At 35.6% G+C, this 60,948-nt stretch overlaps 2 protein-coding genes across 3 annotated transcripts; both read right to left on the bottom strand.

The window, feature by feature from the left end:
• Positions 1–14,874: 14,874 nt before the first annotated feature.
• Positions 14,875–21,641, bottom strand: LOC128238239 (uncharacterized). 2 transcript variants are annotated; one of them, XM_052953923.1, is made up of 3 exons: positions 19,178–21,641; positions 18,464–18,612; positions 14,875–15,451 (listed from the first exon to the last, which is right to left on the bottom strand). In XM_052953923.1, the coding sequence occupies exon 1, from the start codon at positions 21,565–21,567 to the stop codon at positions 19,843–19,845; it is 1,725 nt and encodes a 574-aa protein (XP_052809883.1). In that variant the 5' UTR covers positions 21,568–21,641; the 3' UTR covers positions 14,875–15,451; positions 18,464–18,612; positions 19,178–19,842. The 2 variants fall into 2 exon arrangements, with proteins under 2 accessions (XP_052809883.1, XP_052809892.1); XM_052953932.1 differs by having other exon boundaries at positions 18,469–18,612.
• Positions 21,642–26,076: 4,435 nt separating this feature from the next.
• On the bottom strand, positions 26,077–56,661 carry LOC128227978 (insulin-like growth factor 2 mRNA-binding protein 2). Its single transcript, XM_052938985.1, has 18 exons — positions 56,436–56,661; positions 55,393–55,425; positions 54,359–54,416; positions 53,575–53,678; positions 52,988–53,042; positions 52,502–52,550; positions 52,168–52,319; positions 49,799–49,885; positions 49,535–49,577; positions 49,232–49,326; positions 48,424–48,456; positions 47,956–48,072; positions 47,272–47,404; positions 38,540–38,656; positions 36,643–36,819; positions 36,287–36,394; positions 35,539–35,667; positions 26,077–30,258 (listed from the first exon to the last, which is right to left on the bottom strand). Exons 1-18 carry the CDS (start codon positions 56,659–56,661, stop codon positions 30,019–30,021), a joined length of 1,956 nt encoding a protein of 651 aa, XP_052794945.1. The 3' UTR covers positions 26,077–30,018.
• Positions 56,662–60,948: the final 4,287 nt, after the last annotated feature.

Below are 60,948 nucleotides of genomic sequence, written 5' to 3'. Positions count from 1 at the left end.
AAAACTTGAATAGTAAACTAAGTATGTAGCCCAATTTCTTTCATAAATGCAAATAAGACACACCTTTAACAATACGGTAACTGTCTTTTGTGTAGGGTTCAATGATTGATAATGGATGTTCTTAATGCTCTAAATAGCGACCTGACCGGCAAAAACGTGATTTTTTTTCTCAAAACTGACGAGTCCAGGGCTTGACGCTTATTCTAATACTTGGTTGCCCTTCGGGCAACCACCTAGCCATTTTCACTTGCCCGAATGGATTTTTTACTTGCCCAATTTTGGGGGGCTCATTTTGTTGTTATACTTCACATCAAAACCAATTTCCAGATTCAACCTGCACATCAGGGCTTGCTGTATTTGAAATAAATCAGTTGTCATAAAATTTGTAACTAATAGCACATACATTCAACTTATTAAGGATGAAATAAAATTGAATTATAAGAACCAACAGTCAACCTCTTATTATCTTAGCCTTGTAATCTTACATTTATTTTGAAGTAAATTACAATTTATCGCAATGTAAAGTGAAATCGTAAAGTTCAAAAACCCAAGAATCCGAAAATTGGAGCAGTCCGAAAAATAGCCAAAAAGACCATTCTCGCTGTGTCTGAGTCTAGGAAAATTGTTTCCCCAAGACTCGACCCAGCGTCGTTTTCGTTTCTTTTTATAGCTGGTCTTTTTCTCGGATGACTTAGCCTTTTTTCGTTTGAAACATTAAAAAAACTTGACAGCGTCGACTGTCAAAACATCATTTGACGATTTGTGTACATTGTGAGGGCATTAACTGGAATGCTAGCTATAGGGATTTGGTGCAGCTCACGCGATTGGCCAACGGATCTAGACGGAATTACTCGAGCTCTATCGGAAAATATTCGGCAGTCTTCGCCATCGTAGTTTCGAATGAAAATGTCAGAGGAGCTCCGTTTGACCCGATTTTTCGAGTCAACAACCAATGAGTGCATTAGTTTCGGTTTGATAAATACTCTCCAAGAAGGAGATTACGGACTACTATTTTTTACCAGAAAAGTCGCCACTATGACGAGTTTTTTTTGTTACTGCCCGATCGGGCAGGTAGATTCTAAAAACCACTGCCCGCCTGCAAAAATTACTTGCCCCGGGCAATCGGGCAGTGGTTAATGTCGAGCCCTGGAGTCTGAAATATAACAGTGCATACATTCTTTAATAAAATGTCAAATTAAAATGTATGCACGCTTCATACCAAGATCCATGTATTGATAAACTATGAAATGGTGTTTGATTCAGTTATACATGAAGTATTTTGAATTAAGCTTAAGCAATCTGGTATGAGTTGCAAGATGCATTTTATGATTCATATTGGGCTTAAAAATGAAAAAGCCAAATTCACATTTTGTTATATATTTTTTAATTATATTGAACAATGCAATATGTACAACGACATAAATGGTATTATGAATTTAAATATTGGTAATAATGTATCATATTGGTGTTCATCACTTAAATGAGTGTTAATATATTGTTTAATCAGCAAACACTGGAGTATTACCGAACTGTCATGTGAGAAATCGTACGATATCTATGTATTTATGTAGTTCATATAGCTGTAGAGACCGGATGCACCGTTATTTCGGCGCATTAGCAATTTCTGCTTCTTAATGGATTGATAATATAGAGGTTCAAAAAGTGTCCCAATTTATTTCATCCTCACATAAGTTCGAAATTGAGAGAGGAAGATTCCATAATCTTATTAGAGACGAACGAACGTAAAAATACATATTGTTTCAGAATATTGTCCAATCAAAATATAAGTTTCTTCTTTGCTTTTATGCATACAGACGTTTACGTAGGAATCACTTTATAAAACAAACTGACCTAACTAAGCTAAGTTTAAAAATTTGTCAGTTTGTGAATATGTCAATGTTATTAACAATATTGCCAGTTTTTTTCCAATAATATGAAAATTCCGAGAGAAAAATCAACAACATTAGCTGCTTCGTAAGAACTGTTTATACATACAATATTTTACTAGTATCTTATATAATCTGTTAAGATATATTAGACTGAATATTACAATGCTCATCATCTAGTTTCATCTTTATTTAAACTCATTGTTATTGTGTATTACATTGCTAGTAGTGTGATCACACGTGTTTTTGTCTTTACCACATACAAATATACCATTTGTTAATGGCCAAAGGCAAGATGCCGATTTGTTAATGAAACTTGAAACTTGAACTAAAGCCTCGTTTCAAACACTCTAGATCTTAATCCACATCGTAGTATAGATTCGTTAGTTTACTTACTTATATAATTATCATTGAATATCGGTGGTAATATGTTTTATGTAAACCAGGTAACATAACAATTCAATTAACGAACAAACTAAAAAAAACGAAAATGATATATGTCATTGTTTTTGTTTACATCGGTTGTGATCGGTCAATGCTATGGTCGAACATTTGACCTTGGTCAGTAAGTTCAATCACAGTGTTTTCGTCCGTTGAATATTTATTAGTGTCTATTGTGGTCCGAAAGTGATAAAAATAAAATACAAAACATGTAGTAAATATTAAAAAAGTATAACCTATATATAAAACCAGACTGCGTTAACAATGTATGACCGTATAGGGCGGTAACGTCGTTAATACAGAGAACACCTTTCACTTGTAGTGTTACCTTGACCGTTATTTACCCGTAAGCACTCCCATATTTGTAACTATTTACTTACAACTTTTTATAAGAGTTGTGAGTCATCGAATTGTCTAAATAAACATTAAGCAGGTGAGGAAACAGGTACCTCTCAAATCAAATCAAATAACGGCGCTTCAAACGGTTACATGTAGGAGCCTTTCTTAAACTTAGAAACTTCTTAATTCAAAGAATGGCCATAAAACATTTGTTAAGCCAAGAATTGAACTTATTATACCTTAAGCGAAGCTTGGTTTCCAAGTTTGATTTTGTCACCAAACTGGACAAAAAAGGTTAATTCCGGTACCCCGGTTCCCCCCACATCATAATACCACGTGATCGCGTAGCATCGTGCCAAAAAAAGAACTGGAAAGAAATATCGTGCCAAAAAACGTGACTACGATGTGAAATGAATAATTATGCTTTATCTAAAAGAGCATAACTAACATCAAAAAGAAAACACTGGCGCTTCAAATTGTGAACAAAAAAAAACATGAATTGCAAAAGAATGCCGCTTAATGCAGTTCCGATCTGCCATAATTACAACTGCATTAAACAGTAAACAAATGGTTTTAAATTTAACAATTAATCACTTAAGAAATAGAAGAGACCTAACGTTTAAAAGCTTTTTGATATTCAAGGAATAGGGCTTAACTCCCTTGAATCTTCATTGCATGGTAACTTTCCTTCTAGTGTGATAATAAATTTTTGATGCATCTTTTTTACTATTCAAAATGGTACAATTAATTACATTTATTTTTGTAAAACAAATGGAATAATTTTTTTAATTTTTTTTTTGAAATTCGATAAGAGTGCTTTTCTGTGTCTGAGTTCAACCTCGGACTTTAGACTGTTTGTAATCAAAGTATTGAACTTTGCTTTCTTGAACATTTGAAACATAAAGCTTAAACTGAAATCGAATTATTTCCCTTGAACATTCAAAACAGTGAGCAACACATAAGATACATTTGTGTTCGCAAATAACTTTGGCTACATTGTTGTTGTTTTTTTCACTCAATGACCTTAATTTGTTGAAGGACAAGTAGCTATCCATAACTGTCAGGCTCATGGTCATGCATACATAAGACCTCATTAATTAAAATGGTACGATAATCAAAGAAAATGTTCAAAAACATTCATTTCATTTGCCCAAATAAGTGTTTTTTATGTCCATTATCGCAAAAAACAACATAAAATTGTACCTTTATTGGCTTTAGAGCCGTGTGAAAATATGATTTACATTTAAACTTTTGGCTAATGAGTATATAACTGTTCTAAATATTTTTAATAAATTCCTGTTTTTTGTTTGTTGTTTGTTTGTTTTATATTCACAAACAAGTCTGCAAAAACATCAGGGTCTAAAATCGGGTAAATACGTTGTGTTGACCCTTTATGTTTTTGTGATCCCGGAACAAAACTAATTCCGAGATCCGGATGAGAACTCTAAAACAATTATCGGGTCTTGTTGTTCGACGAAAGAGTTCAGACATATTTTACGCGAGCAACGCGAGTAGTTCAGAAACATGCAGTCACCTGGTGTCTATAATGATGTTTCCGGCATTCTAACAAGGATACATACAGCATCAGCATAAACCACTAGTATAAAACTTGTAAGTTGTCCAATTGAAAGTTCTCTTTGGGTTAGTCTGCACATTATTTGTGATTCACATTGACCAATTAATTAACATTTTGACTTTTTTTACATAACCTAAGAATTTACCAGTGTATATACAATTGGATTAAGATAAATAAAATAGCTAAATTGTGTTTATAAGTAAATTAAGTGTTAAAATGTCAACGGAAATGCTTTATTTTATGCGATAGAAAAGTATTTTGAAAATAAAATCATTTTAAGGCTTGCATTTTCAAAAGTTTGTTCCATTGAGTCCATCTCAGTTGCTGTTTGCTGTTTATCCATAGGAGTATAACCACTAAACCAAACCTTCGAAGAATGTTTTAAAGAAGACCGCCAACATAAAATATGCGAGACCGCTAAAGGCTCAAATGGCGATCATCATTAACAATCTTTTCAACATACGCAGTACGTTTAACGCAGGCTCAGGCCGTAGATTTTCTCCAAAAATCAAAATCATAGAGGCACTCGACTGAAAATGAATTACTTTTAGGGCTATTGATGCGGACTACTAAGACGTGTATGACGTATATGACGTCCATGCCTTTAAAAAGGACCAGTCTACATTTTCGTTGTGGCACAATTGCATCCCGGGAAGTCGTCCGTGACGGCGGACCAGGAGAACAGCAAATCAGGAAGATTGGCATCGTCCAACTTCAACAACCAGGGAGAGACATCCCAACACTAATCAAAATATCTATAAATTATACAGAACTACAATCACGATTCAATGCGTTAAATCGGACTAAGTAACTGCTGAAAACGCTTATCACATCATTAATTGGTGTATGAAATTTAACGCATTCATGCGTGTACATGCAAGTATGAACACTTTCGACGTCATTATGTTCATATTTTATCATATACGCTATAACTTTGCGCCACTAAGAACTTCAGTGCATATTTTCCTCAAACAGTTAAAAAATATCCCCACATAATTTTGAATAACGAAAATAGCCCTTCATAGCGAAACGTGTTTTGTGTGTATGTTTGTGTGCATGAGCGTGTGTGCGCGCGCGTGTGTGTGTGTGTAAATGTTATAAACAATCTAACATTAGATGAATGTAATTGTATACCACGGACATTGTTACTTCCCAAATTAAGTAGCTTATTTGTCAATAAAAAAGGAAACAAGTGGAGCAAAAAGGGCCCTACATTGTATATCGCTCACCTGATTAAAATGACCAACTAGTCAGTGGTTAGTAAGGATGTTGCTGCTTGCTAAGAAAGTAGGTGGTGCCGACTAATTTCGATGGTTGATAAGATAGTAAGCCCTTACAAAGGGAAATCGGTAGTATTTCTAGGGAAGTCCAGATGTTGTTTTAGGAAATATATTAGGAAGTTATTGATTGCTGTGACTGTAGGTAGTTGCTAAAGTTATCATTTGTGGCCAAATAAAGTGCTCAGGCAAACATAGGTTGCTTTGTATATAAGTACTTTTTGGGGAAGTCAATGGTTGCTTTAGAAGTCATTGGTTGCTAAGTGGGTCATTGGTTGCTAAAGAAGTAAGTGGATGCTAAGTAGGTCAGTGGATGCAAATGTGGTCATTGGTTGCTAAGTTAGTAAGCGGATAATAATGAAGCCAGTGTACACCCTAAGGAGGGAACAGCTTCGACCTTAGGAACATATTTTGGACAATCTTGGTAGAGGACCACCACACGAGAATGCATACCAAATATCAAGTATCTTGGCCTTGCTATTTCGAAGAAGACGATTATACAAGTACATGCATATTGAAAGCCTGGGATCCCTTATACGTGGCTAGCTTTTACACCTAAGACATACATCGTACACTTTAAATAAAGAAGCTACATACCAAATATCAAGGTCAGGGCCAAGCGATTTCAGAGAAGACGTTTTCCAAAGAGTTTTTCTATTAAAGTATATAGAAATACTTGGACCCCCAGGGGTCACACAATCACCTGTATCATAGGAAGTATATAGACCATTGTTGTGACGTCGAACTCACCAGTATCAGAGGTAGTATATGTACCATTGATGTGACGTCGAACTCACCAGTATCATAGGAAGTATATAGACCATTGTTGTGACCTCCCACTCACCAGTATCAGAGGTAGTATATATACCATTGCTGTGACCTCGCACTCACCAGTATCAGAGGGAGTAAATAGAGCATTGCTGTGACCACACACTCACCAGTGCCTGAGGTAGTATATATACCATTGTTGTGACCTCGCACTCACCAGTATCAGAGGTAGTATATGTACCATTGCTGTGACCTCGCACTCACCAGTATCAGAGGGAGTAAATATACCATTGCTGTGACCTCGCACTCCCCAGTATCAGAGGGAGTAAATAGAGCATTGCTGTGACCACACACTCACCAGTGCCAGAGGTAGTATATATACCATTGTTGTGACCTCACACTCACCAGTATCAGAGGTAGTATATGTACCATTGCTGTGACCTCGCACTCACCAGTATCAGAGGGAGTAAATAGAGCATTGCTGTGACCACACACTCACCAGTGCCAGAGGAAGTACATATACCATTGTTGTGACCTCACACCCACAAGTGTCAGAGGAAGTATATATACCCTTGTTGTTACCTCACACCCACCAGTATCAGAGGTAGAATATAGACCATTGCTGTGACCTCACACTCACCAGTGCCAGAGGTAGTATATATACCATTGTTGTGACCTCGCACTCACCAGTATCAGAGGTAGTATATATACCATTGGTGTGACCTCACACTCACCAGTGCCAGAGGTAGTATATATACCATTGTTGTGACCTCACACCCACCAGTAGCAGAGGTAGGATATAGACCATTGTTGTGACCTCACAATCACCAGTAACAGAGATAGTATATATACCATTGGTGTGACCTCACAATCACCAGTGCCAGAGGTAGTATATATACCATTGGTGTGACCTCACACTCACCAGTGCCAGAGATAGTATATATACCATTGGTGTGACCTCACAATCACCAGTGCCAGAGATAGTATATATACCATTGGTGTGACCTCACAATCACCAGTGCCAGAGATAGTATATATACCATTGGTGTGACCTTACACTCACCAGTGCCAGAGGTAGTATATATACCATTGTTGTGACCTCACACTCACCAGTGCCAGAGGTAGTATATATACCATTGTTGTGACCTCACACCCACCAGTAGCAGAGGTAGGATATAGACCATTGTTGTGACCTCACAATCACCAGTAACAGAGATAGTATATATACCATTGGTGTGACCTCACAATCACCAGTAACAGAGATAGTATATATACCATTGTTGTGACCTCACAATCACCAGTAACAGAGATAGTATATATACCATTGTTGTGACCTCACAATCACCAGTATCAGAGGTAGAATATACTAGTAGATCATTGCTGTGACCTCACACTCACCAGTGCCAGAGGTAGTATATAGACCATTGTTGTGACCTCACAATCACCAGTGTCAGAGGTAGTACATATACCATTGTTTTGACCTCACAATTACCTGTATCAGAGGTGGTAAATAGACCATTGATGTGATATTACCTTCACCTGTATCAGAGGTAGTAATAGACCATTGTTGTGACCTCACAATCACCAGTTCCAGAGATAGTTCATATACCATTGGTGTGACCACACAATCACCAGTATCAGAGGTATTATATTAACACTCAGCAGTGCCAGAGGTTACAACAATGGTCTATATACTACCATTGATGTGACCACACAATCACCAGTACCAAGGGTAGTACATATACCATTGGTGTGACCACATAGTCACCAGTACCAGAGGTAGTACATATACCATTTGGTGTGACCTCAAACTCAACAGTACCAGAGGTTGTACATATACCATTTGGTGTGTCCTCACAATCACCAGTAACAGATATAGAATATATACCATTGTTGTGACCTAACAATCACCAGTACCAGAGGTAGTATATAGACCATTGGTGTGACCTCACAATCACCAGTATCAGAGGTAGTATATAGACCATTGGTGTGACCTCACAATTACTAGTATCAGAGGAAGTATATAGACCATTGTTGTGACCTCACAATTACTAGTATCAGAGGAAGTAAATGTCCCATTGATGTGACATCACAATCACAAGTAGCAGAGGTAGGATATAGACCATTGGTGTGACCTCACAATCACCAGTATCAGAGGTAGTATATAGACCATTGATCTAACCTCACCATCACCAGTACCAGAGGTAGAAAATATACCATTGTTGAGACCTCACAATCACCAGTACCAGAGGTAGTATATATACCATTGGTGTAACATCACAATCACCAGTAACAGAGGTAGTATATGTACCATCGGTGTGACATCACAATCACCAGTAACAGAGGTAGTATATAGACCATTGGTGTGACCACACAATCACCAGTATCAGAGGTAGTATATGGACCATTGGTGTGACATCACAATCACTAGTACCATAGGAAGTATATAGACCATTGTTGTGACCTCACAATTACTAGTATCAGAGGAAGTAAATGTCCCATTGATGTGACATCACAATCACAAGTAGCAGAGGTAGGATATAGACCATTGGTGTGACCTCACAGTCACCAGTATCAGAGGTAGTATATAGACCATTGATCTGACCTCACCATCACCAGTACCAGAGGTAGAAAATATACCATTGTTGAGACCTCACAATCATCAGTACCAGAGGTAGTATATATACCATTGGTGTGACATCACACTCACGTAACAGAGGTAGTATATATACCATTGGTGTGACCTCACAATCACCAGTAACATAGGTAGTATATAGACCATTGGTGTGACCACACAATCACCAGTACCAGAGGTAGTATATATACCATTGTTGTGACCTCACAATCACCAGTAACAGAGGTAGTATATAGACCATTGGTGTGACATCACAATCACCAGTAACAGAGGTAGTATATAGACCATTGGTGTGACCTCACAATCACCAGTAACAGAGGTAGTATATAGACCATTGGTGTGACATCACAATCACCAGTAACAGAGGTAGTATATAGACCATTGTTGTGACCTCACAATCACCAGTAACAGAGGTAGTATATACCATTGTTGTGACATCACAATCACAAGTAGCAGAGGTAGGATATAGACCATTGTTGTGACATCACAATCACCAGTAACAGAGGTACTATATAGACCATTGTTGTGACATCACAATCACCAGTAACAGAGGTAGTATATATACCATTGTTGTGACATCACAATCACCAGTAACAGAGGTAGTATATAGACCATTGGTGTGACCACACAATCACCAGTACCAGATGTAGTGTATATACCATTGATGTGACATCACAATCACCAGTATCAGAGGTAGAATATGTAGTATATATATCATTGATGTGACATCACAATAACCAGTATCAGAGGTAGTATATAGACCATTGGTGTGACATCACAATCACCAGTAACAGAGGTAGTAAAAATACCATTGATGTGACCTCACAATTACCAGTACCAGAGGTAGTATATGTACCATTGATGTGACATCACAATCACTAGTATCAGAGGTAGAATATGTAGTATATATATCATTGATGTGACATCACAATCACCAGTATCAGAGGTAGTATATAGACCATTGGTGTGACATCACAATCACCAGAACCAGAGGTAGTACATACACCATTGATGTGACCTAAGAATCACCAGTAACAGAGGTAGTATATACAATCACCAGTAACAGAGGTAGTGTATATACCATTGTTGTGACCACACAATCACCAGTACCAGAGGTAGTATATATACCATTGATGTGACCTAAGAATCACTAGTACCAGAGGTAGTATATACAATCACCAGTAACAGAGGTAGTATATACAATCACCAGTACCAGAGGTAGTATATACACCATTGATGTGACCTAAGAATCACTAGTACCAGAGGTAGTATATACAATCACCAGTAACAGAGGTAGTATATACAATCACCAGTACCAGAGGTAGTATATATACCATTGATGTGACCTAAGAATCACTAGTACCAGAGGTAGTATATGCAATCACCAGTAACAGAGGTAGTATATACAATCACCAATACAAGAGGTAGTATATACACCATTGATGTGACCTAAGAATCACTAGTACCAGAGGTAGTATATACAATCACCAGTAACAGAGGTAGTATATACACCATTGATGTGACCTAAGAATCACCAGTACCAGAGGTAGTATATACAATCACCAGTACCAGAGGTAGTATATATACCATTGGTGTGACATCACAATCACCAGTACCAGAGGTAGTATATGTACCATCGGTGTGACATCACAATCACCAGAACCAGAGGTAGTACATACACCATTGATGTGACCTAAGAATCACTAGTACCAGAGGTAGTATATACAATCACTAGTAACAGAGGTAGTATTTATACCATTGTTGTGACCACACAATCACCAGTACCAGAGGTAGTATATATACCATTGGTGTGACATCACAATCACCAGTACCAGAGATAGTATATGTATCATCGGTGAGACATCACAATCACCAGAACCAGAGGTAGTACATACACCATTGATGTGACCTAAGAATCACTAGTACCAGAGGTAGTATATATATACAATCACTAGTAACAGAGGTAGTATTTATACCATTGTTGTGACCACACAATCACCAGTACCAGAGGTAGTATATATACCATTGGTGTGACATCACAATCACCAGTACCAGAGATAGTATATGTATCATCGGTGTGACATCACAATCACCAGAACCAGGGGTAGTACATACACCATTGATATCACCACACAATCACCAGTATCAGAAGGAGTAAACATACCATTGTTGTAACCTCACACTCATCTGTATAAGAGGTAGTATATAGACCATTGTTATGACCTCACAATCACCAGTACCAGAGATAGTAAATAGACCATTGGTGTGACCTCACAATAACCAGTACCAGAGGTAGTAAATAGACCATAGGTGTGACCTCACACTCACCGGTATCCGAGGTAGTAAATAGACCACTGTTGTGACCTCACAATAACCAGTACCAGAAGGAGTAAATAGACGCTTGTTGTGTCCTCACACTCACCGATATCAGAGGGAATAATTAGACCAATGCTGTGTCCTCACAATAACCAGTACCATAAGAAGAAACAGACCATTGTTATGACCTCACACTCACGAATATCAGAGGGAGTAAATATACCATGGTTATAACCTCACAATAACCGGTATCAGAAGTAATATATATACGCTTTGTTGTAACCTTACCGTCATAATAACTGAGAAGTCCATCGTTGTTATCTCAATATCACCTGAATCAGAGATAGTAAATAGACGATTGTTGTGACTTCAAACTCACCAATATCAGAGGTAGTACATAAACCATTGTTGTGTCATTATGCCGTCACTCGTAACAGTTACCTGTAGTCCAACTAAATGGCCGTCAGCGAGTCTTTTGACGATTTTGTTTATTATGGCAGACTCGTTACAGGGATACATAAGAAATGGTAAAATAATACTAGAATTCCGCGAGTCGGATGTGTCGCCTGACGAATTATTTACTTTTATTGAATTTGGCCAAGTAGTTTCAGAGGAGATGTTCTTTAAGCGGACAAAGACCGATCACAATAGCTCACCTTGAGCACTTCGTGCTCTGGTGAGCTAAAAAAGTGTGCAAGGTAAAGTTAAACATGAAAATTAACAAAGGGCAATAACTCTAATATGAAAGCAAGAGATACAGTGCACTGCGATCCCCTTCAATAAGATCTATCTATCTATAAAGTTTCAAGTTGATAACTCTTAAAGTTTTCGAGAAATGCCCCGGACAAAATTTAAGCTTGAAAATTAACAAAGGGCAATAACTCTAAACATATAGATGCAAGAGTTACGGTTTTTGTGCACTGCACTTTCCCTCAATCAGATATACCTACGGAATAAGTTTCAGGTTGATACCTCCTATAGTTTACGAAATATGCCACGGACAAAACCTAAGCATGAAAATTAACAAAGTATTGTGATCCCGACATAATAACTAATATCCATACGAACATACCTGATAAAGATGAGCACTAGCGTCGAATCTATGTATCGGATGATGATGGATATAAGATGATCGTCAAGAAGTAATAAGTCCGTCAGGTCTCAGTCGTGGTCAGTCAAAGTCTATCTGTTTCCTGCTAGCTGGTTCCCTACATCAGCTTCTATTAGACTGGTTATCATAAATGAATAATATGACTGGTTCCCAGATCACAACACACCTCCCCCTTCTATTTTTTAAGATGTTTCATTATCTATCTAGATATATGAAAATAGTAAATAAGCCTTATGTCAATTTGACAAAGCTAAAATATACCCAACCAATTGGGAAATTATTATTTGTGAAAACTTCCCAAATTCTCATTAAAAAGATCACTTAAAAACACCCAACCATTGGATGATACCCCATTAACTAAAATGTTTGATATTTACAAATATCTACATATATATATAAATAAATGAATGTCAACTGAGTATTACTCACTTGAAAATTACCCAGCCATTGGGTTATCACATAATATTGATTACTAATTACCATGCATAACTGCCCATACACATATTGAGCTATATGCAAATAAAATATAAAAGTTTGACCCAACCATTGGGTTATAGTACAAAGAAATTGAATGTTATTTAACGAATCTGAGTTATGGCTTATTTGTCTTCCAATCTCCTTGTCGTTTATAATTTGTATAAACGTCTGGTATTTTCCATAGTCATGCTACATATGTCTTTTACGGTCGAGTTCCGACATTTGGCTATTTCAGCAGCTACATCCCCAATGAATTTGGGATTGTTCATACTTGCAGCTTTTGACATTTTCAGATATGGAGAATCCGTTTCAATTAATAACCGATTCTGTGGTACTTTCTGCAGTGCTGCTTGCTGATAATTGTCAAAGAACCAGACCATTCCAGTAAACCCAAAATAAGTATTGGGAAATTCAGACAGCCAACTTCTCATGGTCTCAGTTGTACCAGTAAAGCAATGTAAATGAAAAGGTTGATTTCTGGCAGTGTTCCCACTAGTTTTGATGAGATTTAAACATCTTCGGTATAATTCTCCAGGTTCTTTGTCCCTTTGATCTCTTATATGTAGAATCACGGGAGTCCGGATTGAGACCAAACTTAAAACTTCTACCAACACCTTCTCTTGGTTCTCCCACTTCTCCTCTGGTTCCGTATGATCCAATCCTACTTCACCCAAAGCCACAACATTGGCAAGTTTTAATTGTTGATCTAACTTACAAAGAATTGACGGTAAACTGTCAATGGATGAAACGTTCCGTGGATGTATTCCTACCGAGGCTGAAAAACCATGCCCAAGATGTGTATAATCTCCCAAAAAGTGTTTGGGATCGCAAAAATTGGCTATTCCACCTACTACTTCCACTTCATTTCTTGGAATTGAACCCACAGACACATTTATCAAATCTTGGGTAGAGCTGAACTTGTTTAAATTTAGTTTGAACAGTGAGCGGTCTAAATGGAAATGACTATCCATGGCTTTAGGTTTGGTTGGCACTGGAATCTCTTGTTGAACAGAAAAATTGTTGTCCATGGCTTCAGAATTTGTTGGCACTGAACTGACTTGTTGAACCGGTGCCATTGAAGTGTTTATAGAAATTGGTTGTACTGTAGACGAACGAGTAGAAAGTTGGACTGCAGCGTCGTCTGTGTTTGTAGAATGCACTCTTCTTTTTCCTTCAGTTAGAGTAACTTCCAGAGTGTCTGGCATGTTTCTACGAAATTGATGCCTATCTTCAACTGACAGAGTTTGGATAAGTTCTAAAAGGATCCTCCAATGTCCAACCAGTGCCCAAGAATTAATTGGGTTAAACTGGAAATGTTTGGGACAATCCCAATTTTCAAGTTCTTTCCATAATTCCAACCACTCCTTCACTTCATCTGTAATAGGAACATTCCTGGAAATCCAAATTGTTTTTTGACAATAATGATAGAGTTTGACAATACTACGTTTGCTAACAATTTTCTCCGCGAGCCAAAACAAACGTTCAAGCCTAAAATTATGCATTTGGGAATTGTTCATGTTCTTTTGATGAAATTGTTTTGGAAGATGATGATACTCAACGTGTTGACGAAGATTTCTGAAAGCCCCACAAGACAGTGGACACGATTGGTCATTGATACGCACCTTTGACCCTTTGTTTGGAACTGAAGTATTGGGTCCTCTCTGTCTTAATGTCCTATCTCTTAGAAGTTGTGGATCTTGACTGGTTTCATCATCTGAGATTACTATTACATTTGAGTTTGAGTTTATATTGTTATTCATGTCAACCTCCATAGCTTCATCCAATATATTGGATTCTAATTTCACAGGTAGTATTGTCTCATTAATTTGACTAGACGAGATGTCAATAGAGTCTTTAATTTCAGTTTCCACCATCTCCTCTTCACCCAAAAATTGGGGTTCCAGATCCAAAATGGGAACAGATGTATTAATTTCAGTTTCCACTCTTTCGTCACCACCCAACAGATTGGGTTCCAAATCTAAACTTGATTCAGTTGTATGCATTCCACCCAGGTCTTTGGGTTCTAAATCCAAAGGTGAGTCATTTGAAATTGATTCAGTTGTATGAGTTCCACCCAAGTCTTTGGGTTCTAAATTCAATAGTGAGTCATTTGCCATATCATCTTCATCACCCAACAGATTTGGGATAACTTCATCTGGGGTAACAATAGAGTGAACACTGAAAGAGTCCACCGGTTCACTTTTAACAGTATTTCCCAAAAAGCGAATATCCCTACTAGAAAAAACGTCATTACCCGTGTCTGTTGATAAACAGGAGTTTCCCTTTTTAATAGGTTGGTTACTCTTTCCCCAAATTGATTCCAATGATTTTAAACATTCGGTCGTTAGAATATTATCTGCATAGCGTTTGGCCTCACGGATGAACTTAAAATTTCTACGACTCTGTGCAATCTGACATTGTTCTGTAACAATCCTATTGATCTTTTCTTGGTCCTTGACCAAACCTAATTGAAAGATCAATAATTTGGCAGATGGCATCTGTACTTTGCGAGAACATAAGGTTTCCATTTCCCGTACAATATCATCGGGATTAATTGGAATTATCCGTTCTGTTTCTTTCCATGACCTTTTTGGGCTCCCTTCCAAAGACTCGGAATCTGTCATCCTGTAAAGTTAAATCAAATTCCATTATCCTGAGATGCCCTTATTCTCCTTCTCGCAAGCCGTACAATCATACATACTCAAAGTCACCCACTCCTCTCCTCTATCATTCACACAGCGCTCATAAAAACATATCCTTACATTTATCACAGTGTATCCTACATTTAATCTCTGTTTGTGATGAAGTCATATAACAATTATAACGTCTTCAGGTTTTTATTTTAAATAATTCTGAACACCTAATTGCAACTCAATACACTTCGCTTTTAATCATATAGCGTTATCAATAGCGTCTGCAGCAATATAAATTCTAGTTATATAAGTTCATTTATAATAAACTTTCTGTATAATAATTTATCATGATTCTTTATATCATGCTTGGTAATCTTGAACTTATTATAAGTGCTTTCAGTGCTTTGATTTGTTTAATGTTATTCTTTACAGTTCTCCCCCTTTTTATTAATTTAGACATTTATTATGGGTGAATGTTTTGAATAAGGTGTTGCTCTAGAAGTGGTGTATCTGCTTTTATTTGTTGGACATTTAGTGTTGAGAAAACATGTACTGTTGATAGTGTTTCTCTTGAATTGGTATACTGTATGTGTTTATTTGTTGGACATTGTTATTAAAACATATACTGTTGATAAAACATTGAACTGAACTGTTGTGTTGTATTCATGAAATATCGATATTGCACTTGAGATAAAAACTACTACCAACTACTCTTTCTAGCTTTCACGCCATAAGCTTTCCTTGCAACTTTATTTTAACCCTAACCTGATGATGTTCAGGACAATCTGATTGGAAATGCCCCATTCGTGCATATTGAAAACATCGCTTACTTGCTGGAATTGAGTGTAACATCAGTACCTTTGATTTTACTCTCTCCCAGTTCCAATAATCTAGTCCAATATGTCTGGATATGTTTGAGAGTTCAAGCATCTTACTTTGGGACATTTGAGCGACCGCAGCTACGCTTTTCTCTGCTGACACCTTCTTTATGGGTTTAGACCCTCGGCACAAGCAAGTCAATTTGTCCATTACTTGTGCCACAGTAGCTGGCCTCTCTCTTATGGCACGTTCATCACATGTTTGGTCTTGGGTTATTTCCTTGTACCTAAACTGATGTGATAGTTTGTCTCCCGTGGACTTTGTGTCCAGACCATTTCTCTCCGAAAGTCGGAATTTACTTTCACCAGCTCCTAATCTACCCAATTCATCACATTGGGACCCTCTTTCCCAGATATTACCGTTTGTTATTTGGGAGTCACTCTCTACAGCCCCAGAACTACCCAAATCATTAAATTGGGACCTTCTTTCCCGGACATTGCCATTTGTTGGTCGGGAGTTACTTTCTCTATCTCCAGAACTACCTAAATTGTCAAAGTGGGGCCCTCTATCTAAATCGTCCAATCTACCCTGAGCATCACTTATACAAGTACTTTCTCCACTACCCCTTAACATACCCGAAATCGGGTTCTGAATTTTACTCTGAAGTATTTCCCCATGAACACTGCTTAAGTTATTAGGTTCATAATTCATTACCCCAATACTTTCTCCACTATCCCTTAACGTACCCGAAATCGGGTTCTGAATTTTACTTTGAGGAATTTGCTCATGTACACTGCTCAAATTATTAGGTTCATTATTCCTAACCCCATTCATGAAACCAGCATTTGGTACACATTGGTACCCTGGCTGATAACCCATGTAACCTGGGCACATGCCATTTATTCCCAGACCTTGTTGTATTTGTGGGTGCATCATGTATGAATTCATGGGATATGGATACATCCAAGGCGGCATCATAGTCGGAAATGAACCCATTGGATATGGATTGGGTGGTTGAAATGGTAGATGGAATTGGTACGCACATGTTGGTTGCATTGGTGGATACACTAGTGGTAATGTACCAACAAGAGGAACTGAATATGCCATGAGTCCCTTTATGCGTTTCCTATAGTTTAATTATTAGAACTTTGTGGCTTTGAACTTTTCTGCCTCCCTTACTTTTTCAATTGTTTCATTCATAGTTCTCTAATTTAATACAACCCTAAACATCTCCCCCTTTTCACCAATTTAAACCTTATCCTAAAACTCTTAGTTGTATTTAAACCTTTGGCTATTTTCATTTCATCTCATTACTTTCCAAATTACTTGGAAACTTTATTATAGATATGCTTGTAACGGATAGCAAACTTAAATCAAATGCTGTTTTTAAGGTGAAAATCCAATTTCTTGGAATAAATTCTTATTCCCAGAAGCAGATATAGTACCTTTATTAGTTTTTATTAATATTTTCCAAAATATTGGAAATAATTAATGATTGCACAAGTTAACACCCTTTTTATGATTTTATTTTCTCAAAGAATACAACCTAATTCAGTTTGACTACTTATATTTATCATTGTTATAAAATCACAATTTCAAAATACCTATGTGTTTCCTAAGAAATTAGGAACAATCCACTTCTTCTTGAAAATTTTTCTTTTATGGTTAAACTGTCAATTTAGTATATTCATCCATTATGACTATTACCAAATAATTGGTATAAATAACTAGCACTCTGTAAAACTCTTTCTCCCCAGCTTGCAATATTTGTCTACAGAATACATATACCAAGTTTTTGGTAATTCAATCTTTAATCTATATTTATATCACAAAATTATCAATAATTTAGAATAGCTCTTCCAAACACTTTGGAAACTTATAGATAGACAATTATTATATCCGACACTTGTTGTTGTTGTTCTAACACATTAGAATTAAGTGACAATTGTTATATATCCAATAGTTGGATTCTTTGACACAGAGTAGTACACCCTAGTTAATAGGTGACAATTACTATATCAGACACTTGTTGTCGTTGTTTTGACACAGTAGTATTTAGTGAAAATTATTATATCCAATAGTTGGATTCTTTAACATAGTAGTATTCACCGACAATTATTTCTAATTTGTCAGACATCCAATATCCAACAATTTGGATGTGATGTTTAGTTTAACTTTAACTTACTTCACCTTCAAAAGTCAGCAACTGGTGCCCTCAGGTATAGGAGAGCTGAATATTCCCCAACTTATGGCGATGAACACGCCACTTCCGGTCAATGAAACGTCACTTCCGGTTAACGTCGGAATGTAATATGCATGAAATACGCACTAATTCTACAAGACATGCATAAAAAATATGTCAGTAAACAATTTTTAGTGCAAACAAAATAGATGAAATAGAAATATTCAACGGAAAATCTCCCGGCTAATTTCAAAATTTCAAATTATGATACAAAAAGGCCAATAATTGGTCTATTTCAATTGCATGTTATACACAATTCAATGATTCAATGTAATCTCAGCATTACACTGAACAGTTATTGCAATATTACAATTGAAAATAAAACGGAAGCCTGTTCCGATAAATTTCAAAGTGAAAGTGAAAGTATCAGATTCAGAATATTAAATCCTGAAATAACGGACCAAAATATCAAAAGTTGGTCCAAATCAATTGCAATTCATAAATATAACATACATCCAATGTATTCTCAACATGTCATTGAGAAATAATTACAATATAATGATTTGAAAATCTTGAAACACAATTTTTCAAGATGGCTGCCAACCACAAAATTGAGACTTTTTGGCAACAATTTAAACGCAGGTAAAATGTACCAGTTTAAGTCGCAGCGCCATTATTGTGATCCCGACATAATAACTAATATCCATACGAACATACCTGATAAAGATGAGCACTAGCGTCGAATCTATGTATCGGATGATGATGGATATAAGATGATCGTCAAGAAGTAATAAGTCCGTCAGGTCTCAGTCGTGGTCAGTCAAAGTCTATCTGTTTCCTGCTAGCTGGTTCCCTACATCAGCTTCTATTAGACTGGTTATCATAAATGAATAATATGACTGGTTCCCAGATCACAACACACCTCCCCCTTCTATTTTTTAAGATGTTTCATTATCTATCTAGATATATGAAAATAGTAAATAAGCCTTATGTCAATTTGACAAAGCTAAAATATACCCAACCAATTGGGAAATTATTATTTGTGAAAACTTCCCAAATTCTCATTAAAAAGATCACTTAAAAACACCCAACCATTGGATGATACCCCATTAACTAAAATGTTTGATATTTACAAATATCTACATATATATATAAATAAATGAATGTCAACTGAGTATTACTCACTTGAAAATTACCCAGCCATTGGGTTATCACATAATATTGATTACTAATTACCATGCATAACTGCCCATACACATATTGAGCTATATGCAAATAAAATATAAAAGTTTGACCCAACCATTGGGTTATAGTACAAAGAAATTGAATGTTATTTAACGAATCTGAGTTATGGCTTATTTGTCTTCCAATCTCCTTGTCGTTTATAATTTGTATAAACGTCTGGTATTTTCCATAGTCATGCTACATATGTCTTTTACGGTCGAGTTCCGACATTTGGCTATTTCAGCAGCTACATCCCCAATGAATTTGGGATTGTTCATACTTGCAGCTTTTGACATTTTCAGATATGGAGAATCCGTTTCAATTAATAACCGATTCTGTGGTACTTTCTGCAGTGCTGCTTGCTGATAATTGTCAAAGAACCAGACCATTCCAGTAAACCCAAAATAAGTATTGGGAAATTCAGACAGCCAACTTCTCATGGTCTCAGTTGTACCAGTAAAGCAATGTAAATGAAAAGGTTGATTTCTGGCAGTGTTCCCACTAGTTTTGATGAGATTTAAACATCTTCGGTATAATTCTCCAGGTTCTTTGTCCCTTTGATCTCTTATATGTAGAATCACGGGAGTCCGGATTGAGACCAAACTTAAAACTTCTACCAACACCTTCTCTTGGTTCTCCCACTTCTCCTCTGGTTCCGTATGATCCAATCCTACTTCACCCAAAGCCACAACATTGGCAAGTTTTAATTGTTGATCTAACTTACAAAGAATTGACGGTAAACTGTCAATGGATGAAACGTTCCGTGGATGTATTCCTACCGAGGCTGAAAAACCATGCCCAAGATGTGTATAATCTCCCAAAAAGTGTTTGGGATCGCAAAAATTGGCTATTCCACCTACTACTTCCACTTCATTTCTTGGAATTGAACCCACAGACACATTTATCAAATCTTGGGTAGAGCTGAACTTGTTTAAATTTAGTTTGAACAGTGAGCGGTCTAAATGGAAATGACTATCCATGGCTTTAGGTTTGGTTGGCACTGGAATCTCTTGTTGAACAGAAAAATTGTTGTCCATGGCTTCAGAATTTGTTGGCACTGAACTGACTTGTTGAACCGGTGCCATTGAAGTGTTTATAGAAATTGGTTGTACTGTAGACGAACGAGTAGAAAGTTGGACTGCAGCGTCGTCTGTGTTTGTAGAATGCACTCTTCTTTTTCCTTCAGTTAGAGTAACTTCCAGAGTGTCTGGCATGTTTCTACGAAATTGATGCCTATCTTCAACTGACAGAGTTTGGATAAGTTCTAAAAGGATCCTCCAATGTCCAACCAGTGCCCAAGAATTAATTGGGTTAAACTGGAAATGTTTGGGACAATCCCAATTTTCAAGTTCTTTCCATAATTCCAACCACTCCTTCACTTCATCTGTAATAGGAACATTCCTGGAAATCCAAATTGTTTTTTGACAATAATGATAGAGTTTGACAATACTACGTTTGCTAACAATTTTCTCCGCGAGCCAAAACAAACGTTCAAGCCTAAAATTATGCATTTGGGAATTGTTCATGTTCTTTTGATGAAATTGTTTTGGAAGATGATGATACTCAACGTGTTGACGAAGATTTCTGAAAGCCCCACAAGACAGTGGACACGATTGGTCATTGATACGCACCTTTGACCCTTTGTTTGGAACTGAAGTATTGGGTCCTCTCTGTCTTAATGTCCTATCTCTTAGAAGTTGTGGATCTTGACTGGTTTCATCATCTGAGATTACTATTACATTTGAGTTTGAGTTTATATTGTTATTCATGTCAACCTCCATAGCTTCATCCAATATATTGGATTCTAATTTCACAGGTAGTATTGTCTCATTAATTTGACTAGACGAGATGTCAATAGAGTCTTTAATTTCAGTTTCCACCATCTCCTCTTCACCCAAAAATTGGGGTTCCAGATCCAAAATGGGAACAGATGTATTAATTTCAGTTTCCACTCTTTCGTCACCACCCAACAGATTGGGTTCCAAATCTAAACTTGATTCAGTTGTATGCATTCCACCCAGGTCTTTGGGTTCTAAATCCAAAGGTGAGTCATTTGAAATTGATTCAGTTGTATGAGTTCCACCCAAGTCTTTGGGTTCTAAATTCAATAGTGAGTCATTTGCCATATCATCTTCATCACCCAACAGATTTGGGATAACTTCATCTGGGGTAACAATAGAGTGAACACTGAAAGAGTCCACCGGTTCACTTTTAACAGTATTTCCCAAAAAGCGAATATCCCTACTAGAAAAAACGTCATTACCCGTGTCTGTTGATAAACAGGAGTTTCCCTTTTTAATAGGTTGGTTACTCTTTCCCCAAATTGATTCCAATGATTTTAAACATTCGGTCGTTAGAATATTATCTGCATAGCGTTTGGCCTCACGGATGAACTTAAAATTTCTACGACTCTGTGCAATCTGACATTGTTCTGTAACAATCCTATTGATCTTTTCTTGGTCCTTGACCAAACCTAATTGAAAGATCAATAATTTGGCAGATGGCATCTGTACTTTGCGAGAACATAAGGTTTCCATTTCCCGTACAATATCATCGGGATTAATTGGAATTATCCGTTCTGTTTCTTTCCATGACCTTTTTGGGCTCCCTTCCAAAGACTCGGAATCTGTCATCCTGTAAAGTTAAATCAAATTCCATTATCCTGAGATGCCCTTATTCTCCTTCTCGCAAGCCGTACAATCATACATACTCAAAGTCACCCACTCCTCTCCTCTATCATTCACACAGCGCTCATAAAAACATATCCTTACATTTATCACAGTGTATCCTACATTTAATCTCTGTTTGTGATGAAGTCATATAACAATTATAACGTCTTCAGGTTTTTATTTTAAATAATTCTGAACACCTAATTGCAACTCAATACACTTCGCTTTTAATCATATAGCGTTATCAATAGCGTCTGCAGCAATATAAATTCTAGTTATATAAGTTCATTTATAATAAACTTTCTGTATAATAATTTATCATGATTCTTTATATCATGCTTGGTAATCTTGAACTTATTATAAGTGCTTTCAGTGCTTTGATTTGTTTAATGTTATTCTTTACAGTTCTCCCCCTTTTTATTAATTTAGACATTTATTATGGGTGAATGTTTTGAATAAGGTGTTGCTCTAGAAGTGGTGTATCTGCTTTTATTTGTTGGACATTTAGTGTTGAGAAAACATGTACTGTTGATAGTGTTTCTCTTGAATTGGTATACTGTATGTGTTTATTTGTTGGACATTGTTATTAAAACATATACTGTTGATAAAACATTGAACTGAACTGTTGTGTTGTATTCATGAAATATCGATATTGCACTTGAGATAAAAACTACTACCAACTACTCTTTCTAGCTTTCACGCCATAAGCTTTCCTTGCAACTTTATTTTAACCCTAACCTGATGATGTTCAGGACAATCTGATTGGAAATGCCCCATTCGTGCATATTGAAAACATCGCTTACTTGCTGGAATTGAGTGTAACATCAGTACCTTTGATTTTACTCTCTCCCAGTTCCAACCATTGTGTGTGACCTCACAATAACCAGTACCAGAGGTAGTAAATAGACCATAGGTGTGACCTCACACTCACCGGTATCCGAGGTAGTAAATAGACCACTGTTGTGACCTCACAATAACCAGTACCAGAAGGAGTAAATAGACGCTTGTTGTGTCCTCACACTCACCGATATCAGAGGGAATAATTAGACCAATGCTGTGTCCTCACAATAACCAGTACCATAAGAAGAAACAGACCATTGTTATGACCTCACACTCACGAATATCAGAGGGAGTAAATATACCATGGTTATAACCTCACAATAACCGGTATCAGAAGTAATATATATACGCTTTGTTGTAACCTTACCGTCATAATAACTGAGAAGTCCATCGTTGTTATCTCAATATCACCTGAATCAGAGATAGTAAATAGACGATTGTTGTGACTTCAAACTCACCAATATCAGAGGTAGTACATAAACCATTGTTGTGTCATTATGCCGTCACTCGTAACAGTTACCTGTAGTCCAACTAAATGGCCGTCAGCGAGTCTTTTGACGATTTTGTTTATTATGGCAGACTCGTTACAGGGATACATAAGAAATGGTAAAATAATACTAGAATTCCGCGAGTCGGATGTGTCGCCTGACGAATTATTTACTTTTATTGAATTTGGCCAAGTAGTTTCAGAGGAGATGTTCTTTAAGCGGACAAAGACCGATCACAATAGCTCACCTTGAGCACTTCGTGCTCTGGTGAGCTAAAAAAGTGTGCAAGGTAAAGTTAAACATGAAAATTAACAAAGGGCAATAACTCTAATATGAAAGCAAGAGATACAGTGCACTGCGATCCCCTTCAATAAGATCTATCTATCTATAAAGTTTCAAGTTGATAACTCTTAAAGTTTTCGAGAAATGCCCCGGACAAAATTTAAGCTTGAAAATTAACAAAGGGCAATAACTCTAAACATATAGATGCAAGAGTTACGGTTTTTGTGCACTGCACTTTCCCTCAATCAGATATACCTACGGAATAAGTTTCAGGTTGATACCTCCTATAGTTTACGAAATATGCCACGGACAAAACCTAAGCATGAAAATTAACAAAGGGCAATTACTCTAAAAATATGGCAGCAAGAGTTACGATTCTTGTGCACTGCACTTGCCCTCAATGAAATCTATCTAGCTATGAAGTTTCAAGTTGATACCTCTTATATTCTTCAAGATATGCCCCGGACAAAACTTTAAGCATGAAAATTAACAAAGGGCAATAACTCTAAACATATAGATGCAAGAGTTACGGTTTTTGTGCACTGCACTTTCCCTCAATCAGATATACCTACGGAATAAGTTTCAGGTTGATACCTCCTATAGTTTACGAGATATGCCACGGACAAAACCTAAGCAAGAAAATTAACAAAGGTCAATAACTCTAAAAATATGGCAGCATGAGTTACGGTTCTTGTGCACTGCACTTGCCCTCAATGAGATCTATCTAGCTATGAAGTTTCAAGTTGATACCTCTTATATTCTTCAAGATATGCCCCGGACAAAACTTTAAGCATGAAAATTAACAAAGGGCAATAACTTTAAAACTAAGAAAGCAAGAGTTACTATTATTGTGCACTGCACTTGCCCTCCATGAGATCTATCTACATATGAAGTTTCAAGTTGACAACTCTTATATTCTACAAGATATGCCCCGGACAAAACTTTAAGCATGAAAAATAACAAAGGGCAATAATATGGAAGCAAGAGTAACAGGTCTTGTGCACTGCACTTGCTCTCAATTAGATCTATCTACATATGAAATTTCAAGCTGATACCACTAATAGTTTAGGAGATATACCCCGGACAAGCGAAAATGGGACGCGGACGCCGCCGACAAAAGTAACCCCTATATGTCGTCTTTTCAGGCGACACAAAAAAGTACCCCTGATCGCTCATTATTGTAGCTACATTAACCTGCAGCATACATAATAAATAGAACATTGGTTTGACCTTACAATCATGAATGTCAGAGGTGGTTATACACTGGCTATGAACCAATTGGAACACCTCGGCCATCTTGGTCATACGTGGAGTTTCGAAAGTATGCCTGTGCATCAGTAAATTAAAAGCCGTTCATAAAAATAATAAGATTGATAAATTGAAATGCTTAAACGTGTAATTTTATTTTCAAGTTCAAATCGCTGCCCAGTGAAGCGTATTATTGCATATGCCATTAAGATTCTTAAGTGTAAAATACTGAGACTTAACAGGTAAACTGATCTAATTGCAATGTTGTTAAATGTCAAAAATTCTGATATTATACCGCTCCAATTGGCTAGGACCTTCCTATCAGAATCAGCGGTAGTAAAACTATTTGTTTTAAGTGACGCTGCAAGCAATAGTAGCAGTGGTTTAAACTATGAAACATTTGCAAACAATTCACCTCAGTACTAGGCAGGCAATAGTACAGATTTAGAAGTAAATATATATACAACAGCAAAGCCCAAATAAGAACTTCAGTCTCCAACGGTATCAAACGTACAAACTTGGTCATTGGGAACCTGGTCAGTATTCAATATTGATCTTATCCTTATCCTCAGACATTCCTCACCGATTTCATTCAGTCTATTGGTCAGCTAAATATACAGGCCAATCAAAACACTGAAGTTCAATCTAAGTTGCTTATTGAATACTGCCCTAGAGTAGGTTAAACAGCAGGCCAGGTTGTTGTCTGTAGCAATACGTCTTCCGGATCTCATTTAAATATCTGTCGTTGTCTTCCATTTCCGATCAATGTGTTTTAAAATGCAGAAGCAGACGTTTTTCTTCGATTAAAAGGCGGGTCAAAAGAACTAGAGAATCCATGATAAAAGACAAAGAAAACAACACAAACAACTATAAATGTTTATTCCTGGTAGAAAATGGATCTGGCATTACAAACATACTGTGAACACTTACTATGTGATAGTAGTATAAAACTGATAGGTCAGACGATGTAATTTTTCACTTGATGTGTAAACTGTATTGTGATAACGGTTAAGCAGTAACGTATTAAAAGTAAGAAATATATCTGAGCATTGCTGGTAGTTGATATAACTGTTAGAAGCTGCCAAATGTATAACTCAATAAACAAGTTCAATTGCACAGGTTTGAAATAACAGATTGTAAATGCGGTTATTTAGGTTTTGAGAGGCATAGCAGTGAACACAGTCATATACGGTAATGTAAATTCACAAGCAGTCACAAACTTTTATGGTACTAGACATTTTCGCATTAAATACTTATCAAACAGAAATGGTAAACCATACAGACCTGACACCATTCTTGCAACTTCATTAGTAATTCAGTTATAGTGTAGGCAGGAAATTATTTAATGAAGTCTTAATAATACGCACCAAAGCCCAGCATTTCTAAAAGTTTCATGGTAAATGCAAGCCATAGAAATGTAACAAGTCCAAACTGACTCAACTGAATGCTTGTGTACCGCTTACTAGGATTCAACATTTTCTGATAAAATACAAAACTGGTGAGATTGAACCCCTGTGCATTTTCAGTTGAAAGCACAATAAACATCACAAAAAGATACAGCAAATATTTGCTGTGTTTATATTGAAATATACGTGTTTTGTTGTCTTACTTATTTCCAACTTGTGCATGAATCCTTGTAAAAATACAAAAAAACAACAATAGTTTTAAGTTCTTAAATAGGGTTCAAACCCAGTGTAACTATGAACTACAGGAAAATGCAGTATACAATGAATACAAATTGTTTGGTACAAGCCTATCCTGGTTGTTAGCAACCATCATTGTACTTAAACAACATAGAGCACAGGCATTTAATTCCATAGACAATGGAAGTTGCAATCTCTAGTCAAAATGCATACTATAGGCTTTGTACCAATATTACGAAACTACATTGTTACAGTAAGCTTATATATTATTACTCAAGAAAAACATCAACACAATTTTAAATGTAAGTTTTAAACAACTGTTAACGACCATCAATCCAAATATTAACTTTTTAAAATTTGCTGGTTATACACTATATGCTTTAGTAATAAAGAACTCTTCTGTTGTTTTGAACAGTACCAGATGTTTTAGCAACCAACACTTGTTTCATAAATCATATCATTTTTACAAAGTTTTAAGTAAAAAAAAGCCTCAAGTTGTAAGTAAAAACAAGTACACAAAGAAATTGAAAGAGGCTCAGCTTGTAGTTTACTTCATTTTCAGAATATGTGGTGGACAATTTTTTTTTTAAATGATATTTCTTTATTTCACAAAATAAAAATCAGTAAGATTTCTTTGCATTTGAGGCTTAAAATGTATCAAGTTCGCAGTTTGATATTCACGAAGTACAATAGCCAAAATTGAGACTATAGGCGAGGTTTTTTTCTTGGGCAGCAAAACCAAAGCAATGGTAATAATCCTAGTGGCATTGCTTTGGCCAAGCTGTACTTTGTCTCGCATATTCAATTTTTCACATAAGTGAACAAATTGTCTACAAGCATTTGATAACAAATGAAAAGAAGAGTTTGACAAATAGAAAGTTTTAAGGATTTAAACAATTTTGAAAAAACAACATTCAATTCAAATGCGTTTTTTTACATGACAATTGGTCATCAAACTTAAGAAGTCCTTGGTAAAACTTAAAACAAAGCTTAAGGCTTGGTTGTTTCTAAGAAGCTTCAATGTATTGAATATTTGCAAATATATTCTCATTTGTTATCAATGAATCAATATTACAGAATAAATATATTGAAATTGATGACCTTAAATGCCTTCATATGTATAGTGTAGTAGAATAACACAGATGAATGCATTCAAGTTCATTTAAGTGAAAAAACACGGAAACAGATATTAATATTGAACAGAACACTGTGCTGTGAGCATTATTTGTATACAAGCTACTTTTTAAGAACAAACATGTTTTGATTTGTTCCCAATGTTCTGTTTAATATGCAAATTTAAATTGATATTTTTTTGGTATTCACCCGTAACATTTTTACAGTCCCGTTTTCTAAACTTCTTAAAAACGGGATATCTAAAAATAGTACTGGTCAATATTTTCACAGGGCATCCAAAGATATATTGTACTTGAAAGTAATGAATAATAATTTCTGCAATCTCAATCTCCTACTCTTCTATCTTAATTCAAAGAACATAATAGAAACTTTACAATCAAATTAAACAAAACAGTCTAATGTTCAATTCACAAGTGGTTCAGAAAAAGATTTAGCCATTGGAATTACTCCACTTATACAATATATCAATGGACAAGATTTGGTTTAAAATACCGATTATGTACAGACAATATATATAAATTGAGGTGGATATTTTACCAGACAAACTTAAGATTGGATCAAGTTTGATAATCAGATTATTTTTTGTATTTATCTTAATAATGAAAACAATTTAACAACCAACTAAAAAAAAGTCCTCAAGCTGTGTTTTTTTCATCAGTGTATGAATGCATTTTATTTCAAATCTTTTTTTTTTTTTAAATAACATTTTAAGTTCAGTCAAGAAACGGATGGAAGTTGTAATATTAAACATCTGTCAGGAAAAACATTCACCAGCAGTAAGTCAAAAATGTAATATGAAAAAGTGTTACATGTACAATACATGTATCGGGTATAATATAAATAGAAACTGTTGAAAATAATAATGATGAAATATGCTTTGTTCATCTGTCGAGTTTACAAGTTGAAATCCATAGTTTTTGATGTTCAAATCAAACCTGTTATTTCACTCAAATATTTTCTTACAGGATTTGTACGATGGCGTGTAATAATAATGTTATTAATCACAAAATATATTACTTCTTAAATATTAAGTCAAACTATTACACCACAATATACATGTAGGCAAAAAAGAGAAATTTGATAAAAACAAAATAATCCAAACAATATTTAACACAAGATCCAAATTAGGATCACTCTGAAACAAGTTGGCTTCTTACCTTAATGGTTCAAGGTACAATCATGATATTGATCCATCACTAAGTGTTCAATAATATGCCAGTTTAAATCGATATATATGTAAGAGTGTAGTTAAAAGCTGTTGCAGTATTTTTACTACAAAAGAAAACCATATCCTCATATCCTAGGGGACTCATATCTTTTTCACATCTCATTATTATGTCCAAAAGAACCCCTAGAAATGAGTGGAGTTCACATGTAGATCCCAGTCAGTAGTTTCAGCTGTTTGTTATATATCATCAGAAGTGGAGTAGAATTTTGATATTAAGATACTTATTGATTCCTGGATATTTGCAGTTTTGCCAGTGGTAATGCCCGTCCTACCAGAAATGGCAAAGCACTAGTCTGTACTTTGAATACTGACATGAAAATAATATATGGCATTATTGAACAAGGGCCTAAAAACAGAACCCCTTTTCTTGTAAAATAACAATATAGTAATCAACAAGTATCAAAAATAAATTTCCTAAATAACTGGCCATAATGTAAAGTAAAACAATGACCATTAAATAATTTGTTCCTTAGCACACATGCACCAACAATCCAACTTCTCTCCCATGTAATGCTTCAAGAGAGACAATTCATAATGGAATGACAAGATTTTCTCGTTAATCGTCTCCCTTTTGTTTCTTGCCATTTTTTTTCAAAGATAAAAATCTCTCAAAACACCAGTGAAAATCTGTTGAGAACAATCATATGTAAAAAAAAACAAAGTCCTCCAATCGTTCTCAAAGAAATTCACAATTTAAAAACCTTAAATAATGCCTCATGTGCATGTGCCTACAATTCCATCAGTCTCCAAATGAATTGCAGACACTCGCCCACCCCCACCCATGACGTGAACACAGACAGTTCTAATTTCCATTCATAGGGGGTGGTCTTCTCGGCCCTGGTGGACCCCCTGGTCCTCTTGGTCCTCCTTCCATCGGAGGTCCCTGCATTGCTTGGTGTAGCAAGGCACGGATTCTGCGCTGCGCTGACTGACTAGCGTAAAAATGTCCGAGCACTGAGACGGGAACTTCCTCGTTGTCGGGGAGACCTTTGGTATCTGGGGTTTTCACTATTGCACCAGTGACTCTCTGCATTTCTTTTACCTGTAAATAGTGAGTTAATCCTTTAGTTGTTTACCTGCAGGACATTGTGTGTGTCTGCTTTTTTAATATAGATCTATGTTAAACCATTTGACATTTGTATGAAGCATTTTTTTAAACATTTTTTTTCTTTTAGCTCACACCTAAATGAAAGTCCAATGTGGAAACAAACATTGAATTTAAAGAACATGAGCTAACATAAATGTGACATAGTTGTTACTTTTGACACTTGCTTTGAGACATGCTTCCAGACAATAAAAAATTGGAAGCCAATTAAAGTAAACTTTGTTTTTAGAATACATCTAACCTACAAACTAATGCATGTGGAAACATACACTGATATTGGCTACATATTGACGCCATAGCATCAAGGGGTTGCCACAGCAACACTGTGGCCAACAGACGTAGATAAATTATTTTTGTTTTGCAGAGTTTTAACATGGTTGTATTTAGCATTAAACTAAAACCACCTTTTTTTTGATACGCAGAGTCTAGACTTTTTTCAATGATTGGAAATGTAGTTTATTTTTAGTGTACATCTAGCTACAGAACTAATGTATGTGGAAACAAACATTGATGTTGGCTTCATATTGACACCATAGCAACACCTGTTGCCATAGCAACACTGAAGCCAACCAAGATTGATACATTATTACATTCTTTAATTACCACAATTTTGTTTTGCCATGTTTTAACATTGGTATATGTAGTGTTGGACTAAGAGCATCAAATTTAAATATTAATACAGAGTCTAGACTTTATTTCAATGATTGGAAATGTAGTTTATTTTTAGTGTACATCTAGCTACAGAACTAATGTATGTGGAAACAATCAATGATGTTCGCTTCATATTGACACCATAGCAACAAGGGGTTGCCACAGCAACACTGAAGCCCACATGTACAGGTCATGTACATGACATTACCTAACCTTTGGGTACCATAGTTGTAAGGTTAAGCACAATGCTTTACTTGATTATAAAAACATTAAATTTCTAGACATTGAAAATTGTTATTCAATTAAAGTGTAGTTTATTGTTAGTGTACATCTAGCTACAGAACTAATGTATGTGGAAACAAACATTAATGTTGACTTCATTTTGACACCATAGCAACAAGGGGTTGCCATGGCAACACTGAAGCCATTAACTACCTTTTTGAGGGGCAATGTTAAAACTTGCTGTATGTATCATTGAAATAAAAGCATCGATATAAATTTTGATACAGAGTCTAGACTTTCTTTGAATGATTTGAAATGTAGTTTATTTATAGTGTACATCTAGCTACAGAACTAATGTATGTGGAAATAAACATTGATGTTGGCTTCATATTGACACCATAGTAACACTGGTTGCCACAGCAACACTGAAGCCAGCATTTATACATAAAAATAATTTCACGTAATAATTCCACATAACATTACAAAAGGTGTAACATATAGTGTACATCTAGACACATTGATACCACAGTGGCAGTGAAACAGCATAATACTGCAGCCAACATGTACACAAAACGTACAAGACTAAAAAAAAATTAAAACTGGTTTTATGTCAAAAAAATAGCTGACAAAAGCTGTACAAAGGAGACTATTGATTGGAAATGTAGTTTATTTTTAGTGTACATCTAGCTATAAAACTAATGTATGTGGAAACAAACATTAATGTTGGCTTCATATTGACACCATAGCAACACCGGTTACCACAGCAACACTGAAGCCAACTGAATTGATACATTATTCCAGTCTTTAATTACCACAATTTTGTTTTGCCACCATTTAACAATGATATTGTGTTGGATTTAAACAATCAAATTTCAATTTGATACACTGAGTCTAGACTTTTTTCAAAGATTGGAAGTGTAGTTTATTTTTAGTGTACATCTAGCTACAAAGCTAATGTATGTGGAAACAAACATTAATGTTGGCTTCATATTGACACCATAGCAACACTGGTTGCCATAGCAACACTGAAGCCATTATTAACCTTTTTAAGGGGCCAGGTTTAACATTGTTGTAACAACCCTCCCTCAAGATGTCATTTTTGTTACATTTAGCATGTGTGGGTTACTTGAATACAAACAAGAGCTGTCACAGAGACAGCGCGCTCGACTATTCCGCCGCTTTTCAGTGTAAGGATTGAAAAGTTTTGGCCAAACATGCATGGATCACTGTTAGATTAGATTTCAATGCAATTCATGATGTGCTGAGATAGTAACATAAATGTGGTTACATGGAAAATTTCAACCAGATTTTTTAAGTCTAATAATAAAGGGCAATTATTTGCAAAATACAGTTATATATCTTGGTTTTTCAATTACGTTGAGTGGTTGAATACCATTCTATAAAGTCTCAATTCAATACATCGAGTAGTTGCTTAGAATTTAACCTATGTGTGCTTACACGCAAAACCTTAACCAGAATTTCTATGTCGAATAATAAAGGGCAATGATTTGCATTAAATGAAACTAGAGTTATCTTACATGGTTAATTAAGTAGGTTGGATGACTGAGTACCATTGAATCGAGTCTCAATGCAATACATCAAGTAGTTGCTTTGATATTAAAATAATAAAACCTTAACCAGAATTTCTAAGTCGAATAATAAAGGGCAATTATTTACATTAAATGCAAAGTAGATCATCTATCTTGTTTAATTAATTAGGTTGGATGGTTGAGTACCATTGTATCAAGTCTCAATGCAATACCACAAGTAGTTGCAGAGATATTAACCTGTGTGCTTGCACGCAAAACCTTAACCAGAATTTCTAAGTCGAATGATAAAGGCCTATTATTTGAATTAAATGCAAACTAGAGTTATCTAACTTGATTAATTAATTAGGTTGGATGGTTGAGTACCAATGTATCAAGTCTCAATGCAATAACTCAAGTAGTTGCTGAGATATTAACCTATATATGTGTGCTTGCACGCAAAACCTTAACCAGAATTTCTAAGTTGAATAATAAAGGCCTATTATTTGCATTAAATGCAAAGTAGAGTTATCTAACTTGGTTAATTAAGTAGGTTGTATGGTTGACTACCATTGTATAAAGTCTCAATGCAATACCTCAACTAGTTGCTGAGATATTAACCTATGTGTGCTTGCACGCAAAACCTTAACCAGAATTTCTAAGTCGAATAATAAAGGCCTATTATTTGAATTAAATGCAAACTAGAGTTATCTAACTTGGTTAATTAAGTAGGTTGGATGGTTGAGTACCAATGTATCAAGTCTCAATGCAATAACTCAAGTAGTTGCTGAGATATTAACCTATATATGTGTGCTTGCACGCAAAACCTTAACCAGAATTTCTAAGTTGAATAATAAAGGCCTATTATTTGCATTAAATGCAAAGTAGAGTTATCTAACTTGGTTAAATAAGTAGGTTGGATGGTTGAGTACCATTGTATCAAGTCTCAATGCAATACCTCAACTAGTTGCTGAGATATTAACCTATGTGTGCTTGCACGCAAAACCTTAACCAAGGGGTGACGCTGACGCTTGGGCGAGTAGTATAGCTCTCCATATTCTTCGAATAGTCGAGCTAAAAAGGTGAAAATCCACGGACAAAGAAATAAACTGCAGTTTATTTCACCCCGTTCACAAACCCAAAACCGTGCTTTGAAATTTACAATCCTAAAATAAAGAACAACTAGAACAAGTTTTAATGCAGTCAAATGCTCTTCAAATCCATGATCTTAAAGGGGGCTTTGCTTCGTTTCTTTAGAAATATACTAAGGTAATAAAATTCACAACTTTGTCGCGATTTTCAAAATGCTGAGGGCCCATGTTGGCATCATACTGATACCATAGCAAAGGTTTGCCACAAGCAGCATTAAAGCCAAAAAAAACTTCTGGACACACATATTTAACATTTTAGTAGTTTTAAAATGGAAAGGAAAATAAAATTTCGCAAATTCAGATATCAAATTAAAGTGCGCTGCCTTTCTGATGCATGTTTTCAAAATCCACTTGGATGTTTTCTTACCCTGCTGCTTCAAGTTCATTTAGAGGTTCAAGTTCAACCATCAATGTAACATAATGATACAAGTGCAGGGCTCTCACTAGGCTGGAAATTTTGGGAGAAGTGACTTCTCCCTTCAGCCAATTTAGGGAGAAGTGGGGAGACTTCAGGGAGAAGTGATACTTTTCGTAACACCTGATACAAAAACTATGCCATACCACTCACCTAAGTTTATATTCACATTAAAATTGATTGCTATAACTATATAAAATGTTCATTACATAATGTATCATTTTTTGGCTCAGCAAAAGTGTATTCGTTAATGTCACATAGTTTATCTCAAAAAAGCATCTAAAATGAAACAAACAAAAAAAGACAGCTAAGGTTTCGAAATTATCAAAATGACCTTATAAATGAACTGTCAATATAGTAGGGGAACGAATGTTGTTTTGGTACATTCGGGATAGGCTACGAATGTCACATTCAGCTATGCTGTTATTTACTTGTCTCTTGCTAAATAATTTTAAATATACTGACATTTAAAAAAAAAAGACATTTAAATCAGTGTCCTTGATAAAAAAAATTACCAATACATAATGGGAGGTTGAAAAATTAAATCGGAAAATTGTTTTGACAAAATGGCGATCTCGCCGATTTTTTTTGACATCGTAACTGTGACAGGAGAAAATCACTGTAAGTAAACATTACATAAAGCAAAAAAAATATTTTTTTGTGTTTACAAATCAATTTTTATCATGGACATTTCACTAAAACCAATCAAATATTTGGTGATACGTCATGTTATTGATTTTCTTAGCCTACTTGCCGAGATGGCTATATGACCGTCTGCTTCAAAAGCAACAATGTTTAAATGTCTTGCATTGTTTGTTCAATACATATATATTAATTACTTTTTAACTTCATTAATGCTTGACTCGATTTTTCATAATTATGTAGCCTTTTCTATCTCTTTTTAACGAACTTATATCATTTGATCAGGGTCTTCTCAATGTACATTCTTATTGGTTAGCCTTCAATAGCTCCGCCTTCTGGCGATGTTTTGGTAATTGGATGACACGGCCCAATTATCGGATTAGGAGATTACCAATTTGTACGAATGACTTAATTATTGTGATGTTTTGACTAATGGGACATTGGCCAAATACTCGCTGATTGACAGATTTTCGGCGAAGTGAATGTCGCTTTGATGATACAAATGGGCGAAGTCTGGGAATTTTAGGCGACCACTTCGCCCAAGTCGCCCCCTCGCGAGAGCCCTGCAAGTGTATAGACTCCTTTTATTACAATCCATCCAAACACTCACATGTTGCCCTCCTTTGCCTATAATGCGGCCAACCATTTGCTTAGGCACCAAAATCTCAGCCTTAAAGTGCACATCTTCCAGTTGAACCATATTTTCTGTCTTTACTTTCTCTAGAATGTAAAACTGGGCCTGAAAATAATAATTTCTTCCATCAAAAAGACTCCAAAAACATAATGATAAAGTTAAGCATGATTTTCTCCAATCAAAATGCATTAGTTGATGTTTTTATTACCCTGCCAAGAGATCAAATATCTTAAAACATTTGTTTCTAAATATTCTCAAATATCTATAAACATGCACCTACATTTTCTTTTATAAATAAATAAGATATCTTCAGACTGGAGCAGTACATATAAAGGTAGTTCAACATTGTCTTTCAGTACGGCTACCAAGCTATCATCATGTGACATCTTTTCCCTTTTACAGCCTAAACTAGCTAGGTTTCATGCAATTAATGAGCAGGAAAAAACTAAGATCATTCCTTAAGTTGCTTGCTTGTTCAATATTGAGATGGTCAAATCAGAAGATATTTATTTTGGTTAATTTTACACTGCCTAATTTTGACAGTTTTCCCTTGCAAAAGAAAATCATTATTTTACCCCCGAAAAACGATTCGTTTTTCCCATACCAACTGAATTACTTTTTATCTAGACATAAAACTTATGAAATCCACTTCTGATTCTTTTTGAAAGTAATTCCATTCTAGACATTCAACAACAAGGCAACTAGTTTCAAGGCCAGTCCCTACCTTCCATTGAGCCTCTGGTGTGCCCGTAACAATGACTTTTCTCTCCCCCTCGCCGCGAGGTGGACCCTTCTCTTTCCTTTCAGCATCCCCTTGACCAGCATCCAGAATCTAGAAAGCAGAGCCAGTGGTTACTTCGAAGGTAGGCTTTTTTTAAACAATCACTAGTTTTTAACATTGAGCCTCATCTAATGATATAGATGCGACTCTAAAATATTGTCCAATATTTTAATTTATATGCACCTTAATTTTTTATGTTTAATAGCAGTACTCTGAACAACACCTTTGAATAGTAAATAGTATACCATCTATAATTTCACTTTATTTTTTAAATATTCAACATTAGTGGTTTGTCTTACCTTAATTCTAGCACTAGATAATCTCATGATGTTTTTAATATTTGTGCCCTTGGTTCCGATCACTGCCCCTATAGTAGACTCTGGGATGTAAATGTAGGTAATCTCAAGCTGCTGTGGTGGCTGGGGTGGGGCCGCTCCATATAACCCTGGACCGCCCTGGTACATGCCTTGACCTCCCTGAAAAGTACAAATGTACCACATATTGAGGTTTTTCATCAATTATCACCATTTAGATTTTAACCATTTTAAAACTATGAACTAGCTTAGCAAACACTCCAGTTTTTTTGGTTCCTAAATTTACACCACTGATCTGGTTACAGGGCCTTTTCAGTGTTAAGCTCTTTTATTAAAATAATGGAAGATTGACATACAATTAGAAAATTACAGTAACTGTTAACAACAGCACAAGCCATCGTTCCAGGACTTATTAAGGTCCAGATAAAATATATTACCAATTTTTGTATCTGTACCTTAGCCACCTTTTTGTTAGGATCATAAGGGTCCATCGAGTTGAACATGAATATTTATAAACTTAAAATAATTTTGAATCAACCATTATGGTGCCCTGAACAAAATTCCTCTGAACAAAATTATAGAGGTTTTGGACACTAATGACTAAAATTAGAAAAATAAAAATACTTTTTACAATTGTGAAGTAGCCAATCTGGACCCTAGTAAAGAAGGTTAAAATAAAATAGCTCTTGGTTATGATTTCATGGTTCATACAGACTTGTCATCATCAAATTCCAGGACTTTTCCAGGACTTAAAGTATTTTTTCCAGGAGTGTATACCTTGTGATGAAACATTGTTATTTTGATCCCTCGACATGTTATTTACATGCTTATCTCCCTTCACATGCGATTTCAGTGCAGCTTCTCCTATATTTGCTATGTCAAACAGTTTATCGCAAACAATACAAAGCGCTTTTGTCTTGTCGGCCTTAAATGGACGAAGCCATAGTCTATAGTTTTCATTCGCCTCCCATTCACTTCTAAACACACATTTTCCTCGCGAAGACATTTTTATCGGATTATCGGTAGTAAACAACCGGAAACATGCTATTCTGCGCGCGGCACTATAAAGGCAGTGTTAAAAAACGGGTTTAAGACTGGGAAATCACGGCGCTTTTTACGGCGTCTCTCTTGAATCTTATATTAAATAAGAGTTATGGCTTCTTCTCTTACTAGTGTCAGTAAAACAAGGTTAGGAGCACAGAACATCAGTTAATTATGAAATATTATGAAACCATCATGCCACAGGTAACAATGCTCGTCTTCTCTGAAAAGAAAATAGTGTATGCCCCATTTTTCAACCATACCTAAATAACAAACTGAGCCATTTTTTTTCAAACCAGGAAATGGAAAACCATACAAACGTATTTTTTTCATCAGAGAATTAAATAATCAGCAAAAAACAGAGCTATAAGACATCATTATGGCTTTGTTTTACTTTTAATGAGAAAGATAATACAGCATCATTAAGCTATAAACAAGTCAGGCAGGCTATATATACCAGTACAAGTCATAATTCCTGGTAAGGATATGTTTTTTCTTGACATTTTATAACAATGTCTTCAAACTGGAGCAGTACATAATTATAGGTTTATCTGCATGCTCTTAAAGTACAGATACCATGATGATATTAGGTGATTTGAGATCATGCCTTCAACATGAAATTGTCGGATTCTAATTTTTCTTGGAATTTCTACAATATTAATCCTTGTATTATACCCAGAAATAGATTATGTGATTCATATCAACTTAAAGCAATAAAGCTGTTATTTCAGTTAATAAGTTCAAATTTGACATACTTGAACCTTTTTAGCAAAATTAAATTCAACATTTTTCTTGTTCATTTAAAAGGCCGTAAACTTAATCCCCGGTGGCCCCTACTCACCACAGGATAGGGAGCCCCTGGCCCTTGATAGGGACCACCTCCACCACGACCTCCCTGGTAGAAGTTGGGACCCATTGGGCCTGCTGGGCCCATACCTCCTCCATATGGTCCAAGGTTCTGAAAACAAAATTGATACATTCGTTAGGCAGTGGCTTTGGGGCTAGGAAAAAAGAAGAACATTTACAGCAAAGCCATGATATGCAGTCATCAAAATTAGAATCCCTTACCAGTCATCGAAATTAAGACTTTTGGATGAACAAGCCCGAATTCTTGTACTATTGCATGGAATCATATTTTTGAACTGTGCAAAATATATTTTAGCAAGCCACGAAAACAATTTTACCAGAGCACTGTTAGCAAGCGTGTTTATTTCAACCACAGCATGCTTACCCGTAGTTATATAAACTCAGCATAGAGAAAATCAGACTGGGGTGGTACATATACGAGGGATTATCGTCATTTTTACTCAGTACAACCTGTATCATCATGTTTCCAAAGATTTTCTGTGTGCCTTAAAACTTAAACTGATATGTTAAAAGGTTGAAGATTGGCGGAATGCATAAGGTTGCCCATGAGAAATCAGACTGGGGTGGTACATATAAAAGAGTTATCTTCATATTTCACTCTGTATAACCGGTGTCATCATGTTTCAGAATATTTTTCGTATGTCTCAGGCTATGTTGAAAATTGTAGAAATATCTTGAAAAAGTTCTTCCACAATTTGCAATTGTAAACCGTAAAATTATAAAAAATAAAATAATACTTTTTCTATATAATCAAGCAATCATTGTTTGTGCCAATGCACTCTTTGTGTTTGTTTATATTTTTATGTCTATTTTCCCGTGTTTTGAATTATTGAGCTTGAAGAGTTTAAACATTTTTTTTTCAAACTTGAAAAGGCCCGAATGGGCTAGTGGAATCAAATCTGAATTTTGTACACTGGATTGTCAAACTTATCACTTGTCATTTTGATCCAAGATTACACATGAGTTCCAGGCTTGCCTCATGTGACACAGGAAATGTTCACAAGGACCATTATTCCAAAATGCCAAATTTTGCTAATTGAAGGGCCATAATTCTCACCAAACTATGTGCAGCTGCAAACAAAATGCCAGGCACAACTTATTCACCCCAACTACATAACCACATGGTTTCATAACTCAGGTCATATAGCCAACTTTTGGTAATTCAAGGGCCAAAATTTCACTTTAATACGTGCATTTGCCAACAAAACAATCATAAAATAATTCGTCATAACTATTCCATTATTCCTTTTCCCTAAATAAAAATATTCACAACTTGAATTCGCACATCAGACTGGAGCAGTACATATATAGGTAGTTCAACACTGTCTTTCAGTACGGCTACCAAGATGTCATCATGTGCATTCCTTTTTAATCAGTATAACCTTGTACGTAAATGAACAATAATTGCCAACTGGCAATAAATAATCATTGTTAAACTTTCTTATACCATCAAATATGTATAAAAATATTACTAAATTTTAATTCATAAACATCCAATAAATCTGTGTGCGTCAGAAATGACAATCGTCACTGATTTCAGAGACTCTAGTCCAAAATGTCAATTTCATCATGAACACATGGAACATATACAACACTACAGCATCTTCCCATCAGCAGATTATGGGCTTAGATGTAGGTTGGAAAACACATGTCTTTGAAAAATCCAGCCTTCTGTTATCATGTTTCCTGGTCAATATTCATCAGTTGTTGAAATTAGCAGAAGCCTGAAAGCCATGCACTGGTAAAAAAATTTCCTGGCCTGCTCGAAATCTGGATTCTATTGAGCAGGGTATGTTGAAAAACTTATGCCCTGCACTACTAGTTTACACAATAGGCTTGTTCTTCACCAAGTCTCACTTTGTTGGTCGAGTGTCAAACAGAATTGGTAAGATGAGAAATCAGACTGGGGTGGTACATATAGGAGAGTTATCTTCATTATTCACTCCGTATGACCGGTGTCATCATGTTTCAAACAAGTCGTTCATGCTTCTCCCGTTAAGTGTATGCTTAAAATAAATTTTATATTAAAATGTAGAAATCTTCTTCAAATCTTCAACCATTGTTAAGTAATTATCAGACCATTTCTCAAAACAATAAAAAAAATTGTTTTCATTGACTAAGAACAATCACTAGAAATTAAATTCTCTCATCAGACTGGAGCAGTACATATATAGGTAGTTCAACACTGTCTTTCAGTATGGCTACCATGCTGTCATCATGTGCTTCATTTGTTATCAGTATAAAATTGTATGTAAATTAACAATGACTAGCAATAAATAATCAATGTTTTACATTCTTATACCATCAAATATTTTTTTATTTTATAAATTATAATTCAAATAAATCTGTGTGCATCAGAAATGACAATCGTCACAGATTTCAGAGACTCTAGTCCAAAATGTCAATTTCATCATGAACACACTGAACAAATACAACACTACAGCAACTTCCATCAGCAGATTATGGGCTTAGATGTAGGTTTAAAAACACAAGTCTTTGTAAAATCCAGCCTTCTGTTCCCATGTATCCTGGTTGATGTCCATTTGTGGTCAAAATTAGCAGAAGCCTGAAAGCCATGCACTGGTAAACCAATTTCAAGGCCTGCTCAAAATCGGGATTTTATTAGTCAGTGCTTGTTGAAAAACTTACGCCCTGCACTAGTTTCCACATTTTGGCTGGTTAATCCCAACTTCTCATTTGTTGATTGAGTGTCCAATGGAATTGGTTAGATGAGAAATCAGACTGGGGTGGTACATATAGGAGAGTTATCTTTTTTATTCACTCTGTATGAGTGGTGTCATCATGTTTCAAACAAGTAGTTTATGCTTCTCCCGTTAATAGGGTATGCTTTTATATTTTTTTATCAAAATGTAGAAATCTTCTTTAAATCTTCAACCCTTGTTAAGTAATTCTCAGAAAAACAATAAAATTGTTTCTTTTTTTTTCAATAAAAATATTCACTACTTAAATTCTTACATCAGACTGGAGCAGTACATTTATAGGTAGTTCAACACTGTCTTTCGGTACAGCTACCATGCTGTCATCATGACTGTGCATTCATTTCTTATCAGTATAAACGTTCTACAAAGTAATAATAATTGGCAATTGGCGATAAATAATCAATGTTTCACTAATTAATACCAAACCATTTTTTTTAAATTTATGTTCATAAACATTCAATAAATCTGTGTGCTTCAGAAATGACAATCGTCACAGATTTCAGAGACTCTAGTCCAAAATGTCAATTTCATCATGAACACACCAAACAAATACAACACTACAGCATCTTCCCATCAGCAGATTATGGGCTTAGATGTAGGTTTAAAAACACAATTCTTTGTAAAATCCAGCCTTCTGTTCCCATGTATCCCGGTTGATGTCCATTTGTGGTCAAAATAAGCAGAAGCCTGAAAGCCATGCACTGGTAAACTAATTTCAAGGCCTGCTCAAAATCGGGATTTTATTAGTCTTTTTGAAAAACTTGTGCCCTGCGCTAGTTTTCACATTTTGACTTGTTTATCCGAACATCTCATTTGTTGATCAAGAGTGTCAAATAGAATTGGTAAGATGAGAAATCAGACTGGGGTGTTACATATAGGAAGTTATCTTCATTATTCACTCTGTATGACCGGTGTATTCATGTTTCAAACAAGTCTTTCAATCTTCTCCTGTTTATAGTATATGCTTTTATATTTTATATCAAAATGTAGAAATCTTCTTCAAATCTTCAACCCTTGTCAAGTAATTCTCAGAAAAACAATAAAATTGTTTTTTAATAAAAATGTTCTCTACTTAAATTTTTACATCAGACTGGAGCAGTACATTTATAGGTAGTTCAACACTGTCTTTCAGTACGGCTACCAAACTGTCATCATGTGCATTCATTTCTTATCAGTATAAACGTTGCACACAAGAAACAATAATTGGCAATTGTTGATAAATGATCAATGTTTCATTTATTAATACCAAACATTTTTTTTTAAATTTAAGTTCATAAACATCCAATAAATCTGTGTGCGTCAGAAATGACAATCGTCACAGATTTCAGAGACTCTAGTCCAAAATGTCAATTTCATCATGAACACATGGAACATATACAACACTACAGCATCTTCCCATCAGCAGATTAAGGGCTTAGATGTAGGTTGGAAAACACAAGTCTTTGTAAAATCCAGCCTTCTGTTATCATGTTTCCTGGTCAATATTCATCAGTTGTTGAAATCACAGGCATCTGAATCATTGTTTGTCACTAAAATATTGTTTAAAACCATTTTGGGTACATACAATGAGATAAACAACACATCTGAAGATATTTAGTGTCTTTGATATACAAAAAAGAAACAAGGTATGTAACTCAAACTTACCCGATTTCACGGTAGAGTCCAGTTTTATGTAAATTTCTCAACCAACATATACACAATCCATTTTTAAATAAGTGACATGGAAAGAAGAGTCAATTACCTTTAAAATGGTGTGCGATATGTTGGTATAACTATATTGTCTTTAGACAAACAAGCATAATTCAATGTCAAATTCTCACGTTTTTCTTTAGTCGGAAAGAGTACAGCAAATTAAAATCTTCAATTTTCCCCGTGTAAACAGTTCTGAACACAGACCTATTAAAGTTATTTTATGCTTCAGTGTACAGATAAATTAATTCCATTCCTTTATATCACAATAAGACTAACACCACAGTTTAAGAAAGAACCGTATCAGTCTTCAAATTAAATCCACTTTAAAATTTTGTTTGAGGCGGACATTTTCCTGATAGCGCTCAGATGTTTCTGATCAACCTCCAAAGAAGAGTATTTGACCCATCCAAGCTTGTGTGGCTCACATTCAAGCCGGTACAAAGATGTTAAATGTACATGTCAATGACATCATCTGGGCGCTTGTCGGTAAAATAGCCGGGTGCCTACGAAATTAAAAAAGGATTTAGTTTAAAGACTGATACAGTTGTTTCTAACATTGTGATGTTTGTCTTTTCGTGATATAATGGAATGGAATTAATTTATCTGTACACTGAAGCATAAAATAACTTTAATAGGTCTGTGTTCAGTACTGTTTACACGGGGAAAATTGAAGATTTTAATTTGCTGTACTCTTTCCGACTAAAGAAAAACATGAGAATTTGACATTGAATTATGCTTGTTTGTCTAAAGACAATATAGTTATATCAACATATCGCACACCATTTTAAAGGTAATTGACTCTTCTTTCCATGTCACTTATTTAAAAATGGATTGTGTATATGTTGGTTGAGAAATTTACATAAAACTGGACTCTACCGTGAAATCGGGTAAGTTTGAGTTACATACCTTGTTTCTTTTTTGTATATCAAAGACACTAAATATCTTCAGATGTGTTGTTTATCTCATTGTATGTACCCAAAATGGTTTTAAACAATATTTTAGTGACAAACAATGATTCAGATGCCTGTGGTTGAAATTAGCAGAAGCCTGAAAGCCATGCACTGGTAAACTTACTTCCAGGCCTGCTTAAACTCTTGATTTTGTTGGTCAGTGCTTGTTGAAAAACTTGTGCCCTGCACTAGTTTCCACATTTTGGCTGGTTTATCACAACTTCTCATTTGTTGATTGAGAGTGTCAAATGGAATTGGTTAGATGAGAAATCAGGCTGGGGTGGTACATTTAGGAGAGTAATCTTCATTATTCACTCAGTATGACCGGTGTCATCATGTTTCAAACAAGTCATTCATGCTTCTCCCGTTAATAGTGTATGCTTTTATATTTTATATCAAAATGTAAAAATCTATTTCAAATCTTCAACCCTTGTTTTAAGTAATTATCAGAAAAACAATAAAATTGTTTCTTTTCCTCCTAATAAAATATTCACTACTTGAATTCACACATCAGACTGGAGCAGTACATTTATAGGTAGTTCAACACTGTCTTTCAGTACAGCTACCAAGATGTCATCATGACTGTGCATTCATTTATTAATCATTATGTACTTGTATGCAAATTAACAATAATTGCCACTGGCAATAAATAATCAATGTTATACTTTCCAATACCATCAATGGCCAAACATTTTTTTTAAATGAATTTTAGTTCAACAATGTTCAATAAATCTGAATGCCTCAGAAATGACAATCTTCACAGATTTCAGAGACTCTAGTCCAAAATGTCAATTTCATCATGAACACGAAACACATGCCACAACAACAACTTCATATGGGTTAAGATGAAGTAAAAAAAGACTCGTCTTTCCTAAATCCAGCCTTCTTTTCTTATGTTTCTAGGTATCCATGTCTCTCCGGGCAAGGTGTACGCTGACAAGATATTTTGTATTAAAATCCAGAAATCTTCTTGAAATCATCAATTTTGTAAATAAATTATAAGATAAATTCTCAAACTGTTCAATTATTTAATAACCTTAAAAGAATGAAAATATTCCTTAAATTCTTACATCAGACTGGAGCAGTACATATATAGGTAGTTCAACACTGTCTTTCAGTACGGCTACCAAACTGTCATCATGTGTATTCATTTCGTATCAGTATTAACTTAAAAAAATTACTTAAATAATCAATGTTCATCTTTCAAAAACCACCAAACATATTTTTTTCTTTGAATTTCAGTTCAACAAAGTTCAATAAATCTGTGTACCCATGAAATGACCATCACCACAGATTCATAGACTCAATTCCAAAATGTCAAGTTTATCATACACGCAAAGCAAATGAAACATTACAGCAACTACTCAAGAATTGGCCAACTCAACAAGGGAAAGATTTTGTTAAATTGCCTTTTGTTCGGTTTCTGGAATAGTATTTCAGTGGTCGGAATAAGCACAAGACAGCAAGCCCTGCACTGCTAAAATCATTTCCGGCCTTCCTCAAAATCTCAATTTTATTGATCCCAGGATTGTGCTCTGCACTAGTCTTCGCATTAGGTCTTGTTCATTCAAAATCTCATTTTGTTAGTCAGGAGTGTAAAATAGAATTGGTAAGAGGAGAAATCAGACTGGGGTGGTACATATAGGAGAGTTATCTTCATTATTCACTCTGTATGACCGGTGTCATCATGTTTCGATTAAATTTTTCATAATTCTCCAGGTAAGGTGTATTCATTACAAGATTGTTTTGTATTTAATCACAAAATCTAAGAATCTTTTTGAAATAATCAACCTTTATACAAATAACTATCATACTAATTCTCAAGTACTAAAAATATTTAATAAAGCTTAATTTCTCACATCAGACTGGAGCAGTACATATATAGGTAGTTCAACACTGCATTTCAGTACGGCTACCATGCTGTCATCATGTGCTTCATTTGTAATCAATATAAACTTGTACGCAAACCCACAATAATTGCCAACTGGCAATAAATAATCAGTGTTTTCCAATACCATCTTACAATTATTTTTTTAATGAATTTTAGTTCCCCACTGTTCAATAAATCTGCATGCCTCAGAAATGACAATCGTCACAGATTTCAGAGACTCTAGTCCAAAATGTCAAATTCATCATATACGCAAATCAAATCAAACCTTACTCAAACTACCATCAACAGATTATGAGCCAAGACGTTCATGGGAAAAGTTTATTAAATCAAGCCCTTTGTTTCATATCCTGAAAGAGTCCATCAGTAGTTGAAACAAGCACAAGCCAGCAAGCCCTGCACTGCTTAAACTATTTCCAGACTTGCTCAAAAGTTTTATTGTTCTGGGGTTTGTTGAAAAATTTGTCTCCTGCTTTAGTCTTGGCATTAGGTCTTGTTCATTCAAGTCTCATTTTGTCCAATGTGAGTGACAAATAGAATTTGTTAGATGAGAAATCAGACTGGGGTGGTACATATAGGAGAGTTATCTTCATTGTTCACTCTGTATGACCGGTGTCATCATGTTTCGATTAAATTTTTCTTAATTCTTCGGGTGAGGTGTATGCTACAAGAGTGTGCCTATATTTAATATCAAAATCTTAGAATCTTCAACCTCTTAAGTAATTAATTATCAGATCAATTCTCAAATCAAATTTATTTCTATTCCTTGACTAAAAATATTAACTCGAGTTAAATTCACACGTCAGACTGGAGCAGTACATATATAGGTAGTTCAACACTGTCTTTCAGTACGGCTACCAAGATGTCATCATTTGCATTAATTTCTAATCATTTCAAACTTTTACACGAATAAACAATAAATGCAAAGTGGCAAAAACTAATCAATGTGTATCTTTCCAACAACATAAAACATAGAAACTCTTAATGAGTCTAATTGAACACAATTCAATTCATCTATGTGCTTCAGAAATGACAATCGTCACAGATTTCAGAGACTCTAGTCCAAAATGTCAATTTCATCATGAACACAAAACAAATCGAACATTTCATCAACCACCATAAGCAGATTATGGGCTTAGAAGTACATCAGAAAAGACAAGTGTTTGTTTTTTTTCCCTGTCTTGTTTTCATGCTTACTGATAGATGTCATTCAGTGGTAGAAATTAGCACAAGCCTGCAAGCCATGCACTGGTAAAATGATTTCTGGGAAAACTCAAATTCTATTTTTATTGTCTTAGTATGCTGAACATGTTCCAACAATATTTGAAAGATTTGGTCTTGTTAATTCAAGCCTAATTTTGATGACTGCAATAATCAAATTGAAGTCACTAGTCTCATCAAATCAGTGTGTCCCATTTTTTCCAAGACCATTTATATTGTCTGAAAACAGCCTTACCTGGAAATTTTGTTGGTCTAGCTCAGCACATTTCCTCATCTTTTCAAAGACAAGCTCCAGGCCATTCCTGCAGCTATCTAGTGGCCCAGTGATTGTTACCACACGGTCAGCATAGAAAGCCGCATCATTAGCACTATCATGGAAGAAAGGAAAACATTTGTTTGAAACAGCAAGCATGCATAACTGTTTTTGACGTTTGAGCCTAATTCTTGATGAGAAATGCAAGTTGACACACAGTGGTGGGATGAAAATTAATTTATTTGTTCTGATGTAACATCATTTGGATTAAGTCTACGTGTTTCATAATAAAATTTTAAATAATCAATTCTAATAAATAACATGCTTAGAAACAGAATTAAAATGTTTTAGGGTAGATTAGTGTTTGAAATAGGAACTGTAAGATCTGCACTTGCAAATGCTATCAGGCTTGCTCAAATTCTGATTGTATATTGCAGCCCTGGCTTGTATAGGGTTTGGGTATGTTTATCCAAAAGTCGAATTTGGATGACTGCAAGAATGCAATATTCACTTTGCATACACAAAAAATATTTCTTTTTCACTCAAGGTATACCATTGTCGGTGCTTACTTGGTAAAATGTATTGCTATCTTACAATGAAACAATTCTCCTCTATATCATTACCTCACAATAGATATAAGCACCAGTTTCACAGAAAGTTGCATACCTTGAGACAACAATGTGTGTTCCTGACTCCTCCATGAATGCCTTTATGATGGTTCCTCCCTTGCCAATGATTCTTCCACACAGGTTGTTGGGACATAGAACCTTCACTGGATGGTCCCTGAGAACAAATGATTCATTACGATGGCTGAACTGAAAACAGGAATCTAATCTTATATCAGGCAGGCCTTTCTCTTGGCATTTTGGGATCAGTATTAGCACCTATATTTGGTGAAATATATCACCAAAACGCATTAAGAATACAAGTTACAGGAGTAACTTGTCAAAATCTGCGAGATTTTAACTTTGCCTTGATGAATGTTGCAGAATATCAGACCCAGCCCATCAGGTCACTTGCTCAGTGTTTTATTTTAAAACCTTGCTCCAACCCTAGTGATCAAATGACATTTGCATGTATGTAAACATACTGATACTATTTTGAGATATAATTCAATACAGCACATTTGCATACCTGTCATTTCCAAGTTGGTCCTGAGGTCCTTTCCTACAAGTAACAAATATAGATGCTATTAATGAGTACAATATAGTCAATAGTCTGATACAGACTTTATTCTCCCCTCCACAAGGTCTGTTAGTGATACATGGACTCATGGGTACAAAGGCAGAATGCCAATATAGAACAAAAACAATAACAACGCAGTGTTTATGCCAACACTTGTCTGTTTTTCAGTCAAACAACCGGCCGAACATTACAATTATTCAAGTTAGAGTTAACGATATTCAGATGTGCGAGAATGGTCTCCGAAAATATGCCTTAAATATGCTGAACGGTTCTGAACGGTTAAGCTAATTTTCAATGCATTATCTTGAGTAATAACAAAATATTTTGCACTATGACAATAACCAAGGTTATCACAATTTGCAGGCATATTTCATTTCTACTTACCAAAGTGACTTAGTTTTTAAAAGATTTAGACTCTAGTATTTGTTCCTACAAACAACTAAAAGGCCAGTGTCCACATACATCAGACTGGAGCAGTACATATATAGGTAGTTCAACACTGTCTTTCAGTACGGCTACCATGCTGTCATCATGTGCATTCTTATATACAGGTGTATTGTGATAAGATTTTTATTCATCTTCTCCATTTCTGAACCTGCCCAAGAGTTTTGAAATCTATTACATTTCAGTAAGTATTCATGTACAATTGACTTGTAGGTTAATGGACCAAGTCCAAAATAAGACTTGCTGTTATCTCTTGGAATTTCTAAATATGCCGCAGCTCGCCACTGCAATCCTTCTGTTCGCTTGTCCTTACCCCTTGATAATAGAGGAAGCCTCCGACTGTACTATCTTCATGATCTCCACACAGGCAGCTGCACAGCTCTCTGGGCTACCCTTGATTGTGATCACCTGCGAGACAAAAAGCAGGGTGTGACACGAACAGGGTCTGGGACAGTCAAGAGACTCCTATATTTTGGTCTGAGAGGCCTTTTTACCAATTATGGGGAAGACACCCTAGCGTTGAAAAGCAAGTGTTGAAAAAGTCACAGGTACAGCAGGATGGAATCTTTGGTCAAAGGTATTGATTATAGATGTAACAGTATGTAACTTGACTTACTGTTTCTGGTGTCATAGACATCTCCGCCCTGTGGACATCCACTCTGGAAACAAATAAGCAAAATAGTCATTCAATGAATGTAATCTTAAGTCTTCTTTGTGTTGGTAATTCCATCAGTGTTTTATTTGTTGCCAAATATTCTTCAATAACTATAGCCAAGATAATTAACTCTTTTACTAAAACACTGCACAATTTCTTTAAACAAGGGAGCAGTTTAAATATCATTACTCTGAAAAATAGCTTTGAGAATTGTACGAGACTCACCTAGCCCTGGTCTGTGATGTGATGTTTTGTATGGTCTGACCTGAACGGCCGATGATAGCACCAACAAACTCGCTTCCCACCAGAATCCTGAAAGAAATTTAACACGATTGAACACCAATTTTTCAGGAGGGACACCTGAACTTTGAAGTCCGGTATTCTGTCCGGACACTTAAATTTTGACTGATAAAAGCTAAATATTAATAAATAAATAGCGTTTCATTTATTTATTACCTAAATTTGGGTCCCCTAAATTTCTTAAAAGTGCATGTAAAAATGATATTATTTATACGTCGAACACACTAAAGCGAAAGTATGGCTGACTTTTTGACTATAGTTACGTCATGAATCTATAAATAAACAGGTCATTTCACAGTGCGCATGCGGGTTAACGCTTCTGTTTTGTTGTTTACATAATCAACAAGGTCAGAGGTGACAGACTTTTATTATCGGTTTAATAATTATGTTGAATTATTTTGTTTATGTGTCAGAACCACCCCAAAAAGAAGCCAACACTACTGACTTTGATGCCTTAATGATGCGACCTTTGAGTTGTTACAGTAATATTTACGGCACAAATACCGGAATCCTACTATTCAAAATTCTTTGTTGTAAATATGCTTTGATCAAAACAATATAGAAATAAAATTCCCAACTTTAGTTTTATAAAATGCAATCAATGCATAAACATTTTTGGTCATCTGCTCTTACAGTATGCACTACATCTGTTGGGCACGCTGATTGATTGATTGATCAGCAGCTCTAGTAAATATAAACTTTTCACAAGCCAGATGTAATATTCCTACTGATTCTCAACAAAAAGCACTGACATATGACAAGACCCTGAACCATGGCGTATTCTATGCGTATTTTCCGAAAATCTAAAAATAGTAACAACATCAAGTTTTTGTTCACATTGTATCCATCTTTGTTTTTGACTGAAAACAAAAGAGACTTAGACATTCTACCGCTTTTGAACCCAATCTACTGACTTGGAGACCCAAATCTTCCTCTCTGCCATTGCCAGAGGTTCATATGTCTGACATTGTGCTACTAACTTGTCATTACATGCTGTTGAAAACATGTATAATATGGTGTTTACTTGAATTACAAACTGAAAAGTAAAAGGCACTGTATTTGCATGTTAAATTCAATATTAAAACAGGTTAAGAAATGAAAAAAATGTAAAAAATGGAAGGGACTCCTAATTTCAAGAAGGGACACCTGATTTCAAATGTTGGTGTCCCTTCGGGATCCCTTGGAAAAATGGTTAGTGTCGACCCCTGAACACGAGATCTTTTATTAATTACATTTCCATAAAGAAATTATACTTATTTTGCAGTTGAAAAGTCTTAATATTGAAAACAAACAAGTCCTAAGATTGTTTGCCAAATTCACAATATGCAAGTTCTTGAAAGCTGATATTGTGTCATATATTCACTCTAACCACTCTGTCCCTTTTCTGCAGCACCCTGTACCTTGCTCTAACCCTTAATGTACGAGTACACTTTTCTCAGAGGCATCTAGCAGTCACATCATCATATGCCTTCATTTTAAACAGAAGGTCTGAAATGTTGGCAGCAAAACCATTGCACTTTTATGTGCACTACAAAATGTTTAAAACAATATTCTCATCACTCATTACATGTAACAAGATCTGTCACAGAAATGAGACAAATGCCTATGACTCAGACATATAGTCCAGGCCTCGACCTCAAAGGTAGCATGAAAGTATCAGGTTTCAAAGGGTCTACTTAATTCTTCAAGGCGACTAGTCAACCGGATCATTTTTTTAAAAGCATGTTTAATAAAAAAAATACATATTTTTTTACTCATAGAAGTAAAGCTTGTTTTTAACCCCAACTGTATTGGTACAAAACACCACGCGGTGGTTGCTTCCCTTGCTTAAAGTTGCCAAGTAAAGTTACTGCAGCTGCCTTAGTTTGTTCACAGTACGGTACAGGTTCTAATCTCAGGATAGATGCTAGCAACAGTAAAGCTTCCTGACCAATTTGTTGACATTCACCACTGTCACCTCTATCACCACCTTTTATGTTATGAAAATTTATAACTCTTGATACGTCATTTTACAATCAAATAATTCAGAAAGCATTTCATCACTGCAGAGCTTGCAGGCTTCCTTTTATTTTGACGGACAGACGATCCAATTACTATATGCCATCCTTCTGATGCAAAAAAAATTCATTCACACCTTATTGAAATTAAGGATGATCAACCAAAATTGTTACAATATTGCTTGGTATCAGATTTTTAAGTAAAGGCAGCTATATAAAATCCAGAATTTGACCAAGCACAAAAAGCATTTAATCACTGCACTACTTGCAGACTTCTGCTAACTTTGACCAATGTACCTGAGAGGGAGTTCCTGCATGCCTCCCCTGTCCTGCATACCCCTGGGACCCCCACCACCCATCTGCTGTCTGTCGTCCCGTCTCATCATCTGATTTTCGCCCATTTGAGCAGAGCGGGGACGACGCAGTGTCTTGTTGCTGGCAAAGTCAACCTAGAATTGGTGTAACAGGGATTTCAGTTAAGACTTAACAATAAGAATTTTATGTTTAACCCTTTCAATTTTCATGGTTCACGCTTAGTTCAATATATCACACGAGCAATGAATATTATATAGCCTACAAAAGCTATTAAACGTTATTGAACTACAAGGAGTACTGACATCAAAGGTAATACCTTAATTGAAGATCCCTGGAAGTCTATGCCATTCAAACTTTGAACAGCTCTGAAAAGGAAAAACAAGTCAGATAAAAAATGCTTGGTTGCAATTGGCAAATATTGCACAACAGAATAAAGAAATAATCTGTTGGATTTAAGTTGTTTTTATTTAAAACCTCTAAGAATCCCCTTTGATTTCCCTGCACAGCAAGGGTTATTCAGAGCATCCTCTGGTAACTATCTTTTTTATAATCATTGTTCAACAAGTCTGACTATATCACAATTTAAGAATCACTTTATTCTGAGATGAATTCAAAGGGCCCTCCATTTGTCCCATTCACAAAATGGTAAGCATAAAACCTACGTCAACAACAAATATCAATGCTATTATTAAGTTTAAAGAAATAAAAAGGAATCTTTTGACAGTGATTTTTTGAAAACTATGACTCGAACTATATAGACAACCTGTATTGTGTTTGCATATTGAATTGGAAAGAAACTTACGATTGAGCAGAATCAGGATTTTCAAACGTCACATAAACTAACCCCTCCGCACCTACTGAAAAGTTTAAGAATGTATTCAGATCAGATAAACTTCTTCACCCATTTATGGTCACTGGCCATGTTTAAGTGCATGTGTTTACATTTATCAGGACAGTTACATGTATGACTTACATCAGATAGACATACACTATGGCAAAACTGCCTACATAATGTTCCTTTAAAAGTATGCCTTTTCAAAATATCAATGTTAAATAATATATAACAAGTCGACATTTTCACACCATAATCAATAACACCAAAGACGAGAAAATGAACATTGATTAGCTTATAATGTGTCAGATAAATCAAAATTATATAGTTCTAGTTTTTAATGAACAAGCCCAAAAACCTAACCAAGCCGCCCTGCTATATAACATCCAGAATTTGAGCTATCCAGAATAGCATTTGCCAAGGGCTTACATTAATTTCCAGCACTGTTGCAGTGGGGAATGCAAGCCTGTATGCTTTGCCATTAAAATTCAAACATTTAACTTGCTTATTTTGTATGTCAATACTTTTGTACAAGTGCAGTCAGGTAGTGCACCTACCATGTTCACATTTCTGCACCAACCCATAGTTACGAACAAGTTCCTGAATCTCTTCAACACCAATGTGGCCGGGGAAGTTACGTATCTGGATCTTGTTAGATCGCCTGAAAGGGAACCAGTTTGCCAGTTTACCAGAAAGTGATAATGACTTTGAATTTATTTGCACATAAGAACGGAAATTTAAAACTGGTCTAAATGAGCTAGCAACTGGTCAAGTTGTAAAGTGCTTCAATATTAATTTATCCAAAGTGCTTCAATATTAATTTATCCAGAGTCACAAGGAATTGCCCTTGGAATTTGAAATTTGTATCAAGCTCCATTTTGCTACACTGGTTAGAAACAACCACTTTTGTCTAAATAATTATATCGCGCTTAATTATGGGCTTGTGCTTATTCTTATCCCTCAAGATAATTCTGAGCCCAAAATCTGCCGTTTGAGGCTGATGTTTGGCAGACCTTTACAATGATCCATTCACACACTTCTACAATAACAGTTAAAAATTTGATTATTCACGAATGTTTAACAACAGTATGACACTAACAACAAGGTGATGCAGGCAGGTAGAATTATCATGTGTCAAAGGTGATTGTTTTTGAAAAAAAACAAAACCTACTGGTTCAAAAAATCCCTGTTGCCTCTTTCCCGCAAAGCACTGCGAGGGCCTCCCAAATTATCTAGTGATTGCAATTAGCACAAGGCTGCATAATTTTGAGATCATTTAACAGTCCATCAATTAAGTTGGACTATAAGTGGGCACAGGGATGACATGTATCAGTTTTATACCTCCTCCTCCCGACTGATGGTTCCACTTGCATGCTGTCTGACAATTCACACTGGTGACCTGAAGAAGTTCAGATTAATATCTACTGAACAAGTAAATAAGAACTGTTGGCACAAGACAATAGTTGCAGAGTTTAGTTTGACGAAACACTTCATTAAACAAAAGTCTAGAGGCCACAAACGGTAGGCCACAATTTCTTCACTTCCAATGCAAGTCATCAAATTTAGACTTTTGGATGAACAAGCCCGAATCCTTATACTAGTGCAAGCCATAGCAAATGTTTCAACAAGCCCCGCTGCATAAAATCAGTAATTTGAGCAAACCTGGAAAGTATTTTACCAGTGCAAAGCTTACGGCTTGTGCTAATTTCCATCACTGAAAATTAGGCCGAATTTCACATTTCTTTTTTTCCACTGAAGTAGAAGCATAATGCACAAATAGGAAATTATATTTTACTTTATTTTCAAATAAATTGCAAATTGTTAAATTCTGGATTTCATATATAGCAGGGCTCTTAAAAAAATAAAATATCCTCTCTCACTTCCACTTAATGCTTCTTTTGTTTACTACATGTATGCATATTCTCATGTTCCATTTCTGTTTACTTTTTGTGTGTGCATCCCGGCAATAATCGGAAGTCAGATAGTGTCTGGTTTTCAGAATGAGGGATGATTTCTTGTCCTAAAAAATACTGTAAAAATTCAAGCTTGTTCATCAAAAGTCTTGATTAAAATGACTGAATTTTCAATTTTCTCCCTGATGTTTCAGTTTAATTTGAATTCTCAAGTGGTTTTTACATTTATAATAACAAATATTTTTTAAGGTACCTACAATAATTAGCGATCAGGGATACTTTTTAATTATTTTGATATTTCTTATGTATACATGTCTCGAGTCTGCCATAGTAAAAAAAACGTCAAAAAATTTGTTGACAGCCATTAAGGTCACGGACCTATAAACCATGGATTGGCAACTCTGTGTTAATGCGATTAGCTCAAGCTCACGCGTGCAGCGCGATTTCATTCTGAGATCTTACCGTGTGGTCGTTTTCGAGACGTCCGACATCGGCCTAAAATATACACATGTAGGAAAACTTTAACTAAAACTAAATATAAATTTAATCAGAAACATACTAGGTCCTGATTAATACTTCGATAATTAGAGAAAATGCAATAACCACAAACTACAAACATATTACTGCGATATGTTGATCGGTGTAAAAATAATTATTAGCAGAGCTGGCGGATATAACCGAAGATCGCCGTTAATCACCGATCGGAGATACGGCGGAATTTTCCGATATTTGCCGAGCGCGCGCTAAGGATTGTGGGTAAATTATTATTTCTTATAGTTTCACCGATATTGGGCAGTTGCCAATCCATGGTTTATAGGTCCGTGTTTAGGTGGACTAATATTTAAGGTAACTTTTTATTGATGTTATGACCTAAAGGCCTTAAAACAAAGCCGGTCTTCTTCAAAGTAATAAAACAAGGCCTTAATGCCAAAACTACAATAAAGAGTCCACTAAAAGATTTATCTGAGGAATAGTTATTATGATCTATTGACCAAAGTTCCAACATTTTAAACTAGTGTCTTTTACCAGTGTTCTGTTTTTTCTGTTTACTTTCCATTCAGGTGCATAGAAGCCACACCTGTTTCAGTAATATGACATATACACAGTGAACTTTGTCGATTACTGTTCTTGTAAGGCAAGTCGAGGTATGGATTATCACCTTGTCCCAGTAATAAACCATGTTGAGTTCTCTCGGCTTTTGATTTTTGACTTGATCAATTTGCAGTCGAGATCGACAATTGATGATTGACTTAACATGAGTAACGACCTCAATAATGACTAAACGCCAGGAAAATGAATTACTTCAATGTATATTCGATTGTTGCATCGTACAACAAGAATTTTTAAATTATGCACCAAAAGACGGAACACGTGAGGGCAACGTGGATCCGCCATCTTGGATTTATTAGCCGGCGATTCGAAACAGAAAAATGATATTTGCAAATGCAATTCACGAAAATGCATGAAATACACATTACCAAAAGTTGCTACAGATTTTAGATTACCGCTTAATCTGTCTATCCCTCGATCAACGTTTGTCTGGTCCGGACAATCCACGAAGGCGTAGCTTCTCTTGACAAGAATGCTCTCGACCTCAATACCGTGTTGAACGAAAAGACTGCGCAACGTCTCTTCGGAACTATTTGGGTGTAAATTACCGACATAAAGTCGGTAAAGGTGTTTTGACTCTGAAATGCCAGAAAATAAGGTGCTACTAGCTTCAATTTTCATGTTATACCGCAATTTGTCTTGAAATTAAAGCAACATCGCCGAAGAACTATATTTTGTGTCTGCTTGGCGCGTGCGGAGTACTTTGGATGGTCTCATTATTTGCAGGCGGGTTCACTTGGATAAAGTAAACGTCACACGTTGATTTCATTTTGATTTTTGATTTAGATCAAATTATTGTTATTTTCAATATTAGTTTTATGAATTTGTTGCAGGCACAAGGCCAATATATATGTGAACTTTGTATGGCGTTTAATTTCTCAATATATAGTACACCCTTTACTTGTAAAAGGACTTGCTTTTAGGTCAGATAGCAAGAACAGTGTGCAGGCTACAAACAACTAAATCTTTCACCATATATGGGAGAAAGCTTCACTTGTGTACTAAACACAAGTTATAAGAAAAAAATACGTTTCTCCTGAAAAATAAATTATTGAACATAAGCACTGCGTATTTTGATAAAATGACATGTCCGGTGTACGTGGATAAATAATGCGATGACAATTTAAACAATAAAAAGTATATCTTATTTATCCAGCATGCTCAGCCTGTTTTTGAAAACGGCCTATAAATATGGAAGGTAGCCAATGGTCTGAGGTGGTTTTAGCCATGCTTTGTCTCATAGTCATGTGTTAATTAAAAGAAATAAGGCATGTAATATTAAGAAACCTCTTCCGAATTGGTGTTATTTGTTCTGTACCATCTGGTTCGTAAGTGGCGTGGTTGTTTTGCTTGACATGTTTGGTAGAGCGACGTTGGACTGCTTCTAGCTCTGTACGTGATGTTTGTCCCTGCTAGCTTTGTGATGTTTGTCCCAGACAGGATTCGCATATTCCACATTGGGCCTTTCCTAACAATTAATGGTCTGGTAGCACCGGGCCTTAACGGACCGGCTGCATATGCAGGGCCCGTTGATCAGGTTCCTGCGCAGAAAGGCCAGACAGTTGTTAATTTCTCAGTTGTCGCAGAGACCTTCACATCTGAATTCCATAATATGCCATATACATGTAAGATGTCTGATGTTTTGTTTCCTTTGATCATGACCTGTTTGCACATGTTGGATAAGAAACTATAGATCTACTTTAGAAGATTGCACCGGATACCTTAATTCTCTTGCTTACTGACAAGTCGGCTGTGGGGACCTTATCTCGATTGACTTGCTGAAGTCAAGTAGCACGGCATCCGGCCATATCTGACCCTACCCCTCCTTCATCCAGGCTACACACTAAATATTGTAGCGTGAAAATCAACTCGCTGTGGACCTCCACTCCAGCTGCCTGTCGCTGTGGATCCCTAACTTCTCCAAGTTTGCCATGATCTGCCTGTGGAAAAACAGGCATTCCTGCCCAAATACGTGAACGACGAAGTAGCGTTAGATGGCGGGAGCGCTGTGGTCACCAATTTTAAATATTTGTGTCACGTTTGTATGTCTCCAGTCTGTATAGGTACTTCACCCGGATTGAGGGAGGCATGGAAGATGGCGGTGGAGTCTCACCTGTATAGCCGTTCAAGTAACAAGTGGCGATAGTGTCGGAATCCATTGCATTGTGTAGGTCAAGACCCATGCCAAAAATACCAGCCAATTTTTCCACTTTTCATTTCTACACGAGAGTCAATTTCAGCTACACATTAACCCCTATTTGACCGAAAATCTGACCATGTGTTTAATCATGTTATCATATCTAGGGAGTTGCTGTAGTTCGGGTCAAGATTTGAAAGAATGTATTTAATTTTGCCCAGAAAGACGTGAAGAAGTATCAAGTGTTAGACATAATTACTGAGTACTTAATTTAGTAAAACTTATTATTTACTTAAACAAAAATATGTTGTTTTAATGAGTAACATTATTTTTTTAGACATATGACAGATGTTAATGAAAATGGTATGCTTAACCAACCATTTCATTTGGAATGAAAATGTAACCTATATTACATTATATATGAATCTGGCCGTCTCATAGGTCGAATTATATTTAAGGGTATGTTTTACTAAGCGTATGGATATTGATATTTGAACACACACTCTAATTATTCATTTTTAAAGCTTTGTTTTCACTGTAAAAAATATTGAGTTCGTAAGTATACGTATACACCATGGAAAATGGAAAATACAAACGAAACTTGAAAAAATACATCACATTGGCGAAACTGAATCTCCGAATGTTAAATTTACTTCAATTTTGTTCATCATCATGAACACATTCTGAGGCGTTTAAAATGTATTCGTATAACTGATTGCGATTTGTTTTTGCAATGTTTCAATCTAGAAAATGGCTTAGTTTTGTGTTCATCTGACATTGTCTTCAACCGTGACCGGTGAAAGAACATATTTTGACCCACATAAAGTCACGACAATGGTCGCTGTCCTTGAGTGACTCATTTTCTGAAAAATATTGACACCCCCCCCCCCCCACCCCAAATAATACTATAATACACCCCACTACTGCTTCTGCTATTGCCACTGTCAACACCACCGCCACCACCACCACCACAACCACCACCACCGATGATGATGATGATGATGATGATGATGATGATGATACCCCTAAAACTACTGCCGCTCCTGCTGAATTCTTGTTGCTGTTGTTGCCACTTCTACAACAACAGCTACTACTATTCCTTCTACTAACTATCATATAACTACTACTGATGCTGCTAATCTCGCGTTAATCAACTATATGTTGCGGTGAATGAAGGAACTAAGCTTTTTTTTGTATCAATGCGAAAACCCTTCATTTATCTATTTATAATGAGCGCAAAGTACAATGAACCCTTAAAGGGACTGTACTCCAGATTCGCACCAAAAAAAGTTTTTTCTGTAACGAATCTCAGGACAATTATCTAATGGAATGTGTTACGCTTTGATATCATAATTGTAAAAAAGTACCTAAATGTAAAAAAAAACGTGTCGGAGACCGGGTTCGAACCCATGTTGCCAAAATTGCAGTCCAGTGTCGTATCCACTGAGCTACGACGGCTTACTCTATTAACTACATAATTAAGCTATACACGTACCTAGGTAATATCACGTGATAACACCGACTAGCCAATCACGCATAAGGAATGAATTCTACCTGGTAGACATACCCAGTAATCCTTTTAATGGAAAAATACGAAATAACTGCTAAACTTAAATAAATTGTAAACTATGTGGTACTTCAGTTAGTAAGTTTCAATGCATTGTACACATCGATGCCATGTTCATGTCAGTTTTCGACAATTTTCTTTTTCCCGCTATTTTATCATACGGAGTACAGCCCCTTTAAGCAGATTTTCGACATCCACAGATAAACGACTCCCCAGTATCATTTTATTAAATATGCATGAGTCATAACATTTTGAGCCGGTAGTCGATAGGTTTGACTGGGGTTCGTGATTCTATTTGGGTCAAAATACATCCTCACGCCGGCCAAATCCTAATAGCCTCTTATATAACAATACCGTAATCAAGTTGTTAAGTTAAACGACTTGATTACGGTATTGTTCTATAAGAGGCTATTAGGATTTGGCCGGCATGAGGAAAATATTAAGCTGTTGGAGAACTAAGAAATATAGTAAGTACATTTGTACTTGATGTTTTTAATCTTTAAACATAATTCAAGAGTGTGGTTTAGAAAGTTTCATATTGTTATCAAGGAGATTGTTCACAAACAATATCAAAGATGTAATGCTTAGCTTAGTAAATTATAATTATACTTTTTATAGTTAAGAAAATCATGTCAATACTTAGTAATAAACTATTGTTGAAGTTTTTGTTTTATTTTTGACAAGTGTCGTAATAAACAAAATGAGATGAAGCGTTAAACCTAAGTAACATGCACTATAGAAAGATTTTTCCGAAAAATGACCAAAATCATTGCTCCCCTGAATTTCATGCTGGTCGTAATGGCCATTAAATGAAATGAATTTATTGTTACAGCAGATAACTGATAAAAATTACATGCACAACCAAGTCAGCCCTTTAACCCTTAGCACAAAACCACTGAATAGAACAGAATGCATATGCTGCAAAAATCCAGGTATATGCTGGCATACAAGGGTTTCCTTCTTAATCGAAAATTGGATAGAATTTCTTGGCATGCCTGAGCTACATCCGCATGAGGTCGACACCTAAAGTACTTAGTGGTGTATATCAGTTATTGGGTTCGGGCTGTGTCCTAGATAAAGTAGTTAATATTCACTTCTCTATTGTGTCTATTTTTCCCTTTACATGTGTATAGAAATTTGATTAATCAATTATGTATTCTCATAGTTGCAAAACAATAGTTTATAGCTCCTAACCTAGAAAACC

Source organism: Mya arenaria, chromosome 1 (assembly GCF_026914265.1).
Source record: "Mya arenaria isolate MELC-2E11 chromosome 1, ASM2691426v1".
In the NCBI taxonomy this organism is placed as follows: Eukaryota; Metazoa; Mollusca; class Bivalvia; order Myida; family Myidae; genus Mya; species Mya arenaria.
Note: the sequence above shows the minus strand (reverse complement) of the source record. Positions and strands in the feature narration are given on the sequence as shown.

Coding starts and splice junctions, on each gene's coding strand:
- LOC128238239 (XM_052953923.1), bottom strand. CDS start 21,567: ATGGTGGAAACTGAAATTAAAGACTCTATTGACATCTCGTCTAGTCAA.
- LOC128227978 (XM_052938985.1), bottom strand. CDS start 56,661: ATGAAAATTGAAGCTAGTAGCACCTTATTTTCTGGCATTTCAGAGTCA. Junction 55,426..56,435: donor AGGGATAGACAGATTAAGCG/GTAATCTAAAAT, acceptor TGTATATTTTAG/GCCGATGTCGGACGTCTCGA. Junction 35,668..36,286: donor CACCAGAGGCTCAATGGAAG/GTAGGGACTGGC, acceptor TATTATTTTCAG/GCCCAGTTTTACATTCTAGA.